This window comes from Coccinella septempunctata, chromosome 6 (assembly GCF_907165205.1).
Source record: "Coccinella septempunctata chromosome 6, icCocSept1.1, whole genome shotgun sequence".
Lineage (NCBI taxonomy): Eukaryota > Metazoa > Arthropoda > Insecta > Coleoptera > Coccinellidae > Coccinella > Coccinella septempunctata.
In genome coordinates, this window is record NC_058194.1 from 11,522,285 (window position 1) to 11,594,373 (window position 72,089).

A 72,089-nucleotide genomic window follows, 5' to 3' on the forward strand; every position below is an offset into this window, starting at 1 on the left:
TTTCCAGCATGAACACTTTGCAAATAACATTCATTATGTTTGGTATTGTTGGATGTGCTCTAAGCATTCCAACGCAACCACCTACTACAGTTAAGCCAAAGGAGCAATCAGTGGACCCATTTGTACCCCATGCTACATATCTTAGTGCCAATAGTTACGTAGACAATGTTCCATACGGCGTTGCTTACAACCCTCAACCTCCTCAAACCTATAGCAATGGATATTTCACCGGACTAATGCCATCAGCAAGGGTGAGTATTTTATCTGAATTACCGGTTCATATGAATTCATACCCTCAAAAATAAAACTTCGACCCCGAAGAGGATTGTTAAGTCGAAAATAAATTGAATAATTGTATTGAAGTGTAACATTCGAAATCGCCATATGCTTGTTGAATAAATAGTTATTTATTTTCATCGGCATCGGGTGCAGTCAGCTATTTTCCTCCCCTTATTCATCATATATTTCTTGAATATTTTTCAGAAATATATCTTTCTTTTCGTTCATCGTGTTTTTTCAGTTCAGTTATTAATAAGTTAGTGTAGTGTATCTGAACAAATCAATTGTTCAATTGGCGTTGCCAATACTTTTGAAGTAAATTATTGACCAAACTGGAAACTTAATAATTTTTTTTACCACTGAGTCATGAACCTTTACACAATATGCAGCAGTAAGTAGATGTTACGCACACAATTTTTTTAGATCTCATAACCTTATTATAACGCCGGGTTGAAAATAACAACCCCTTTTGATTTTCCTTCAAAAATTGTTTTCTGTTGAAAAAATAAAATTTCCTTATGGTTCCCCATTCAATTTTGGAGAAAAAAAGTCTCCTGCAAAATTTCGATACAGTCGACAGTCGATGAGGCAGAGCAGAGTTGATGCATGTATTTTAGCGGGTGGTAGTCATTCTATGGAACACTTATACGATGAAATTGAATGAACAGTGATCAGAACTGCTTCTGAGTTTTTATTTATTCTGAGAAAAGTATCGACTGTATCGAGATTTTGCAAGAGACTTTTTTCTCCAGAATTGAATGGGAAACCATAAGAGAATTTTATTTTTAGAAAATCTATCCCACGAAAACAATTTTTGAAGGAAAATCATGAGGAGTTATTATTGTCAACCCCAAATAATGAGATCTAAAAAAAATTGTGTGAGTAATATCTACTTAGAGCTTCATATTATGTATAGTGTTATGACTTAGTGCTTAGTGTTTCTCAGAACCCGTAAATAAATTAAAAACTGTCAACTCGTCATCGCCTTTCAAAGGCTGTATCTTGGAAGGGAGGTCGATTTCGAAAAAAATTTGTAAAAATTACCCCTGCTTATTTTCATCGGGGAATGAGGAATCATCTCCCTAAGTCCTTCCCATTTTTTTTACAGACACCTTGTATATCCTAGTGAAAATTATGTTATTCAATATCAAGATGTCTATGATTCTTCCTCTCCCTTTTCATATTGATTAGATCTTTTGCATGGACGGATAGGTAGGGGCCAATGTGGGCACGGCCCCCTCCAGAATTCTCGGTTCCCCGATAAAAAAATCCTGCCTACGCCAATGTAGGCAGGATTGTTGTGATAAGATGAGGCAAATTTATAGAAATCGAAGAATGAAATATTTCTATACCAGCATTTTGTTCATTTGTTCTACATTACTAGTAATTTATCATTTTCATCACTTTTCAGTCTTCACTGGAAGTCATAGTATGGTTATTCACAAGAGTTGGTGCCGTTGTGTTAGGTTCGACAGCACTTTTTGTGTTAGGAGGTCTCTTCAACGCCTTAGTGTGCAGTATGACTTCATTCTGTAGCTACGATTTCCAAGCTATAAGTTCTCTAGACCAAGAGTCCGTCAGAGCCCTAATAACCCCTGAGAAAATCTCCACAGCGGCAGCTCTTGTTCAAGATGCCATTGGAAAATACAACAGGCTGCAAAGAGAAATTCGAAATTAAGCAGCAGCATAAAGTTTTCATGAAGAATTCAAGATAGCAGCTCAAAACTGATCAAGCAACATTTAATAGAGAATAAATCGAAGCATCATAATAAAAATGTTATTATATTAGTTAATACTTGTGATAAATTTTGCCAATGAAGATTTATTGTTTTAAGAAATAATAGTTTTAAGAATTTTTAATTTGTGGAATTAGGAAGAATAATAAATAGAAATATTAAAATATTATATCTTGAAATCTTTCAACAAAATTAATAAGTCTTAGTCACAAAATGAATAATCCTAGTCCCCGAGTGAATAATAATAAACGGACACCTAGGTGATATGGATCTATGGAGGGTAAAGACTATTATTGCCCAGTTGTCCACAGGTTGGTCGTATGATCGTAGCCTTTGTTACCATCGCAGTGTCACGAAGCACGATTTTACAGGAAACTTTAATCGTTTTCGATGAAATCTGAACTTCTTTCAATTCACATTAAAGTTAAGAAGTGTAAGGAGGAAATGGAGAAATACAATATAGCATTTTGGGCCGCCGCCAGACATTTTGCCGCCCCGGCAAAATAAAATTTCGCTGACCCAGCAAAATGAGATGTTGCCACCTTGGTGTGACTATCAAAGATTGAATAGATGGATCATAAGCTATTTTCCAGACTGTTCATTTTTCAAATAATTCCCACTGCAGGCAACCACCAATGAAATGAATTTTCGTTTGTATTCCCCTCCTGATCGCTTCTAAATTTCTAAGACGGCGTGTGTATTTGTAATTGTGAAAATATTATTTCAATCATTCACGTCGTAATATTTTGGAAAATAAGCAGCGATGTGCCGTAAAAACGTGTGTATGAAATAAAAGTGCAATTTATACACGAAAGAGGAAAGCGATTTATTCATTCTGGTAAGTTTTTGATATTTTATTCTTGTTTGAGTTCACGACTTTATGAAATCAGGGGAGGGAGTTAAGGGACGCCAGGGTCGAATTTTGTTTGAATCCCATCTAATGATTTGCACCTACATTGAAATGTTGAGTTTATACAATAAAATAATTGATTTCAATTTCAGATTTCCCAGAAATGAAACCAGACGACAGCAGTGGAGAGTTGCACTGGGTCTTGAAAACAATTTACACTTCTCTTGTAATTTACACTCCAGACTTCAGTATAATGAGAGTAATTGGTAATCGACTTTTACCGTAAATTTGAAAAAAAGATGCCATCCCGAGTGAGGTAAGATAGGTAGTTTACCACTTATTTAACTCGCTTTATTGTCTGAATATCACTTTGTTTGGAATTTTGATTTCTGACTACTTCTAGTTTTGTGGTGAACTTTTTATATGCATGCAAATATGCATAAAAAATGCTTGAAATATGCATGAAAATAGTCAGAATATGCAAAATTGAAAAATTAATTTTAGGAACCCAGAAAAAGAAATTTTTCAGTTTTTTTATTTCAAAATCACCATATCATTAACTGTTATTGAAATAGTATCAAATTTTTTTATGTTTTTATAAACGTTAACAATCAAGGATTGTTCCAAATGTTCAATGGTGCGATTGTGTCTGCGATCATTCAGTATATGTTTATAAGTGGAGAAGATTCGCTCCACATCCACGGGCGTAACTGGGCAAAATTTGAATTTGATTGCTATGTTTTCACTTATGGTTCCTGGCAAAACTTCTGCCGTTCCATTGATGAAACTATCGATTTGACACGAATCTTGAAAACCTAGATTAATTCAATATGCTCTCAAACTTTTCTTTAAGTTTATGTGCGCGAAGATCTTCCGTCTTTTTCATTTTATTGCGTAATAACCAAAACAGAAGAACTATTACAGGGAAGAAAATGAGTACCGATAATATGCATCATGACTGGATCTTAGTTGAAATATGCATATACCTCCGAAGATGTCTTAGATATGCAAATGCATATGCAAATATGCAAATTCATATAATCCGGTCGCTAGTAATTAACTTCTATAATCCGTTATGAGTATCACATAAAACATTGAAATTGCTGAAAAAAATATTTTGAAATTTTTCGAATTTCTCCAACTTAAACCAAGATATAGCGTATTATTTGAAACAGTCAGTCGAATCAGATTTTCTTTCTGATACCTAATTATTCCAAATAAAGAGATCAGGAGGTCCATGACGATTTTTTCTCAAAGACTTATAGTTCTGGAGCTGCTCTCAGTAGTCTCAGTGAGCATCGAATTTGGGACACACTGTATAGATTATCCAAGTTGATTGGTGAATATACAATGCCCAGAAAAGCTCATCCATCCGACTTCTATATAAAGTTCATAGAATTTCACTTCATTTGGGGATTTGGGACCTGAGGTGGACGTCCATTGGGATTGGAGATGAAGAGGTGGTCTCCTTAACAATGTGGCGTATAGTTAGATTTAGATCGTAACATTTGTTGATATTTATATCAATGGATGTGGCACATCTGGAGTAATTTCGATATTGCTTTCATCCTAGATGTTATATTATTATCTTTTTATTATTTGAATATACGTTATGAATAGTTGGACATGTACCATTTTATAAATGACTTACTTTGAGGCGTAAATATCGACAAAATAAATTATTTCGAAACTCTTTTCCAGCATGAACACTTTGCAAATAACATTCATTATGTTTGGTATTGTTGGATGTGCTCTAAGCATTCCAACGCAACCACCTACTACAGTTAAGCCAAAGGAGCAATCAGTGGACCCATTTGTACCCCATGCTACATATCTTAGTGCCAATAGTTACGTAGACAATGTTCCATACGGCGTTGCTTACAACCCTCAACCTCCTCAAACCTATAGCAATGGATATTTCACCGGACTAATGCCATCAGCAAGGGTGAGTATTTTATCTGAATTACCGGTTCATATGAATTCATACCCTCAAAAATAAAACTTCGACCCCGAAGAGGATTGTTAAGTCGAAAATAAATTGAATAATTGTATTGAAGTGTAACATTCGAAATCGCCATATGCTTGTTGAATAAATAGTTATTTATTTTCATCGGCATCGGGTGCAGTCAGCTATTTTCCTCCCCTTATTCATCATATATTTCTTGAATATTTTTCAGAAATATATCTTTCTTTTCGTTCATCGTGTTTTTTCAGTTCAGTTATTAATAAGTTAGTGTAGTGTATCTGAACAAATCAATTGTTCAATTGGCGTTGCCAATACTTTTGAAGTAAATTATTGACCAAACTGGAAACTTAATAATTTTTTTTACCACTGAGTCATGAACCTTTACACAATATGCAGCAGTAAGTAGATGTTACGCACACAATTTTTTTAGATCTCATAACCTTATTATAACGCCGGGTTGAAAATAACAACCCCTTTTGATTTTCCTTCAAAAATTGTTTTCTGTTGAAAAAATAAAATTTCCTTATGGTTCCCCATTCAATTTTGGAGAAAAAAAGTCTCCTGCAAAATTTCGATACAGTCGACAGTCGATGAGGCAGAGCAGAGTTGATGCATGTATTTTAGCGGGTGGTAGTCATTCTATGGAACACTTATACGATGAAATTGAATGAACAGTGATCAGAACTGCTTCTGAGTTTTTATTTATTCTGAGAAAAGTATCGACTGTATCGAGATTTTGCAAGAGACTTTTTTCTCCAGAATTGAATGGGAAACCATAAGAGAATTTTATTTTTAGAAAATCTATCCCACGAAAACAATTTTTGAAGGAAAATCATGAGGAGTTATTATTGTCAACCCCAAATAATGAGATCTAAAAAAAATTGTGTGAGTAATATCTACTTAGAGCTTCATATTATGTATAGTGTTATGACTTAGTGCTTAGTGTTTCTCAGAACCCGTAAATAAATTAAAAACTGTCAACTCGTCATCGCCTTTCAAAGGCTGTATCTTGGAAGGGAGGTCGATTTCGAAAAAAATTTGTAAAAATTACCCCTGCTTATTTTCATCGGGGAATGAGGAATCATCTCCCTAAGTCCTTCCCATTTTTTTTACAGACACCTTGTATATCCTAGTGAAAATTATGTTATTCAATATCAAGATGTCTATGATTCTTCCTCTCCCTTTTCATATTGATTAGATCTTTTGCATGGACGGATAGGTAGGGGCCAATGTGGGCACGGCCCCCTCCAGAATTCTCGGTTCCCCGATAAAAAAATCCTGCCTACGCCAATGTAGGCAGGATTGTTGTGATAAGATGAGGCAAATTTATAGAAATCGAAGAATGAAATATTTCTATACCAGCATTTTGTTCATTTGTTCTACATTACTAGTAATTTATCATTTTCATCACTTTTCAGTCTTCACTGGAAGTCATAGTATGGTTATTCACAAGAGTTGGTGCCGTTGTGTTAGGTTCGACAGCACTTTTTGTGTTAGGAGGTCTCTTCAACGCCTTAGTGTGCAGTATGACTTCATTCTGTAGCTACGATTTCCAAGCTATAAGTTCTCTAGACCAAGAGTCCGTCAGAGCCCTAATAACCCCTGAGAAAATCTCCACAGCGGCAGCTCTTGTTCAAGATGCCATTGGAAAATACAACAGGCTGCAAAGAGAAATTCGAAATTAAGCAGCAGCATAAAGTTTTCATGAAGAATTCAAGATAGCAGCTCAAAACTGATCAAGCAACATTTAATAGAGAATAAATCGAAGCATCATAATAAAAATGTTATTATATTAGTTAATACTTGTGATAAATTTTGCCAATGAAGATTTATTGTTTTAAGAAATAATAGTTTTAAGAATTTTTAATTTGTGGAATTAGGAAGAATAATAAATAGAAATATTAAAATATTATATCTTGAAATCTTTCAACAAAATTAATAAGTCTTAGTCACAAAATGAATAATCCTAGTCCCCGAGTGAATAATAATAAACGGACACCTAGGTGATATGGATCTATGGAGGGTAAAGACTATTATTGCCCAGTTGTCCACAGGTTGGTCGTATGATCGTAGCCTTTGTTACCATCGCAGTGTCACGAAGCACGATTTTACAGGAAACTTTAATCGTTTTCGATGAAATCTGAACTTCTTTCAATTCACATTAAAGTTAAGAAGTGTAAGGAGGAAATGGAGAAATACAATATAGCATTTTGGGCCGCCGCCAGACATTTTGCCGCCCCGGCAAAATAAAATTTCGCTGACCCAGCAAAATGAGATGTTGCCACCTTGGTGTGACTATCAAAGATTGAATAGATGGATCATAAGCTATTTTCCAGACTGTTCATTTTTCAAATAATTCCCACTGCAGGCAACCACCAATGAAATGAATTTTCGTTTGTATTCCCCTCCTGATCGCTTCTAAATTTCTAAGACGGCGTGTGTATTTGTAATTGTGAAAATATTATTTCAATCATTCACGTCGTAATATTTTGGAAAATAAGCAGCGATGTGCCGTAAAAACGTGTGTATGAAATAAAAGTGCAATTTATACACGAAAGAGGAAAGCGATTTATTCATTCTGGTAAGTTTTTGATATTTTATTCTTGTTTGAGTTCACGACTTTATGAAATCAGGGGAGGGAGTTAAGGGACGCCAGGGTCGAATTTTGTTTGAATCCCATCTAATGATTTGCACCTACATTGAAATGTTGAGTTTATACAATAAAATAATTGATTTCAATTTCAGATTTCCCAGAAATGAAACCAGACGACAGCAGTGGAGAGTTGCACTGGGTCTTGAAAACAATTTACACTTCTCTTGTAATTTACACTCCAGACTTCAGTATAATGAGAGTAATTGGTAATCGACTTTTACCGTAAATTTGAAAAAAAGATGCCATCCCGAGTGAGGTAAGATAGGTAGTTTACCACTTATTTAACTCGCTTTATTGTCTGAATATCACTTTGTTTGGAATTTTGATTTCTGACTACTTCTAGTTTTGTGGTGAACTTGAAATTTATAGTAGATTCTCTTTTTATTATTACATCATGCCAGTGGCGTAGCTTGCCTTAGAGGGGCCCTGTATAAAAAAGTGTTGAGGGGCCCTATGGAAGGGTGAAGTAAAAATAAAAGTAGCAAAAAATGTTCGATTAGTATCGAAATGATTATATGTACTTATAATTAAAAGTTCTAACTCATACTTGGCGCTGAGAGCGAAATAATTCACAAACAAATAACATACAAACGATATAAAATAATATATACAAACAACATAAAATGATGAACAAACAAATAATAAACAAAAAATACCAAAAATTAAAGGTACGCTTTTCTACCATTTATTTCAACAAATCTATTTATCAAATCATCCATAGCTGATGACGATTTCAGTTTTTTAAGTTGTTTCCCCTCTATTGACAATAACGACATGTCTGATAGCCGTTCCTGTCCCATAAAAGTCCTCAGATAATTTTTTATGAGTTTTAATTTTGAAAAACTACTTTCAGCGATTGCAGTTGTAACCGGAAGGGTCTAAAATAAAAGGCATGCAGTAATATCGTCCGGAAAACTGGATGCAAGGCTATTGAATTTTATCAGGACTAATTCTAAAAGTTCTTTGATGGCACGAATTTTCTGAATTTCTGTATCATGCGTTTTCGTATAAACATATTTCCTGGTTTCGAGATGAACAGTAGAAAGAGATTTTAATTGCTTTGATTATGTTGTAATCATAGCCAATACTCTGCCAAACCTGTCATCAGTACTGGAGTTTTTGAAGAAAATGGAAGGAAAATGAGAACAATATCAAGAAACACGAATGCCAGTTCAGGATTTGCAGAAATGAAAGCGTCTTGTAGTTCAAGGATAAAACAAGTGAGATACATACCTACCCAGGGTGGTAGTACAAAAAATTCCTTATAAACTGCTGTGGAAAATAGAACTCGTCTTAGGAATGAAAATCCCTAAAAATGAGCAGAGGTCATGTTTTTAACGTTTTTTGAAAATCAAAAAAGTTTCCTTTTTTTCTAAAAAGTATGTCAATGGCAATGTAAAAATTATGCTACTACTATTACAATAATGACCATTCAAATAATGCTCGGATATTCCCATTATTTTTATGAGTTATTAAATGAAAATGTCTGTCATCAGGATACCTCATATTTCGAAGTAAAATTTCAGTTGAAAAATTGTTGCAGGAGACAAGCGTAGAACAGAAATAAAAAAACAGCTAATTGACGTCAGAAAACCGATTTAAGATTACGATTGAGTCGTCAGTACTTCAAGAAAAAAGTTACTGCCCTACAAGCAGTTCCCAATTCATTGGAAAGAAAAATTCAAGATGAAATCTTGGAAAGCCGAGGCAAAAACCTAATGAAAAATTTCTTCGAAGACAGCTGCATGCATAAAATACATAAATGTGGCAATGGCCTTGAACAATTTGCTTAAAAGTTACATTATTATTCAGTTGAAGCTTATAGTTTCGTAAAAGAACTCTTGATTATTATGCACTTCAACATCAAAAAGCACTTTCGAGGTGGTATAAAAATTTGAAGGGGGAAGCAGGTTGTTGAAGTATTCGAGTTGCCGAAAAACACTGCTCATTAGTTTATATGCAATACAACTTAATTCAATTTAAAACTGCCCGTAAAAAAAAAGATTGATGCTTCATCTAGAATTGAGGGATTCTTTTATGAGTTACTGTATACTGCATACAATAATAATAATAATTTATTAATCCTTTCAGATACCATAGCGATATATAGGACAGGTCAAAGAAAAAAAAAAGAAAATTCACAAATATTAATACAACTATCAACTTAATTGATCTGAAAAAAATTCTCTTGGCTCATAGTAACCCTTAGAACATAATAGCACCTTGATTTCTTTCTTGAACTGTCTATCATTCAACTTTTTAAACCTGCTTGGTAGATGATTATAGAGAGAAATTCCGGCAAATTTAGGTGATGCCCTGAATTTGGAAGTTGTGTGCAATAAGAAATCATTTACTATTTCACAATCATTGGTTCATGTTTACAGTATTACATTACTGTTTCATTTGGCAAAATCTGTACGAAAGACTTGAGGATCTCTCCAATGAACAAACTCTTTTAGATTCTCATTATACAAATTCCACAAAATTCAGCTGCTTCCACTTCTATTGATCTGAGAATTAACCATTTTAAAGGGAATTTTTTTCATGAAAGTAATTTTTAGTTTTCAGTATACACTTAGTGAATAAAATTTCAAATAATCTGTATGTAGGTTAGGGTCATATTGACCATGGTAACATTGTATTCAAAATAAATTCTTTTTTACATCAGGTGTTTTTGAATTATTATTTCTACATCCCTTTGATTAGTTGTCATAAGAAAAATACTCGAAATCTCTGCATTGAAACAAATTTCTATTCGATATAAAATTACTGCCGACTATTTGAAATATTCACAGTGTGACTAGTTCTGGATCCGCCCCTGTCCAGTTCCCCCACCCAAGAAATCCAAATTCATGGCAGTATTTTGGGAACGCGTTTTTGTCGAGATGCTCTATCTCCTGTTTTATTAATATATGGTGACTATATTGATTTTAAGTACATCATTCTTTATGGAATAACATAGATCATGTTCAAAATGTAGATATTTAGATATAACTCTTTTTTATAATTTGATATGCCTTAGTAAATGTTGAATAAAAAAAAACTATAAGAAAAAAAGGAATACAAAAGAGTGGGTTATTTATCTACTAACTACGCCGGCGCCGGTATCATACAGTAAAATACATATACGGAAACGTTTGAAAAATACAGATTTAGAACTCATCTTCAATATTATTCAATTAATATGCATATCAAGATGGCCGACGATGTAAACAAGTCAGAAAACAGCGAAACTGTTATCGAACTATATTGTGGTTCCTGTAAGAAGAGAATATCCAAGGAGCCTATTATATGCTTATTTTGTAAAAAAACTTTCCATGGAGGTTGTATCACACGTCTGAAAAGTGCGAAGATGCATGATAGCAATCGACAAAGTGATCTGTTGTTCATCTAATGTTACGGTTATGCCTTAATACGTCTCATATACCTTGTGAAGGAAAATGAAGCAAAGAAAACCGAAAACCTCTTATTAAAAACTGACTATGGAAATTAACCATTTACTTCTAATTGTGTGAGTGCGATAATGGACAAAGCGCGGTAAGTGATATTTTAGATGAAGTAGAGTCTGAGACGGATTGCGATCCGTGGGACATTATCGATCATGAAAGATTCATAAGTGAAAAGTACTCCTCGGGGGGCAGTAACAGTCTGCAAATCCTTCATCTCAACATACGCAGTGTCAGAAAAAACTTCGATAAGCTTCTGGTATTTCTCGAGTCCTACAATCTTAACCCTTCAGTCGACTATATTTCGAAATGGTCATCAGTTCTGACCGCTTAAGCTTGTGGGTATCGTCGAGTGCATTATGTATCTGAGCAATTGTGTATATTCGTTGCTCATATGCATGATGCAATCGTTGCAATTTCAGAAAGTCATGGTTATTTGTTCAATATATATGAGGAAATTCTTCGGTTCGTGACAGAAAATGTTTCATTTTCATTTTTCACATGTTTTGAACATTATGAAAATGTGCAAAATATGATGAACAAAATAATTTTGGATCTAATTTGTAATAAGTATTTCAATGATGTCAAAAAAAATTTGCGAAAAAAATATGTAACGGTATATGTAAGTCAGTTCCAAAAAAATTTCTTCATATATAGATTTATATTATTTTTTCGTCTGTGATAGAAGTTTTATTTGTTTTCAGAAGTTGCTGTCGTTTTATCAGAGTTTTTTTCTATTTATTGTTGAATATATATTTATTTACAAACCTTTAACCTTATCTGTGATAGAAATGTGATTTTCAGTTACTAAAGAATATTTTTGTTGAATGCATTTATTTTAATTTATTTATAAGTCATTAGAACATCTTTATTTTATTTAGAATATATCTTAATTTTTTTACAATTTTAATTTTTTTTCAGTTCTGCATACATGTTTATGCTCACAGCAAATTTAGGTGTGAAACTTACAGAACTATATATTTTCACTTGAAATTGTTCTAGTTTTATAACCTTACATACATATTTCTTTCAATAAAAATCTATTCAGTATCGATTCCGATTTTTCACTCTGTTCCAGATTACGTGAATCAGATGACTCATGCTGAAGTTCTGCCAATGAATCGAAGAATACAATTAATTATGTGTAGTCTTCACACTGGATGTTCTTTTCTTCAAAAATTTGGTTATACAAGACAATATTTGATCTGACATTACTAAATTATTTCATTACTTTTTGTTTGAAAAAAATCAATGTATTTAATTAATATAATGTTTAATAAAAAGTATTTTAATATTTGTCGAGAATCATTTCTGAAAACAAGTATTACAAGAAGAAAACCTCACTGAAGATTGATAATAAACTGTAACTTCCAGTTTATTATCAAGAAGATTGATAATAAACTGTAACTTCCAGTTTATTATCAATTTCCAGCCCAATGGACGAGCCCATGGTTTCCCAACGCGACAGCTTGGGAAACAAAGAAGAAGAAGAAGAAGATCAATTTCCAGTGAAGTATTAATTCAAATTGTTTGATTGTATGATTTGTGGCGCCAAAATGCGAATTCAAAACGATCAATGCGCCACCTGGTGCTAATTTTCGTAACATGTTAGTTCTCGTCTACTGCCGATAAGGGCGCTACAATCACGCGTAATTTATTTTACCACTGAGTCGGCACTCTTTTCCTTCTTTCTCTATGGATCTGACACTCACGTTCTACGGTGAAAAATACAGTTTATCCCGCCCTCGGCGCCCCCATGCGGTTGCCACCCAACTAACCGGGAGTAATGTCGGTATAACAGGAAACTGCAATCGCAAGGCGCGAAATTTAAATTAGCCCAATCACTGGTGTTTTAGACGTCGATAGAATTATATGAATTATTAGGGCGAATTTTAAGGAGAAATAAAACTTCTCATGAAAAATATACATATATTGATATTTCCAGCACAGGAAAAAAAAATATGGAAATACATAAGCTATAATTATGGCAATGAATATATGAGCAGAGATAAAATGTCAATACATAGGATCACATATCTTCGTAAGACAAGAATTATAATAAACAGTAATAATATTGTTCATAGGAAATGATGTTGAAATTAAAAATCTATCAATACAAAAAAAATTAAATATGCAATTTAATTATTATATACCACTCTGCAATATCAAAAGCTATAAATATTGAAATTATTATAATGAATTTATTTATATTATATAAATTATCTTCCTCACAGTTAGATCCCCAGGAATGCACTATCATGAAATTATTAATCACTAAAGTTTTGAAGCATGGTTCAAATAACAGTTCCTGAAAATTTCATCTTTTTGGCGTGAAGGGAAAAGAAATAAGTAGCTGAAAATTCAAGACAAAAAACAGTTTTTTGTGAATAACTCAGAAAATATATCCATTTTAGGGCAAGGGTGTGATGCATACACTCACATTATTTTTAAACGTAGATTAAAACGCCTTAAAAAAATGGGGTTCTAATTTGAAAAAATTGATTTTTCACGATTTTGTCATCCCTAACTTTGAAAGCGATTTTTTCACCCCCTGTATCATGAATCGCGATTTCGATTTTTAAAGTGGATACATCAATCTTACATCTTGAAAAATCCCAAAAATGAAAATTTTCCATCCAAAAACCTCGAAGTTATTCTTGTTTCAGCGGAGCTTTATTTTCGATTTTTTTTTATATGATATGACGTCATTTCCGGAAAAACCGGAGGTGCTCATGCCTTGAAAATATTTTAGATTTCGTCAGCATCGTGAAATACTTATAAGTGCTGAATTTCATGAAAATACGTTCAGTAGTTTCCCGTGTAAATATGGGTGAGTTTCCTCGTGAAAGACCCTGTATTTTCTGATAAAACTGTCGACTTTAATAAATGGGTATTTTCAATTTAGACTCCTATAAAATTTGAAATATGTTGTTTGTAAACAAGAATTTGCATTAAAACATATTGACACTGTTGGCGTTGACAAATCCAATATGTCAGAATACAGTAATCTGTGGAGAATATGACATATATTTTCGTATGCAGTGTCACATAGCGTTTGATTGCAGAACTAAAAACCGTATTTGGGGTGGGGGTAAGGAAGTGTCAAGCCCCTGCGTGTGAAAGGTAAGTTCATATCCTCATAAATATTAGTTATTGTGCTTCAGTAGGAGGAAAATTATATAATTTGACATAGTATGGGTTTAGTTTATATAAATACATAGTTAATTGGTAAATCAATAGGATGATTAATTTCAAACTAACCCCATTTTGCCGACACCTCAAAAGTACCGTCAGGAATTATGGATCCAAGAGACAAAATTCGTTCGGATAAGAGACCTCTTACTGATGAGGAATTGCAGCTAATAGCGGACACCTTTACTTTTGAAGATTTACCTCTAGACAACAGTTTATTGACCAGCGATGAAGAAGATGTGGAAAATGAATATGGAGAAACTAATTTTCCGTCTACATTTATTGACGTTCAAGTTCCAGAGTCGTTTATTCATCCTATTCCATCTACCTCATCAAGTGGCAGTTTCGGCATTTCAGCGGTTAGGGCGGTTGACGAAAATGAAAAGTTACAACCGGAGTTGAATAATGACGAAAATATTATATTATTTTGGTAAAACCTAAAAACACGCGGTCGAAAAAATTTCAGAAGAAATACACAAAAAATATATGTTTTAGTTCTAGAAAAATATTATGTTACTTGTTGAATTTTGTTCATTTCTTCGTTAACAATATTGTTTTTCATTTTATAATAAAATTTCACCAAAATATCGATTCATCCATTATTTCAATCATATTCAAAAGTATATTTCAAATCCTGACGGTACTTATGAGTACCGATCGTTCCCAACGATGTTACAAGTACAAAAAAAGTCTCAGATTTTTTTAAATATTTTTTTTGTGTTCTCTCATGATAACTGAAGCCAAAAAATATCATTTTGATAATAATACCGCGAAAAAAAAGTCTTGGGCACTAAAGGGTTAAAAATGTCGATATTCTGAATTCGGCGAATGCTGGAAAATTGATTCAGTGACTAATTTAACGATTCCTGAATTTACAGCTATCTACAATGAAAGCAGAATAAATCAAAACGATGGTTTAGTCATTTACATAAATGACGATCATTGATTACTCAATTAGTAATAAAAAACTGTCACGCTCATTGGCGATAATAAGTGACATACGATTCACATATGAAAGACACTCCTTCTCGATAATGTCTTGTTATAGGTTCCATAAGATTCCAGTGAATTCATTTATTGAGGATCTTGAAGAGTTTTTTCACAGTAGAAACAAGAATGTCAATATAAGCATTATCATTGGTGACATGAACATAGACATACTTAAAAAAAATTGTGAAGTTGCAAACAGTTATTTACTAGCTCTCTCATCTCACGGATTCAAATCATATATCAATTCATATACTCGGGTAACCGAGGAGACCGCCTCTTGTTTAGACCACATATTTATCCGAAATAATCTGAATCATAATGAAACTGAAATGTGTAATAAATTCCGAAATCACAGATCACTTTCCCGTTTACGACAAGGTGGGTTTCTCAAACGGAGGAACTAGAATAATACCAATAAATACTATACATAAACTATATAACGCAAAAGTTAAATCAATTTTAAGTCAGCAGACATGTAGTAACGTCATTGGTTCGGGGGACGCAGAGACGGCTTGTAACTTATTTATTCAGACGATCAAAGATGCTTTGAATGCTAGTACACAGATTATTTCCATGAAAACTAAATATAAAAAAATAAAACCCTGAATAACTCACGGAATTATTAACTCTATAAAGCACAGAGATAAAATTAAAAAAAAAGCGATGCAACAGAATAATTATATTTATAGATTTATATATAGATTTATAGTTATTTATAGATTACAAAATTTATAGAAACCGGTTGAATAAAATTATTGATGCAGCTAAAAATGATTATAACAGACGAAAAATCAATGACAATAAAAATAACTTGAGGCGCTTATATGAGATTATAGAACATATAAAATCTTTAAAATATAATTCAGCTCCAGGTGGGGATAAAATTAAGGCCCAGTTCTTGGAAGACCACCATGAACTTTTAATAAAGCCAATTACACATATCATCAATCTGATTTTCAGTACCGAAACAGTGCCCTCGCATTTGAAGGTATCGGTGATTACTACAATTTTCAAAAGTGGATCTAGGTCGGACATCTCAAACTAGAGACCTATAAGCCTAATTAATACATTGGCCAAAATATTTGAGAAATGCCTTAAACTAAGACTTACCAGTTTTCTTTCTGAAAATAAAATTTTGAGCAGTAGACAATTTGGCTTTCAAGAGGGCGTCAGCACATGTGATGCAATGTTTGAGTTGATCAATAACATCAAAACACAACTGGAGTTGGGTCGGAAGACTGTTGCCGTGTTTCTAGACTTGGCTAGGGCTTTTGACACGGTGCCGCGCACACACAGCTCCTTGATGTTCTGGAACATTATGGTGTTAGGAGTGTGGCATTGGAGGTATTCGGAAGCAGTCTCAACTGAAGAACCCAGTTCCTGAGAGTTCGAGATGAACTGAGCGAACCTCAGAAAGTGAAGATGGGAATCCCACAAGGCACTGTATTGGGCCCGCTTCTCTTTATAATCTATATGAACTCCTTGGTGAAGGTTGACAAAGATGTCTCTGTGATTTCTTATGCTGATGACACCGTGCTGATTTTATAGGGTGTAAGTTGGGAAGAGGCGAGGAGCAGAGCGATCAGTGAAATAGATATGATTGTCAGTTGGCTTAGGTACAGCAAATTATCGTTGAACTTAAAGAAAACTACCTATATAGCCTTCTCAATTAACATCTCAACCAGGCCTAATTTTCAGGAGATACCAGCAAACTCCTTAAACGATCCAATTCGTCGTAAGTCGTAAAGTGTGAAGTACCTTGGTGTGATCGTGGACAAGCATCTGAGATGGGATGAACATGTGTTGGAGCTAACAAAGAAAATCAGGAAACTAGTTTATAGATTCTATAGTTCATTCAAGAATGATTGACATCTCGAGTGGCTATGGAAAATCGAATTTAAGTTGGTAATAGCCCATAAGTTCATATTTTGTGTTGCGGAATTCAGGTTGGTATTGTGAATAAACGGCGATCCACAGACCAATCTATGCACTGACCGAAGATAATTTGAGTTTTGTTGAGCTGTTTACATTCTTAATTTAATCCAACAAATTGGAAACATAATTATATCAATTCTGATTGCTGATTAATACGCTCTGAATTTTAATATTTCTTCTTTTCAAATACTCTTCTAGGTTATATTTGAATATTCCACTTCTGTGATTGAATCTACAGAAATTATTGAAGATCTTTTATGACCAGATTTAAGCTGCGTCTGGACTTTCAAGTCCTACTGGGATGTCAATCATTCTTGAATGGACTGTACATTTTGCGTAGCTTTATCAACAGAAAGATACTTATAAATGTATACAAATTACTAGTTGAGTCTATCATTTGCTATGGAATCATAATCTGGGGAGGTGCATATAACAATGCAATAGATCACTTGAAGGTTGCTCAGAATTACATATTGAAAGTCATCAACTTCAAAACAAAATTGAGTCCTACTACTTCGCTCTACGACCATGAAATATTCAATATAAGATCCCTTTATTTACTTGCGAATTGCAACTTCATATACAAAAAAAGAAACTTTATTAAAACAGTGGAACACTTATATCAGACTAGAATCAAGACGAGACGAGCCATCGTTCCATTTGTCAATAAGGAAGCCAGCAGAAGATTTCCGACTATAATAGCCTCTAAAATATATAATTATCTACCGGAGGACTTGAGGACAGCTAGGCGTTGTAAAATTTTTATTAAAGAATGTAGGCGTCTCATCTATGACAACTACAGCACACCGTTAGCGTGTATTTAGGCACACATTCGATATGGCCTGGACATTTATAACCAACTGGTATAATACACTTCCTGTGACTGTTTTTAATATATATAATTCTCTCAGTACACATACAGGTACTTGTACCTAGGTGTATTCATTACAATATTTTGATTCTTGATATAAATGTACGGCTCTTCAATGTTATTGTAATATTTAAAATTGAGATAAATAAATAAATAAAATAAAATGAAATAAATTTGATAATTCTAAACTCCATAGATAAAGAGATATATGAAAATCTTCAATAGTCTCAATTCGTATAAACACGATATACTATTTTAAAGGGTTAGTAGGTGCTCTTGCTTCTCAAGTATTTTAAATCCCTCCCAGAAATCAACATTTCGAATTCGGATTGGCAAACAGAATATAAAAATTATTTCTGAATTATCCTGGAAGCCGTGCCAAAAACTACACGTTGTAGGTCTGTAGGTGATGTTTATCGAAGAGACCATAGACTAAACCCAATATAACGTAACATAACTTTGGGGTTATGTCTATGGAAGAGAACGACTGGCTAGAGAGCAATCATAAAGTAAGTCAAGATTATCGGTGTGTTCTGTGAGAGCAATAACTCAGAAAAAGGGACAGTGAGTGGCCGCTGCGGTGGAGATATTTGCAGGCTGACTAATATTATAGTTATTTATGAGTAGAATGCGGCATCTTTGATCGTTTTCCATCTGGCGGTATTTCCCTTGTTTCTGGTTGAAATGCATTTTTATTCGCTACTTTGAGAACATAAATAAGTGAATTCTTTGATGATCAAGCGCAAAAAGCCATTTTTTCGATTTCACTCTAATAATTAATCATGTTCGTCTTTTCGATTTTGAAGAAAGAAAATTTTCGTGTGAAAAAATTGGTATCGTTTTTTTACTCTCGACCCCTATAGAAAGTGACGAAATTCGTTCATATCACCATTTATGTAAAACTGCCTATTTTAAGCACTGTGCAATAATGGGCCTGTTCCGATATTGCTGGTTTTACTGGCTCTAAATCGAATAACAATAGAACTCGAACGACTGGGCCAATAGGCATCGTCTCTGAAATACTAACAGTACCAGAGACAACCTCTCTGAACAGTACTGTTCAGGAATATCGGAACAGACGGAATGTCAAACTGTGCAATTTTCACTTTACCGTAAACAGAAAGCACGCTCAACAGCCAATACGGTGAAATCTGTAAAGTGAATCACACGGTGAATAACTATTGAGATGGAGCCTTTAGTAGTTACCAAAGATTATAGAGTAGAAAGATGGGAAACGAGGCGACTAAAACGATTTGAGCGACATCTGTGTGTCACGCGTGTTATTAAAACGCTAGGACTGGTTAAAATATTAATTTGAGTGCCATTTGCAGAAATATATGACATTTTTTAAGATTTCAGACGTCAATTTTGATCAAAGAGGTTTTGAATGTTTTGACTCTCAAACGCTTTTTGTTTATCTGGCTCGTTCTAGTTGCCGATTTTTGGAGTTTTTTGCCTTATTTCTTGGTGAAAACTTCAAAATATTGTTCGAAAATTATTGAATGGTGAAGAACGGTGGATAAAATAATAAAATGTATTTTACGTGATTAAGTTTTTCACTCAACTAAGGAAAATGGAAGCGTAAGTATTAAAAGTCGTAACATGTGAATCGGTCATTCATTGATTATTCTTATTTTCAGTGCTCCGAAGTGGATAAAATTCTCAGGGCTTGAAGACAATTACTTCAGCAAACACTACTACACCATGTGCAATGAACATTTTACTGCAGGTCAATTGAGAACTGTTCATCGACGTAAATTGTTGTATGCAGAAAGCATCCCTTGCATTAACGGCCAATAGGCCGTTTATGCATTATTATTCACTTAATAAAGTGAATATGATGATCTTTATAGGTCCATTCAATGATTCTCAATTGCTACACTTTCAATATATTCAGAAATGCAGAGGTTTTATTGATTTCCATTTGGGAACCAAGTGACTGTCAAATTGTTGTTTAGAAAGTCAAAGTTTTATGAAACCTGCTGTGAGTGTTCTGTTCATTCATTAATCAATTTGTATATTGTGTCATGAAGAGACCATATCATAGGAAATCATAAAAAAAGCACCAAGAAACTATACTGACATACAGGTCTTGCATATGTCTGCAATATTTGTATATTTTACAAATTCAACTAAGTTCATTAATTCAGAACAACCTATTGTACAGAAACAACACCTTCGACGTATAGCAGATCACCATATACTTTAGTGTCCTAGGAAAAGCTTCATTTATTGCCCACTATTTCAATTTCTGTAAATTTTTTATGAATTGCAAATAAACATATAGCACAACCAACAGCGTTTTTCGTTGATATCAATTGATTCCAAACAATGTTTAGATGAAAACTAACATCCTGATCACAAAGCAAAACCATACTTTTGTTTTGTCGCTCAGGATGTTTGTTTTCTGATAGAAACAAAGTCAATATTGGAATGCAATACGAGAAATAGAATTCGAATTTCGCGCCCCTTAATCAAAAAACAGAAAACTGTTATCAAAAAGTATTCCTGTATTGACAGTGCGTTTTTAGCGCCATCTCATTGTCACGCGTGTTTTCACTGGCCAAAATGTAGTCGGTTTTTAGTACTAGCGATATGAGGGCGTTTCCTATCTTTCTACTCTATAATCTTTGGTAGTTACCATAGACTTATTACCTTTAATATGTCTACGGTAGTTACCGCGGGAACGAATAGCAGCCATAACTTTTTGACGTTTCGTAATTGTATCGTGAATTGTTACCAAAATTTTTGGATTTGCCAAGATCATTTGAAGTTAAAACCCTCATGACGAAATTTTCTGGGGGGGGAGGGTAGTAATTGAAAGAACAATTGAAATTTCAAATTTAGACTTCAAATAACACGCTGTAGGTATCTTTAGTTAGCATTTGCAGTACCATATTTTTTTCTTTAAATTGTACAGTGCATCCTATTTTGGGTGAGACAGCCAGGGTTTCTCGCTTGTAAGATAGAGCCTTGCGGTTTTCACGTTTCTGTCCTACTTTTTTGTGAAATTCTGCGTAAAATCCAGTGGCGTACTCAATTTTTGTTTTTGAGGTATGGTTTTGAAGATACGACACAAACCTATATTTTTTTCAATGGAACACCCTGTATTTCATTACTTCGTTGAATTCGTTAATTTTTTCCCTTCAAAATTATGTATAACATTATATAGGTAGGATGTTCAGAAATTCTAAAAAACACTAAAACATCACATAATGATGATTTTTTGTTAGTGAGCCATGAATTTTCCAAGTTTCAATAAGAGGATTATTACTTTTGATTATTAAGAGTAGTATTTCATGTATGATACAAACACCCTCGTTTTTATTATGGCTACTATACATTTGGAAGCGTGGTTTAATCAAGTAGGCATTGAAGAGAAAAAAACAAATCTGATCTAGCTGTCATCGCTATGAATTGTTATTGTGTTTAGACTCAACAGTCCCGAAGAACTTCGTGCATCAACAGAGAAATTACAAAACAGCCCTTTTATAATATTGAATGCACTCAGGCATTGTATAAAGACCTATAAAGTACGTCTTTATACCACGTATTGAAAAGGTTGGTCAATTATGTATTAGGCAAAACAAGCAGCAATTTGAACAGTTTGTTTAGTGAAATATTATGCAATGTTGAAAATTTGTATCAATACCAATAAATATTTTTTTGGTATTTCTTCTCTATCTAATTTGTATTATGAATTTTTGTATTATTTATGTGCTGCTATTGGGTAGGTACTGTTACGAACCGCTGAATTCAAATTTTATTTATATATTATTTTGTTAAAATCCATCAACACAATCGTAACTTATAAAAAGCAAATTATATCAATTAGTCTATTGAAGGAGTGACTTTTCTGAAAACTATTCTTGACTGACAACTCCCTATTATTTTTTTTATGTTTCCATGCCATCCAAAATTTCCTAGCATAGCATCTATGATGAATAAATTTCTTATGAATTAACTAAAATTTCTTCTTATTCCTAGTACTCATTGGAAAAACTGAACTAAACAATAATATATTGGAGAAACGCAAACCATAACAGTACCTTCGTGTTGTTTTTCGTGTTAGTGATGAGTGCATAATCTTTGTTTGCCATCTAATTGATTCTTCTTCTCTAAAATCATCATTATGGGATGTTTTAGTGTTTTTCAGCATTTCTGAATTCAACGAAATAATAAAGTACAGGGTACCCTGTACTTTATTACACGTGTTCCATTGAAAAAAATATAAGTTTGTGTCGTATCTTCAAAACCATATCCCAAAGAAAATTGAGGACGACACTGTATTCTACGCAAAATTTTGTATTAGACGTAGTTTTCAGCTCAGCATTATTCCTCAAAACTTCGGAGATAAAGGAGGAATACGAAAAGTATCAATTTCCAACATCGCCCTGTATCTCATAAACGGAAACAGTTATGCAAAATCTGATTAGGATAACTTGAGTTTCACAAAAAAGTTCTATCTTAAATAACAAGCGAGAGACCCTTTTCTTAGTTTTTTTTTATGAAAATTTCAAAAAATCGTATTCGTTTCCGATTCCGATACGACTCACTCTACGTAGCTGCTGTTGATAATTTTGTTTTCAAAATTCTTTAAATACTCCCATCAAGACATTACAAGAGTCCTTATTTCTTCAAAATGAATTAATTGATCAAGTTATAAAAAATTAATTTTTCAATGGAATAAAATGAAAAGGTAAGTTTTTTGCTAAACAAATATTAGGGATGGCTTTTTCTACCCCTTGCAGTGTAGGCATTAATTTTTTTTGTCCTTTTTCTCTGCTGAATTTAATTACTGTCAGTCTTCCTTTCTTATTTATTCAATAAGGGAGATTAATGAATATTTATTCATGAAAAAAATTTCCCGAATATATATAAAGAATTGAATCACTGATCACTGATGTCATCCCGCCGCTATTTTTATCGAAATATGTTGAAAAACCGTTGAAAAATTATTGTGAAAACAAATTTTATAGACACTTAAGTTCAACTTCTTTTATAAAAAAACCAACTAAATAAAAAAAGCGACGGGGTGACATCAAGACGTCTATTAACTTCAAACTAAAAAAAATCAAGGCTCTACGTACGAAATTGAAAGCGTAAATTAAGAACTAGTGAACATCGTTTTTGAATGGAGTTTCTTGAGGTAGGAATACCAAAATTACGCTGAAATTCAGGAATAACTGAAAATTATCCAATATTCCTTATATTAACTCTCGCGCGTTAATTTCTATTCTTCAACTGTATTAGTTCATAATTCAGACAATTGCCCCTAGTGGCACATTTCCGTATTTGGGTTAGCAGCCAATGTCGGTCGTCTTGATCCCGAATGGTATGTACTACACACGCGTCCGAAGGGCGAGTATGATCAATTTAACAATAATAATAATAATAATGTCTGGCCTGCCTGGCAGCTATCAAGTAGATGGCCTGCCGGGTAGCCATCGTAACGACGTAGACGGTGCAGCCAGCAACGCCTGCTGTCCGCAGTCCCATTCCTTCATCCTTTCTCTTTCACATCCTTTATGGGGGTGCTCTATCTGCTCCCGTTTCTCTACCCCTCACCCAAACCGAGAAAGGGGAGCACAAACCCATGGAAATGGTGATTACGAGAAGCCTGGGAAACAAGTCGCTGCCTGGGGATCGTCAGGGCATGTCTGGAGCCGGCGCTGGACATGACAGCATGCGGGACGTCGGTGGCAGGATGTTGAGGAAGCGGGCTCCTGCTGCAAAAGAAGCTACAGCTCCAAAGCAACAACAGCAACCAACGAGTCCAATTCAATTGCCGACTCGAACCGCTGAAGGTGCTGCGCAGGATATTCAGCCAGTGGTCACCCAAGCGGGGTTAGTTAGAAAGCGCATGAAGTGGACAACGTTCATGAATGAAACTATAGTGCGCATATATAACTCCATCACGGGACTAGGGCAGAACACGAACAACTATAGGAAAAGGCTCCATGAGGAATTCTGCAACGCCTACCCAAATCTCAATGTCACTGAACAACGAGTGGTAGACCAGTACCGCGTAATTCTGAGAAATGAACTAATACCAACGGCCCGAATCGACGCAATTAAACAAGAACTTCAGCGTCCGCCTACAATAGAGAATAACACCAACATCTCTGATGAAATTCACATGCCTGGGCAACAACAGGCAGAAGAAACTGATACTGAAAGTCCATCTTGCAACGCAAGTGAGCCTGAACACCAGGACGATAGGGAAGAGCTCCACCGACAAGTTGACTCTGACATGAGGAGATACTTTGCCGAACTGGAAGGAACAGATCCTCTTCATCGAGTAGCACCTCCACGACTCAATACATCCGAGTAACTGTCACTAATAATCGACATCTTGAATAAGGACGTTTTACCTGAATACCTACAGAACGGAAATTCATGGGAATATCTGCATCTAGTTTTTTTACTGTGCAGCGCTAACGACAGCGAAAACCATAGGGGCAAAAATTCGCCGAACGAACAACGATGGTCCAAAATTACACAAATTACACGCGCCAGCATGGCAGAAACGTCTTCAACACAAAACAGAAAGGCTAAGAAGAGACATTGGACGATTGACGGAGTACTTGAACGGGAATCGAAGAAAGGTAGTGAAAGCTGCCAAAGAGATCATGGATAGAAACAGGACACACACAGAACGAGAGACGGAGAATGCTACAGCTCACCGTTGCCTCGACACTCTGAAGCAAAAATTAAGTCTGTATGCAGAACGCCTGAGGAGATATAAAAGCAATTATAGCTGGAAAAGAGACAATAATTCATTCGAAAAGTCGGAAGAATCTTTCTACCGGTCACTCACATCGTCGGATGGAGAAAATGGAAAGTTACCACCAAAGGAAGCCATTGAACAATTCTGGACCGAACAATTATCAACGAAACCTCAGTTTAATGGAGATACCGGATGGATTGAAGAAAAATCTGAAGCTATAAAATATGAGCCGATGCAGCATGACATGATCACAATTGAAGAAGTAAAATCAGCTATCAGAGGACTGCACAACTGGAAAGCACCTGGGCCTGATGGATTACAGAACTTCTGGATCAAGAAACTTTGGATCATGCATGACAAATTGACCTCCGCAATAAATGATGTCATTGAAAATCCTGAAAGAATGCCAGTATTCCTTACACATGGCCAACATACCTGTTACCTAAAGACCAAAGGAATACAGAAGACCCATCCAAGTACTGACCAATCACATGTCTTCCAACGATGTACAAATTAATCACATCGTGCATTTCAAACCGAATTCACAACCATTGCGAAAGGAATAACATAATCGCCATGCAACAGAAAGGATGTACCAAAGACAGCCGAGGGTGCAAAGAACAACTAATAATAGATTCAGTTATCTGCAATCAAGCGTTCTCCAAGCGAAGGAATCTTTACGCTGCGTACATAGACTACAAAAAAGCATTCGATTCTATCCCTCACGAATGGCTCTTGACGATCTTGAAGATTTACATGGTGGATCCCAATATTGTTAAGTTCCTGAAAAACGCCATGTCAACCTGGCGTACTAGTCTTCAAATGAAAGCAGCAGATTGCTCCATTACAACCGGACCTATTCCATTAAGACGCGCAATTTTCCAAGGAGACTCGCTGAGCCCTCTGTGGTTCTGCATGGCCCTGAATCCCTTGTCTCATAGATTGAATTCTACGGACTACGGATTTTCCATCAAGAGCGGCAGTAGAACTATGATGAAACTGAATCATCTCCTTTACATGGACGATTTGAAACTCTTCGCATCTACCAAAAAACAAATGCAACTGATGCTGAAAATGGTGGAAGGATTCTCGGAAGACATCAAAATGAAGTTTGGACTAGAAAAATGACGACTGCTTAACATAACGAAAGGGAAAATAGAAGATGGTACGTTCAAACTCAAGAAAGGTACAGAAATTGAAGCATTAAAGGAAGGAGACACATACAAGTATCTAGGCATAAAACAGATAAGAAAAATCAATCAGACCCAGATGAAGAAAGAATTAACGGAGGAGTTCACAAGAAGATTGAGGAGGATAATGAGAACTGGTCTTAACAGCAAGAATCTGGTAAAAGCGATTAACACCTATGCTTGCTCGGCGCTGAGCTATTCATTTGGTATTATCTCTTGGACGACCACCGATTTAGCAGCTTTACAGAGAAAAATAAGGACGATGCTGACTAAACACAATAAACATCACCCCAAAAGCTCAATAGAACGGACAGAGCTGCCACGACAACTTGGGGGTAGAGGAATTGTTGATTTGTCCAACCGTATGTCCCAGGAAATTGAAGGACTTCGAAAATATTTCTTGAGCAAGGCAGCTTCGTCAGAACTCCATCGAGTAGTTTGTGTTGCTGATACTTCCACACCGTTAAAGCTACACCAGGATCACTTGGAAACCGTCGAACACTCTGCAGAAAGTAAAATGCAGAAACTGATTGGCAAACCTTTGCATGGGAGGCACCAGAATGAAGTCAACCATGATTACGTCGACATATCTGCGTCGAACTACTGGTTGACTTCCGGAAGGTTGTTTCCTGAGACAGGGGGGTTCATGCTCGCCATCCAGGATCAGGTGATTCCAACAAGAAATACATCGCCAAGGATGCCTCACTGGCGGACGATAGCTGTCGTTATGGCTGTGCGACACATGAAACTATCCAGCACATCACCGGGGGATGTCAGAAGTTCACGGGCACGGAGTACAAAAATAGAAATGATGCTGTTGCCAAGATTCTTCACCAAGAATTGGCACTAAAACACCAACTTCTAACTTCGAAAAAGGTTCCTCATTACAATTACCATCCAGATGCTGTGCTGGAAAACGAGCATCACAAGCTCTACTGGGACCGCACTGTTCTCACAGACCGGAAAATAACCCACAATAGACCAGACCTCATATTGCTCAATAAGGATGAGGACACAGCACTATTCATCGACGTGGCAATTCCAAATAATAACAATCTTCTAGATAGACACACTGAAAAAATTTCAAAATACAGAGATCTCGAGGAACAAACCAGAAGACAGTGGAAGCTGAAAGATATAAAGACCGTCCCCATTGTCATTTCATCTACAGGCCTGATACCGAAGAAACTACTAGAGAACTTGAGAAAACTTCAGTTGGACGAAAATATTTATAAAGTCATGCAGAAGGCGGTACTGCTCGGAACGGCGAGAACTGTACGCAAGTACATGGGGAATGCAGAGGAACACCTTCTGCTCCGACAGGAAGTGCGGGTGGAGCAGGAATCCAACCTACAGCAGGGAGACGAGGAGCGACCCGGACCCGACCACCACCACGAGCCCGAAAACCTGGAAAGGGCTCCAACAGATCTTAATCCTTTTGATATCTGAGATATCTGGGATAAGTGAATTTTCGTCTGGAGAGGAGTGTGAAAGCCGCAAGGCTAAAGTCATGTTTATTTCATTTTCAATTACAATTTTTACAATAATTTGGAGTATTCATCTCAATAGAAGAAATAAACATTTATGTCTCCGCAAAAGTAACACTTGCACGTGGACATAAGCAATAGCAATTTCATAAATTTTTTCCCCTTTTTTAAACCCTGTGTGCCAAAAAAAAACAACAAAAGAAATCCTGAGTTTAACCATCTACAGTTGCAATTCTGCAATTATCTTCAAACAAAATTGTTTCTATTTATAAATGTATACCAGAATGATCTTGATCTGCCGGAAATCCATTTCTTAATGTTTTTATTATACGATGTTTTCACCTTTGTATCTTTAATGTCCATTGGAAGTAGGTTATACAATAAGGGTGCCAATTAAGTATGTGATCTCAAACCGACTGTTTTCTTAGGTTTCGGCAGCTTGATGTTTTTGAATCTAAGTTCCCTTCCATTTTTTATGGGTGCACGAGCATAGAGTTGTCGTACCGTGAATATATTTGATAGTTCGTATAGTTCTTCTGTAGGAAAGATCATTGATTTTCGATACATGATTTTAATTACCCATTTTTGAGCAACTTCTAGTTCTTTATAGTATGAGTTCGCTAGTCCCCCCAGTCTGGTATTCCATAATACAGGTGTGGTTCGACTAAAGCATAATATATTTTCCGCAGTTCATCTTCTTCACATATCTCTCTCAAGTACTTAAATCTGCTTAAGAGTGTTCTAATTTTTTTCGCTATTAGCTGGGCTTGTTCATTCCATCTTAAATGAGAGTCTATTATTATTCCTAAATATTTGATATTTTCTGTAATTCTTATCTGGAATAATTTGTCGCCATTCCATTTTTGAGGTCAAATATACAGAGTGTTACATTTAAAAAAGTGTAACTTTGGTCTACATTTGGACCCTGTATATATAACAATAATTTTAAATTGTGCTTTTGAAAACCCTACACACACCACAAAAAAAGATTTTCAAAATATCTTTATTTACTTCCTTAAAATGAGCGCCGCGTCTGGAGTGGGCCACCCGGTATATATATGTGTGTGTGTGTGTATATATATATATATATATATATATATATATATATATATATATATATATATATATATATATATGTATTTTTTTTTCCGTTCAGTTCGAGGTAAATGATTTTATAGCCATCCACACATTCAAACTGAATATCCTTGGTGACTCTTTTATTCTTTTTTTTCGGGTTACCTTGCGCTTTGGGAGACCAATAATGGGCGTTATGATAATTTGTGATACCATCTTTATTACAAGTTCGACTCATCTGTCCACATGATTTTATTAAAAAAGTTCGAATCATTAATATCAGCCTTGAGCATAAATCTGCAGAAGTCTAGTCGCCGCAATGAATCTCCTTCTTCATTTATTTGCACTGGCTTGTAATGGTAAGGTAAGAGTATTGAACAGAAGACTGCATTACGAACCACACTTTCCACTGGGAAATACCAAGACGTTGAGGGAACACATTTGTTGACGTGGTTGGGTCCGCTTAAAAAAGATGGCGTGTTTCAGAGACATAGAGTACAGTGACTCTAACGAATTGCAACAATTGCGGTCTCGTTTTTTTTTCATCGTTTTAGCAAGAATATGGCGGATTTGGTCATGTGGCGTGACGAGAGCCAATCCGCATTCCGATTTAGAGATCATAGCATTGAAATCTGTGCTTCTAAGCCGCCATATTCTTGCTAAATTTCCAATTGTCGCCACTGTGTTTGATAGAGTCACTGTAACAGTGAGTTGTCTCTGGCGTGTTTCCAGAGACAAGAGAAAAGAGAGACTGCCGAATAGATAGGCAACACGGGGGACACGTTTTTAGAATTAGGTTAAGAATTTTTGGAATCCCGTCGGAAATGGCGCTAGTGTTTGGTGGCCAGTTCAAGAACTAGTGGATGTGGATGAAAGAAATCTGTAATCTATGACAGAACTCAAGTCAGCTGATTTCCGTCATTCCGTCTCATTGAACTCTATGGGAACCCATAGAGTTCAATGTTCCGTCTGAAGCCTAGTTCTCAGAGCTTCGTAGTGTCGCCAGCGACAATCCCCACTCCTTCCTACATTCTCACATGACGTGTTGTGTTCTCCGCTGTCATAAACAGCTGATTGTCAAATACGATTGAAAAATTCTATTCTATTTTGAATTTACATTACATATATCTTTTCAAAAATGAATTTTCGAGTTGCTCACACCATAATGTCCGTAGTAAACATGGTGTTCGAACTAAAATTGTGGTTAAATTGTGTAAAATTTACATTAGTACAGAGGCCATGAAAGTATTCAATAACTTGGGCAAGTCAAGCAGTATTTTGGGAGGAAATGAAGAATTATGCCATACTCTTGCATATTTTGGCCGAAGAAATAGAGAAAGTATAAGAAAAGAAGTTTTACTCAAATGACTCGAGACAAGAGACGAATAAAATTATTGGATGCTATTGAAAGAGCTATTCAAATATATGGGTTATATTCTATCCTCATTATATTTATGCTGTATATTTTTCTACTGGATATAATTTTATACTGTTCCTATTTTTGAACCAATTATATTTTCATATTGTTTCTGTTTTATATTTATAGTAAATACACCTTTTGTATAGAACAGTGCATCTATTCGAGATTATTTAATACAACCACATTACATCATATTATGTATATACATTTTAAAAAACTATTCGATCCATGTGTAAATTGCTTGTACAAGCGCTGCTGAACGAATGGTCAGGAACAATGGTCAGCCCAACACTTTCCGCATGGATCGGATCCAATATATTTCACAATCCTCATAGCAGCATTTTATCATAAAATGGTCATTATTCCCTTCTTTACATGTACACCTATTCATCTGTACTGACCCTTTTGTGAAAAACTTCTCACAGAATATTTTGTTTCAAACAGCAAAACCCAGATATAATGCGAGCATTTGTCGGCTGATAAGCGCTTAAATGCTTTCATTTGCTGATGTGTTTAAAAACTGGTTGTGAAAACTAGAAAAACCACAACATCATCATATTCCATCAGGACTGTAACCTCGTATATCTCTTGCTCAAATGGCATATGGATCAAAACCTCCAATCTTGTTTATTTTGTGGGAGTAACGTTCAGCTACTTTTTGATTTGTTTTGGGAATTTCAATGAAATAGGCACTTTTTGTATTCACTGAAAGAAAATTGGAATTTAATTCAGGAAATCTTGACATATTTCTCATTTCAAAACGTGAAATTAGCTTACTTTTCATATATCTATTACGGATTGGCCAAATGAATATTCATGGAGTATATAGCAGTGAACTCCCATGGTTCATTAGGAAGTTAAATACCTATCTGCCGCAGTGGTCTAGTGAATCCACCTTCTTCTCCTTATTTTATTTCGCCTTTCGCCACGAATATAAAGCTGTATACTTGTAGAAAAACTCCATTCTGAAATAAACAATAAATATGAAATGAAAGAATATTTTCTTTTTCCGTGATAATTATCATTGGTGTTTCATATATTTACCTGAACTTAGATGGAAAATATACCATGATTAAAAAATACTGAAAAGAATATCTAAAATCAAAAACAACTGTTTTTGCGGCTGACAGATAGGTTATATTTACTTGTGATTGTCGCAGAAATTCGAGGTGTAGTTGGAATATTTCAACTACAAAAGGGGCGTGTCGCGACACTTCTCGACAACCAGAAATGAAAAGGAAGGGGTCAGGGGAAGTTTTGTTTACATGCTCTGATTGGCTGGAGAACTGTCGCTGGCGACACTACGAAGCTCTGAGAACTAGGCTTGAGTTTGTTTTGTTTAATGCAAAAAGTTAGAGTATTTCGAGATTTTTGTTTATTCCCCGAAAAAGAAATTGTTTGCTTTCGAACACATGGTGAGTTTTTGTATATATTTCTATTTCTATAATCAATTAAAATTATGTATTGCTTGATTTTACAAAATTGCGAAATGTTATTCATTTTTTGGATACCAAAATATAGAATATTTTTTCAGATCCCATGCCCAGAAGAAACAAGAAAGACTCAAATGGCTTTCAAGTCTGGATGGCTTTAAACAATAAATGCCACACAAAAGTTGTAGGGACCAGGGATTCAAGTTTTTGAGAACTAGAAGTCTCAATCTAGGGGATCCTCCAGGAAATATGTTTGCTGCTTTTCGAACTGTTATTATTACATCATATAAAACTGCAATAATTTGATATTTGACCATTTCTAAATCTAACAAGAGTTATGAAAATGATGAGAATGGCATATTGTACCGCCATTTGGACATATTGCATCGATAACCCCTAAGTTGAAATTATTTTTAAAGTCGCATGTAACATTTTTCTGGTTTACATATGAAGAACATGTGGACTCGGTTGTTCATGATTAATTGGATTATGGTATGTATTTCTCTAATAATTGTAAAAAAGTATTACGATAATATACAATATGATATGACCACATAGAAATAAAGCCTGAATCCATCAAATTCAGTTATTCATGTATATCAAAGTTCAGTTTTTGTGTTTAGTTTGGCCCATATTATTTATCCATTCAACCCTTTAAAAGATCAGTTCCTTTATATAATGTATTCTGTACAATATTGTAATTATAGTTGTTATTGTCAAATATTTCTATTATATATTCATTTCGGTTAAATTTCTGTATATTCTTTCTATACAAATGTAATTTTCTAATATTTTCCTGAATATATATTTATTTCAGTTGATTTTCTATTTTATTACACTATTTCATGATTCGTCTAAAAATCTATAATTACCAAGTTCGAAAAATACACTCCATCGACTCTCTCTACTCCTATCGTTCTTTTAATCGAATCTTTCCCACTAAACTCGATAAAAAGAACAATAGGAGTAGAGAGAGGCGACGGAGTGTATTTTTCGAACTTGGTAAATATTATTTCAAAAACGAGGCCGTTATTTGAATTTCCCGCGCAAATTTTTTCGGATTAGTTTCTCCAGTAGCCAAGGGGGGCGCCACAAAACGTGTCGCCCATGAATAACACTGAATTGACTACTCTCCTCTTTCCCTTTCTCTATGCGTGTTTCATTTGCTTCTTCGTCGTCCTCATCTAGAATACGTCAGTTTCACGTAGTCTTCGATAAAGTCTGTGAAATACGCCAAAATCAGGTACCTACTCGACGAGTACGATACCGTCGCAAGTATTCGACATTGCCGCCGCTACTGCATTCAATGTTTCGCTTATTTAATATTAATGTAATAACATTTAATAGCAAGTTATTCCTTTATGAATAGCTGAAGAGACGTAGAAGTTTTTGAAATTATATATGTCGAATAAGTTCCATGAAGTATTTTTCAAAAAAAGCGCGTCAAAGTTAAAAACACTTAGTGAAAGTTCTTTAATTCGTTGTCGAGCAGTCATATTGAGCTGTTAGTGCGGTGGGTTCAGTTTGTGTTGATCACTTTTATTGATTGAAATGCCCTCTAACTGGATGCATAAAAAACGGCCCCTAGAAGCTCCAATCCGAAAAAATCGATAAAAAGTCCATGAAATTAAATGAAGGATTTAAAAAAAAAATCTTTAAAACTCAATATCTCCATAACGGTTGAGTTTCGGACACATACTATAGACCCAAATCCATCAGAAATTACCTGAATAATAACGTCCTTTAATATTCAGTACGACTTTCCCTGTAAGCCTGTATATGATTTCTATGGGAGTTATGGGACTGACATCGATGCCGTCGCTCATAGAGAAAGGGCTGCTCTGCCGCCGCTGGCTTTCAACAAAGAGGCCTCTGCTTCGTTCAGCCGGCATCACTCTGCATCTACTCTGTAATCTGTAGCCGGCATCGTTGGGCTGGGTTATGTGATAATGACGAGCTCAAAAAAGAGCGAAACCGGACCAAAGAGGAATCTTTGCTATCACTACCTACCTTCGATATCGACCATAGACCTATTAAACATGTGTTTAATATGTCTATGATATCGACACGTTCTCCATGGTATACTGCATACTTGTCTCTGGTATACTGAAAGTGTAGATTTCTGCCAGTCCAAGTTATGTAGTTTTCTTTCATAGCCTTTTGGCGTTAATCACTTTTTATTATCGAATATGTTCGGTGTTCAAAAATATTTCGAAACTCAAGATTTTAATAACAAGTTGGATGTAATAATTTCACAGTTGGAACCTCGTTTCTCGAGTAAAAGAATAACTCGAAGTATTTTCTTATATATCACTACAAAGTATGATTACTCTAACAGAAGATGAACTTTAGACAAGTGCACTTTTTAACACTACTCATCAGGTCAGTGTTGATATAAAAAAAGGATTGATAAAACACAATTACAAATGGAATTCACAAGCCTATAAGTCGAAATGGGAAGAGATGTTGTACTTCCCCCTCTCTGCTAACCATAGACTTATAATACATGGACTCACTGTTACGTGACTTTTCAGTAGATCGAAAGGTTGGGTGCATTAAAGAGAAAAGCTTATGCGTTCTAATCGAATAAGAAAAAGATGAACTGATTCTGTGTGGGCAATGTAAAAATCATATGATGGATATAAACAAATATGTGACGCAGACGATGCCCACAAGGTGTTCATACGTTGAGTATTATTCACATTATATTCATTCTTGAATGAAACTCACATAATTTTTATATTTTCCATTAAGAAGGAATGTTAAGGAATTCCTGTTTGCCTTCTCGGAAGCTAGTTGAACATTTATTATGGAAAATTTTTACAATTTTCGCAGACTTTGCCCACAAGGTTTTGATACGTTGATTATTATTCTCATTACATCTATTCTTGAATAAAACTCACATAATTTTTGACATAATTCATTTCAGAGAAATGCTATGGAATTCCTGTGTGTCTTCTTGGAAGCTTGTTGAAAATTTATTAAAGAAAATTTTCGCATAAACTTGTGTTCTATAACCTTTTGACAGCTTGCCCACAAACTCTCCATCTTATTCAACCTACCGACCTCTCTCTCACAGGCGGAGTCCATGTTATTATAAGTCTATGCTGCTAACTCATGCCTTTTCCCACACAAAGTGCAATATAATTAAGTGGTAACCAGGAACAACTCAATTTGATGAATAACCAGCAGATGTAGTACATGGTCTAAGGTTATCTTAGTAGATCTTTCACAAACTTTCTCAGGAAGACTCCTATGTTCATCCCATCACTTTTACTTGACAAGTTTTTTTGACAGTCAAAAAATGTATCCAATAAGTAGATAAAAACAAACACAATAAATATTTCTCCATCCTCAAGTTTATTTTAGTCTACATTTAAATAGAAATGATTGAATTATCATTCTATTACCAACATTCTGTTTGATACCTATTTTCTCTTTCCATTTCACTTATATAATTCATAGCTTCATTTTCCTTCATGTTTCCGCAATCTATACATACATCCATAAAGGCTCTTTTTACATCTTGGGGCATGAACTTTGCATTCCCAGCAATGAAGATGCAACATTTCCTCTGCAAATGTTGCCATACAATTTTTTTATTTTCCCTTATTTTATCCTGCACATAGACTTTTCGTTCTTGGTCTCTTGAGAAAGCACAAATCAAATTCAATTTTTTCTCAACATGCAATTTCACGAGCTCTTCCTCACAAAGAAAATCTTTCCTTTTATTTCTACAACCAAAAAAAAGTATTATATTGTTTGAAGAGGCTATTCCCTTATGGACACATTCAAATATGTAGTTTCTAAATGGAGCTAACCCCGTACCTGGGCCTACCAATATGATAGGAACATCGCTTGTGGGAAATTTAAAACTACCTTTCCTTATCCATGCAGTTAATGTTTCTCCTGGCTGTAAGCCTGCTAGAAAGTTTGAGCATAAACCAATTCTTTCCTTCATTAACTTAGTTTTATATTTTACAACTGCTAATAACAAATGAATTTCATTTTTATGCCATCTAAAGCTACTAGCTATCGAAAACTCCCTAGGCTTGATTGGTGAAAATATTTCAAACAATAAATCTAGAGTCAAATTTTTTGTAGCATGAGGGAAGTCTTGTAGAACCTCAACAATGTTCCTCTTTGGTCTATTACAGTAATTAAAGAACTCTTCTTGACCTTCAGCAGTTGTGAACTCTATACATTTTTCTCTCTCCAATTCACTATCTGTTATACTACCCAAAATTTCGAATGTTCGGCGTCTGGGAATTGCCATCAGATCGAAATATTCCTCAAATAATTGTTTCAAACTTAACTCATACTTGAGGACATCAGGGATAGGAATTCCATGTTCTCTTTCTTTGAGGGAAACAATGTTTTCTAGAGAAAAATTTACATTATTGTTTGCAAGTACTTCTTCTAGTTCTCTTACTTTCCATTGTATATTCTTAGGTCTCACAACAACAATATCACCAGGACTGTAAATTTGTCCATTTGTTTCCAGTTTGATCAATCTTACATCTTGAAAATGTGATTGTTCTGTTAACTGTACATTGTCAATAATAGTAACATCAAAATGATCTTTACTTCTTGTCGAGTAATAAATGGACTGATTGATAAGCACATTATTAACGTTACCAAGAAGCTTTAAAGATGCACTCCATCTAGGAACAATAGAGCCAAGTTCTAGAGGTTTCACATCATCAGGTAATGGATATATTGTTAGTAATTGTTTCCAAAGATTTTCTATCCATGGATCAGCAATAGCATCATATCCTAAATCATGTTGATCATCTCCCAATCCAACAGGAATAATGGGACTTCCTCCTAACTGATGCAACCTTTTGAATAGTTTTTTAGCCGTAAAATTAAATTTAACATAGCTTGAATCACCTAAGCCTAAAACGGCGAATTTCAGATGAGCAAGAATTCCTAAAGGCAAATTCTTCCTGAGAATAAACTTCCAAAACTTCTTCATATTATCTGGAACTTCTCCTTGGCCTGTAGTTGAACATACAAATATTACACATTCATCAACCAATAGCTCTGAAACATGGTATTCGTCTAGCGAGGTCACTATACTCTCGAAATAGTACTTTTTGGATATCCTCCAAATTCTTTCTGCAATGTCCTGGGCATTACCAGTTTGTGATCCGAACAAAATACTTAGTTTAGTATGAACGTATGACATCGAATACCGAAAGCAAAACAATTATGAACACAGATTACAGAGTAGTGATTATGAATATGAATATGAATTTTGGAATTTGGGTTGGACTATAGACCATAGACTCTTGGCCATCAAAAACACAGTGTTCTGTGCCTCATAGTAGAAATTTATTTTCGTCAATTCAAAACCATAAACAAAGAGTTTCCTCTTTGCCATAAACTACTATTTCATCATCGAATGTTGCTTGGCCAATAAACGCATGGAACAAGGCATACGACTTACTAGATTTCTAATAGTCCACCTGGTGGCGAAATTTATAAACGCGATAAGTAGGTAAGGTAGTTTTTTTTTGACACGATCGGGTCGTGAGCATAAAGGAGAGTACTTGCCTCTACTATAATACTTTCTTTGTCTGTTGCCTATAAAATGTATTATTCCATTTCAATAAACAGAAGTGAAAGCATTCACTACTTCTTTATGAATATGGCCCATTATCTTCACCTGTTCGTATGTAATGGAATATTTCAGCGTAATCTTCACCAATTTTAAGAAGTCTGATTAACTTTAAAATTCACACACGTTTCAAGGGTCGATGACAATACACTTTTGTTGGAAGTTTGATCGAATATATCTCATCCAAGATATTCTGCTAAGAAGGAAAAAGGGCACCCGCCTCCATCAATTTGCCTGTTAACGAAACCACTGATAGTAACCCTGAAACAACCAGCCTCGGGAAGAAGGGCCCTAGTCCTAGTTCCATGGCTGAAGATATACTGCTGAGGAGCAGCGATGAGTAGGTCGTTAAGGGCCTCGAGTTGGAAGTCAAGGGACCTAGACTCTCTGGGGCCGCCAAGAAGAGGATGAAGTTCCTCATAAAGGAGAGGAAGGCACCAGAAGAAGCCAGGAAAGAAGCCTCCAAACCAATTGGTCCCAGGCCGACCACTACTCAGACTACCAAGAGAACTCGATCGGAGGACAGCACGCCTAAAGGCAAAGTGCCTAAGCGTCGGAAGAATGAGACTTCGAAAGCCTCTAAAGCTCCTGTAAAACATGGGTCCACCTGTAGCCAGGTTGCTGCTGGTCTGAAGGTAGGCATCATGGATAGAAAATATCCATGTGCTCCTAGAAATGGACAAACTGAAGGCCATCGAGGAAGCAATTCTGGATAAGATCATTGCACTGGGAAAAGAGGAAACCATAAAGCCCAAATTGCAGCAGCTGCATATATATGAGGCCTTGTTGGCTTGGTTTGACCTGCTCTGATAAGCCACAGTTGAGTGGCTAAGGAGCATTCAGCATAGAGTCTAAAACCCTCGGAGGGAGCTGATCGGAGATCCTGATCGGCTATCTCCCAAATAGCCTTGAACTCTCCAGCGAGAATATACTCAAGGTGTTCGAGAATCCAAATGAAAGACTCAAAACCTCTAACTGGAGGGCTCTGGAGAGTACAGAAAAAAGGTTGAACGTGTACGCTTGTAGAAAAATACCTTTCCCTATCACATTTGGATTAGAAATGTTGTTTACTTCATTTACACTGCGATTTTTTTCCCATGCTTTCAATGTATCGTTCGGTTATGCAGACTCTACCAAAGGATACAGCATTGCTGCATATTTTCCTTTGTTACTCCTAGAGATTTCAATGCCCTTAATTTCGTTTCTTAGCTTATCATAAATATTCGAAAGTGACATACGTGTATTATTGTTCGTTGCTTGTTTGAGAACTAAATTCCAGCAATTCCCTCACATACACCTCGATAAGGAATTCGTCTTTTGCAAACCTTGCCTTCATCTGATCTGATCTGATAGCTTTCGTGTAATTGGCTCCTGATGGAGGAAACGTTTCCACTAGCTTCCTTGGTGCTGAATCAACTTCTGTTGCCTGACGTAGGTACTGAAATTTGTCTTCGAAATCGATTTCCTTGTCTTCGTGTATTTTTCGATACTGTTCCCAAAATCCTATCCAATTTTCCACATTTCCGTCGAATTTTTTAATTTCAATTCATGGAAGCCGGAATTTGTTTCGTTCTTCTCGCTGTTGCTTTTTTGTTTGATTGAATGTCTTCTTCAACACTGCTTCATATTTAGATCTTTGTCTTACGAACTCCTCTCGGAAAAATTCTACTTTGTTGAATTCCTCTTCTTCTTCAGTTCCATTCGATAATAACATACCTCTAATGTTTTCACCTGAAGAGAGTAATCGGTCACCCTTATCTTCTAATTGCCTTAAAAGGGATAACACGTCGTCTTTGCTTCGTTCTTTGTCGCTTACTTTCAGGTCTATTTCTACACATATTTTCTTGTAGCGTTTTCTTATTATTTCTCGTTATTTCTTGAAACTCTCCATTATCACGGTCACCAAATGTTATTTCTTTACTGGGGTTGCAATGCTGTCTCGCCTCCTCGTGGTGCAACCTGGGTAACGTTAAATGAGCTGCAACAACTAACGCAAGACCGTCTTAACAGATCTCCTGGCGAACACATCGCAATGAATCCGCAACAACTAGTAAACGGCTCTTCTCATATCCACCTGACAATTGGACCAACAATCCGAGTATGCCAAACATATATCTATTATAGTCCGGGAGGTGGTGTCACTTTTTAATCAGTGATTCATCTCCAACTCAAATGTGATTAATTAGTTGCACTATTACTGTACTCGAAATCGAAAGTCAGTCAGCGCGACCGTGGTGGGTGTGGACGTGGGAGGCGTTGAAACTCGCCGGAAAAGTCTAAAAAAAAGTGATTGATCTGCACGTGAAACTTTGTGATAATGTAAATTATTCATGATTATGAGGGCGTCAGTCACTTTCCCGATGGTGGAAACATCGTCAGTCAGGCGGTTGAAATGGTCGGAAAAATCTGAAAATTGACAAGTGACCGATCTTCACTTGAAATTTTGAAAAATGATTATTTTCATCAAATTGAACGTAAAAATGGACGTCAGCCACGTTTATAGTGGTGGATTCTGCGTCAGTCAGGCTTCCAAAGTCAAGGGCAGTGACCAGCTTCCTTTGGCGCGCTGCACCTTATGCAGTTTGCAGTTTGCATATTCCACCGGCATCGTGCCGGCTGACGATTATTTATCGAGTGTACATAACAATTACTTGTTTATACAGGGTGTTTCATTCATCGTAAACATATACCGGGTGTCCCAGAGCTTTTAGGCCAGCAGATATCTCAGTTACCTGCGGAAAAAAAAAATTGAAAAAAATACTTGTCGTATGAGACCATACCCAATAAACACACACACGTGTATTATACGTTTATATGTGGTGGGGGGCATTGATTCAAGGTTACTCGTTGAATTTTGTAACGTTAATTAGAAACCTAAATTCCACCATACGTTGATTTCACATATAATCAACGTTTATGATCAAGCTGGTTACTGAATCCACTAACATGAAACGTTGATATTTAAGTGCACCCTCAACGTGTATTCAACAGGAAGTGAAAAACATTAGATTAACGTTGAATACGATACCATTCAACAACTTGTTACTGTTGTCACCAATATGTAACGTTTCTTTAGCATACTTCTTCAACGTATATTCAATAGAAAATAAATAACATTACATCAACGTTGTATACGAAATCATTCAACAACTCTTTACTGTAGTCACGAATATGAAACGTGGATCTGTGGTGTTTTCTCAAAGTATATTCTATTAAAAGCAACGAACATCCTCTTCCTGTAGCCACTATTATGAAACGTTTCCTTGTCGTGCCAAGTAGTATATATATTATATCGAAAAAGAATGAGTGTCCTGTATGTGGCATTGTGAGAGCAAAAGCGATCACTTTTTTATAACGGATTGAGTATTTTCTACCAGTTACCATTAGTTATGAGATCTACTCTTATAATTTAAATCAATTCAAGAGACTGGTAATGGTAATATTGATAATAGATATTGAGCGGATGTAGATATATTGTAAATGTAGATATATTGTAAATATGATGTTATGAACTTTGTAGCTTTAAGCTAATGGAATATTCACTACTACTACAATAAAAACTATAGGGTGTAGCGGTCTCGTTGGCAGCGATGTAGGGTAGGACGCCAGAGGTAGCAGGTTCGAATCCCGGCGGTGATGGATATTTGCGGTTGTCTCGATGAACCTAGTGTGGTGAGAGATATAATGTTGGCTGATGGGAACAATCACAAGACTTATGGGTGGTGGGCAGAAAGGCAAATAAATATTTATTTTAGAATCAACATTTCAATTTCGTATTGTAGCAACGTTACTTAAATCGAATGGCAACGTTATATTCTCGTAGAATTTCCATTCCAAAAAGATTGTCCGCTACGTTACTGTACCATTAGAAGGAAACGTATTTCCTAACGACATTTTGCCGGTTTCTCAACGTAGCTTTACGTGAAGAACTCAACGTTACTTCCACGTATCTGTGTTTATTGGGTACGCTCTTTCATGCAGCATAGCAAAATCCACCCCCTGACAAACAACCCCTGAGAAACAACCCCTAACTTTTGTTTTTCAAATGGCACCCCCATGTTTGTTTGGCTTCAACTGACAGCTCTTTTTAATTCTCAATCAATGATATATCATAATATGTAGGTAGTTGTAAAGATAGTCACTCGATAAAATTGAATTCGTTAGTGGGTACTGTTAATTGGACTGATCGAATTAGTCCACATTGTAGAGACAAGAAAAAGTGGATGTTGAAAAAAAAGAGTCAATAAAATGTTAGAACTTTTTGTGCTTTGTTTTATTCCTACGGTATCGGTATCTTTAGTATAATAATAATAATAATAATAATTATGACGTTTATTCGAGTAGTAATAATGTTGCAGTAACAATACAGCTGAGCGTATAAATTCGTCTTTCATTTGTATTTTTATTTTTCATAATTCTGCATGCCATTCTAGCTACCATGATACATCATTGAATGAGAAATGAAAAAAACTGTAAGTTGAAGCACAACAAACATGGGGGTGCCATTTGAAAAACAAAAGTTAGGGGTGGTTTCTCGGGGGTTGTTTGTCAGGGGGTGGATTTTGCTATGCTGCATGAAAGAGCGTATGGTCTCCTACGACAAGTATTTTTTTCAATTTTTTTTTTTCCGCAGGTAACTGAGATATTTGCTGGCCTAAAAGCTCTGGGACACCCGGTATAGTGGGTAAATGACACCGGGAGAATCACATTTGCCTTATGACATATACCCCGTTTTCGATGCATAAGCGAGAAATAAGGTGTTCAACGTCGTATTTGAGCAATATTCTATTAAGTGTGCTCAGTTATGTATAAACCTCAAAGTAACGGTTTCTGGTCACATCGGAGAATTTTTGAGTGCTCAATTCAGAAAAGATGAAGAATTCCGAAATAAAAAATTCAAAATGGCGGAAAACCTTCGATGTTCGTGATTTTATTTTTTTTCCAAATTGAATTTCATTTTCTGAATGAACACAATTTTCGGACAATTTCGTTGTAGTTTCCTACAATCAGGAAACATTTCAACAATGTCGAGTTTTCATTTCTCAGGAACGCGTCATAAGGCTTATATTCAAACTTCGGCCACGTGATTCATGTTCTCCGATTTTCAGTTAGTTTCGTATTCTTTCCTTCCCTTGTAAATTCATCCTTAATTGTCTTGTTTATATCCACCTGAACATCGGAAAATACAGGAAATGCTCTGATTTTCATGGGTATGAAACATGACACACTGATACCATAGCCTTCCCCAGGCATCAAACAGTTAAATATGAGTCCTCACCGAGTTATACAGGGTCTTTCACGAGGAACCTCACCCATATTTATACGGGAAACTACTGAACGTATTTTCATGAAATTCAGCACTTATAAGTATTTCACCATCCTGATGTAATCTAAAATATTTTCAAGGCATGAGCACCTCCGGTTTTTCCGGAAATGACGTCAACTTCCGTTTTTCAAATTAGAACACCATTTTTTTATTGCAGAAATAGATTCCTTAGAAAATTTCGAGTTATTTTGATGTAACATTTTTCAGTTTTGGTTGGAAAATTCTCTCTGAGCGGGAAAATTCGAAAAAAAAATCGAAAATAGAGCTCCGCTGAAACAAGAATAACTTCGAGGTTTTTGGATGGAAAATTTTCATTTTTGGGATTTTTCAAGATGTAAGATTGATGTATCCACTTTAAAAATCGAAATCGCGATTCATGATACAGGGGGTGAAAAAATCGCTTTCAAAGTTAGGGATGACAAAATCGTGAAAAATCAATTTTTTCGAATTAGAACCCCATTTTTTTATGGCAGATATTGAATCTATGTTAAAAAATGATGTGAGTGTATGCATCACACCCTTGCCCTAAAGTGGATATTTTCTGAGTTATTCACAAAAAACTGTTTTTCGTCTTGAATTTTCAGCTATTTCTTTTCCCTTCACGCCAAAAAGATGAAATTTTCAGGAACTGTTACTTAAACCATGTTTTAGATTTTACTACCCTAATATGAAAGAGAAAAAAGTTACAGGTTGTTCCTAAATAGATGGCGAATTTTGATTCGAATTTGTATCGGAAACCTCTTTATTTCAACTAATCGGCCATCGGTTTTCTCTCCAGTGATAAATAAATAATTCCTTATGAACCATATGCAAAAACTTACCATGTTTTACATTCTTTTTTTTTAATGATAGATATCATTAATTACATCTGCCAAATTCCTCTTTATTCAGTAACATTTCGTGTTTACTATTAATTTGGTGATAATTCGTATTAAGTTATAAAATCGATCACTATGCCTAATTTTACCAATGAAGATTATTTAAATCTCATTCTACTTCATGGAGAATGTAATAAAGTTGTAGATAGAACGATTCGACTGTTCATTGAGAGGTTTCTTCTCTAGTTATAACTGCGAGAGTTTGCCATGTTTCTCCTAATAGTAACTTGAAGTCGGTTTCAAGAAGGGGTGAAAAATCTACAGCAGGGTTCAAATAACATTTCCTGAAAATTTCATCTTTTTGGCGTGAAGGGAAAAGAAATAGCTGAAAATTCAAGACGAAAAACAGTTTTTTGTCAATAACTCAGAAAATATCCATTTTAGGGCAAGGGTGTGATGCATACACTCACATTATTTTTTAACATAGATTCAATATCTGCCATAAAAAAAGGGGGTTCTAATTTGAAAAAATTGATTTTTCACGATTTTGTCATCCCTAACTTTGAAAGCGATTTTTTCACCCCCTGTATCATGAATCGCGATTTCGATTTTTAAAGTGGATACATCAATCTCTCATCTTGAAAAATCCCAAAAATGAAAATTTTCCATCTAAAAACCTCGAAGTTATTCTTGTTTCAGCGGAGCTCTATTTTCGATTTTTTTTTCGAATTTTCCCGCTCACAGAGAATTTTCCAACCAAAACTGAAAAATGTTACATCAAAATAACTTGAAATTTTTTAAGGAATCTATTTCTGCAATAAAAAAATGGTGTTCTAATTTGAAAAACGGAAGTTGACGTCATTTCCGGAAAAACCGGAGGTGCTCATGCCTTGAAAATATTTTAGATTTCATCAGCATCGTGAAATACTTATAAGTGCTGAATTTCATGGAAATACGTTCAGTAGTTTCCCGTATAAATATGGGTGAGGTTCCTCGTGAAAGACCCTGTATAAGTATCAAATTATATAACCATTTGCCCAGTCGCTTGAAATCAATGAGTGGAAAATCTTTCAAGAGAGAAGTTAAGTTCCTTTTAACTAACAGGTGTTACTATAGTGTGGAGGAGTTCCTTAAGGACTCCATTTGTTGAATTTGTTATTTTTTTTCTCTTGTATTTGTTATAATATATGACTGGTCCTATACATTTCTTAAGTGTCCAAAAGGATCAATGAAGTTTATTTATTTATTTATATATATATATATATATATATATATATATATATATATATATATATATATATATATATATATATATATATATATATATATATATATATATATATATATATATAAAATCGAATCATTGATTACACAATAGTTTTAGAAATCTTAGTGGCATACTTATGGAATTCACTACTTTCTATGTATATATATATATATATATATATATACATAGAAAGTAGTGAATTCCATAAGTATGCCACTAAGATTTCTAATATATATTATTCTATATATATATATATATATATATATATATATATATATATATATATATATATATATATATATATATATATATATATATATATATATATATATATATATATATATATATATATATATATATATATATAGAATAATATATATTAGAAATCTTAGTGGCATATATGATTTTGATAAAACACTGTTTATTGGTCAAATATCCAATATATTCAGTTGACGGAAAGGGAATTTTCACTACATCTACTCAGGAAGAATATTTAAAGAACAGACTCGAATAGATTTTTGGATTTCTGATTCTCAATACAGGCTCACAATTCACATTACGTATTTCCAATACAGTTTCTTTGAAATATTGCTGAAATTGCCATAAAACTTAAGTATATCCGTCCCGAATGTTCGTTCATCTGATTTGGTTCTGCCTCAAATTCCAACAATACCGAATTCTTAGCTGTAGAAAACTGAACTTTACTGAACGACATGTTGAATAAATGAATGTTCTGCACCCCTTTCTCGAAACTTATATATTTTCACACAACAATAATGGCTTATAAATACAACATATTCGTAAGTCGTAGGAAAGTATTCAAATTATTTTCAAATATCAATTGACAATGCTCTGTCAAATTCTAAACAGCGCTACCTATAGTGGGAAAAACGAAATTAAAAACAAAATCGAATCAGTGAATACACCAGAGTTTTAGACATCTTAGTTCTAAGGAACTGTATTGGTATTACGTAATGTGAATTATGAGCTGAAACAGAAATATCTATCTAAATCCATTCGAGTTTATTGTTCTTCGAATATACTTCACGAGTATACAGAAGTCCGCTTCTGCAACTAAATAATATACTGGATATTTCGCCAATGAACTGTGTTTTATTGAAATCACATTTCCCCTCCCAGGGAATACAATTTGTCAACAGAAATTATTTTGATGAATAGTTTTCCTTCGTCAGGGTTGAAATATCTACAGATTTGTTTTTACAACGAAAATTAAAGTGTAAATCACAAATATTCATTAACAGCTGAGTAAATGTTTCAGTTCATTTTTGATCTCATTGTATGATCTTTTGAGATTACATATTATTATAATCTGCCATTGATATCAATACAGAACGAAATATAATGAGAGAGTATCATTGGACCTTTGATAAAATAAGGACGGAACGAAGCAAATGACATGGTGGCCCAGCCACGACACTAATCACATATCCTCGATTTTCTGAAATGTTGATGCTTCCAAAGAGTGACAAGTACACACACCAGTGTTTTAGACATCTTATACCAAGGAGATATATCCTATACCTCCTTGTCTTATACGCCACACTATGGAGAGTAGAGAGAAGGAGGACGATCGACGTACTAAAAATGTGTCCCCGAAAACGGGAAACGTAGGATAGGTGTCGCTGCGATTGCAGCGGGTATCGATAAGGGGTGGGGATTCAAGAGTCAATTTGAAATAGGGAACTCTAACGATTTGTCAAAATCAGCTAAGCGATCGTTGCCGTGGGGCACACAAGCTTTTCCCTCCATTGATTCACATGCTGTTTTGGTCGAGTATTGTATGTTGTGCCTTTTCTTGGAAAAAATGTTCTTCCCGGCGTTTGATTAGAGTGATTAAACTATAACTTTCTCAGAAATGCCTCTTTACAGTGATAATAAAAAGCTTTGTGTGCCCTACGACAACGAACGGTCAGCTGATTTTGACAAATCGTTAGAGTTCCCTATGAACAGCCTTCGTTTTATTTTAGGTTTTAGGTTAGGTTAGGTTAGGTTAGGTTAGGTTAGGTGATAGTAAATGTGTCATCGTGGTTTTTCTGATGATTTTTCAAATACCTTTCATCAAATCTATATTAAATATGAGTTCGCTGAATTATATGCAATAAAATGCAAGTCGAAATCAATGAAATTCAAAAGAAATCACTGATCAAAAAAATTGTACCTACTTTTGTTTATCATTGTTTATTGAAAGCAGCTATGTTAGTTGGTTTACCGTAATCTTCAAAATTATATAAATCCGTAGTGAGGAGTAGTACACATCAAGACAACAAAAGGTAGCAGTCTCAGATTTATCACTTAGGTATTAGAGTAGATTCTTTTGCCAATACTCAGCTGAGAACCGATATAAACCATATATTATGTTATGCCAACAAAATTCTTCAAGAATATCTACTTCTGAACCATGTAGTTTTATTGGTTAGATATTCTTATTCAGAAGAGTCAACTTCTCACGAGGGATGACAATTTCGATTTCGTTTATAATGAATCCATGATCTTTTTGATATCTTCATCGCAAAAGTGCTCTTGACACACAAATTGATTCGGAGTCGATTCTTGAGATAAGGTTTTTTCCAATTTTCTCTCAAAAATGCTCTCGGAAATTTTATGTCTTCTCCTTTACTTTCCGATGCCAAAACACTCTTATACTAGCACACGCTTCAACATTTCACCATGGTCATATGTTGTTCTCTTATCAAAAATCGAAAATAATAATATGTATTCCTATCATCTGTCACCAGGGAAACAGTTCACTCAGCCAACGAGCCAACTACAATTTGATTTGTGTAAATCAAAATTTCGCACTCTCGTGATGGCCAGCGCGCCTGTTGGCAAAAGCATGAACTACCCTATTGGTACATATTTCAGGGGACAAAAAATCTGTGGTCTCAAAGCAGCGATCGTTCTCCTTCTCTCTACTCTCCATACGCCACCATTGAACTAAAGAAAGAAAAAACTTTAGTTCAATGTACGCCACACGTTACAGACAAGATGTGTGTATGCCGTACCACCGAATAAGAAGAACTCAGAAAGCTTTACCAAAGAGTAACCAGAGAGTTGGTTACTCTTTGGCTATACTAATTACTTACGTCCAGTTTCATAATCGTATTTACCGTCGCTTTAAGCTTAAAGCTTCCTTCACTGTCATTTTAGTAGGGTGAAAGGAAGCTTTGACATTTAAGCGACTTTAGGTTTTATTATGAAACCGGCCGTTAGCAATTAAATTGTGTAATCGACTTCCAGAAGAAATGAAACGGATTAACGGTTTCAAAACAAGTCTCAGGAATCTTTTGACTTCTAAATGTTACTACTTGGTTGAGAAATTCATGTCAGATGAGCTCGGGTAGTAAAAGTCTATAATTACATAGTTAATTCTTGTTACTGTTTTCTTTTTAGTATTTTCTTTCATAACTATTATTGTTATCATCTGTTTGTAATAATTTGTATAATAAATTGATTTGATTTGATTGATTGATCCTTCGCTAAAATCAACATAGAATATTTGACACAGAGTCCAAAAATTGCCAAAATGAGATGGCCAAAATGCTCATATTTTATAGGTCTATCGATTCAACGAGAAAACAGTATCATAATGACGAACAGTACAGCTGGAGCACCCTACCATTTCTTTTGCTGTAAACAATGTATAATCAACGAATGAGAAAATACAATTTTTTCTTAATAGCAATTTTGGACTAGTACTGTTCTTCAACTGACCAATTCAATTGCAGTAAATAACAAGTTATGTACCTACCTATAATTAATTATATTTTCCTCAGTTATCATCGAGTCTTCGAATCAGTTCGATGAAGGCTGTATTATTGACTTTTTCTTTCTCGTTTTCTGCAATGGTTTTTTCTTTCATACATAATTTCGGGATGGAGAGAGGACGAAGAAATTTGTATGTCACTGAGAGAGAAGCCCTTCAGCATTAGAAGCTTATCCCGCAAACAAAGAACAAAGTTGTCATCACTACACTACTCACAGGAAGACCCGGATATAGGATTTTTTACTGAGATTTTTCCGTTTTTCCTTAAGCTCCTGTATCATACGCCGGATTGTAGAGCCACCGTAACATTAACCTCTGTTAAAACTCATACATATGCTATATTGTTCGATAACAGAAAATGCATTTCTGACATTCAAAAGAATGAAGTAAAGTAACTACTCCATTCTTGTACGAAGAATTATCATGGCACCCGTCGATTTTCAATTTCGAACGCAATTTATCTTATGCTTTTTTGAATTTGATATTTTTCACCCCCTACGCCCCGCACTCTTCTACTTAATTTTTTCAAATAAAAATATATGGATTGTGATACATCAAATGAAAGGCAATTTGATTACCTATTCAACGATGTGGCTAAAAGTTGAATTGGCCGTGCCGTTTTTATTTTAAATTACGAAATAATTTACAATTTGCAGATTACTGCAATCAGACCATTATTCTCTTACTAATTATTATCAAGAGAAATCCACGAATCTATGGATTTGTTATTTCAAAAGCAACACTTTCTATGTTTTTTGAATTAGAAATTTCTCCCTCTTTACGCTCCACACCCTTTTACTTTTACTTTTCGAATAGGAATACGTATATTTTTGGGCACGCTGTATATCAAAATCCATAAATTCCTATTCGAAAAAAAGTAGAGGGTTGTGGAGCGTAAAGGGCGAGAGATTTCAAATTCAAAATACTAAAATAGCAGCTGGATTATTTATTACTTTATATTCGGCAACGTTTCGCAGTTTTCCATCTGCTTCTTCAGGCCTACAAAATTATTACTAACATAAAACATCAAACAACAGCCATAAGCACATGCGTATGACACTTTACAACAATTAGATTACCTCTATAAAATATGATAATTTTTAAGTCCTCTAGAATTAAAATAGCTATTAAAGTCATAAGAATGGAATGTCATCTAGGCAATTCAACAATTCAAGTATTAATGAAATTTTTCTAGAAGCTTCCCAACTGCGAAAACTTGAAATATGACAAACGATGTACAATAAAATTTTTTGTTTTGTGTAGCAGGGGGAAAATCTGCGAATCAAACGAACCACCCTCAATAAAGATAAATATCGGCTGAATAATTCACAGTTAAGTTGTGGCGATAGTAAACGATCAATTAGATTTCCGTATTTTATTCAATCTTGATAATGCTATGAAACCAGAAACATGCATATCAAAGACATTTTAATTGAAACTGTGAAACTAGTCAAGTGTTTAATTTCCTTCATAAGTATAGAATTCATATTCTGCTACTTATTCTCAAGTTTTGCATACTTAAACCATTGCTAGAGTAGCGATTTGAATGCATGCGTATAACGTAGTTGCCAGTATATCATTCTTCAATAGATCTAGGAAAAATGGAAGAAAAAAAGAAATAATTGCTTTGGCTTTGTGAAATGCATCGTAGGTAAAAGCCGAATTACTTCTCTTGGTATAAAAAAACGTTTCGGGAGAAGAAGGTGCCGATAATTTTCGAAGCAGGGTCTATTTTTTTAGCGTAATTCGACTTACAACTTGTTAAACAATAGCGACTAGACATTTCTAATGTTTTTCCTTTAAATACGAACTTCTCTCATACGCCAAATTTATACTATCTATATCAACACTTGAAATCTGATCACTTCAAATCACTAAAAAAACAATTTTATTTGTTCACCAAAAAAAAAAAAACCGTGAAGTCCAATGGTTTTGCATAAATTGCCTTCATATTATATTAGTTTCTTCAATCGCATTAGGTATTAATGATGAAACAGCTTCGCTCTTACAAATAAAATTGGATAGGAGGAAAGTAGGAGATTATGGATACAATTCTGATTATTTATTCAATGAAAGAGCACATACTGATTTTCAATAATTGTGTGAAATTCCATGATAGTATCATATTTTCATACATACTTCAAATTACATCATCACTAGTTAGTTCGAAAAATCGAAGTTTCCTGGAATTGAATTGAACCACGACGAAAAAAAATGTTGTTATGATTCCCATGGCTGATGAAATTATTGTTCGATTGATATTGAAACAACCAGCGCCAGAAAAGTTTGGTTCTAAAATCCTCAGCTTCTTTATGCACCCAATCAGCCATAGAATTTGTCCGTCATATTGGAATGAGCGAATATAACGAGAGTTTGCGATTTTGATCCTTTCATGTTGAAAATTATCTTCCTCAAATGCGAGCTGCCTTTCAATGATTCGTAGACCCAGTTGTCGAATTCTTTGATACTTGCTTGCGACCCAATCACATTTGAGAATAATCATGATTTGGAACTACAAAAAATGATAACTATAAATGTATGTAATAAAATTTTTTACATGAAAAATTTATTCGCTGGAATGTCCTGATAATTATCTTCATTACAAATAAATGGTATTTAGTAAATCAACAGAATAGCCCTTCTAGCTTTGAGTATTCCATCAAATTGATACTCAATGCTTTTAGCTTTAAGTATGTATTCAACCAAATTAATACTCAATGGTCCTAACTTTGAGGATTCAACCCATAAGTATTAACACACTATGCTTCCAGTTAGTAGAGTTACCACTTTACCACGGCTCATAACCAGTCGAGGGAGGAGTCAAAAGTGGAACTGTTTAGCGATTTCATGGTGTGAAGCAAATTATCTACAAATACAAATACAAATAAATAAACTGAAACCAACATTCCGAGTCAATCGCTTGACAGGAGAAGACGTGCTACAGTGCTCCTAGTGCTATAAAAGAGAAAGCGGACGAGAAAGTCACAGTGCCGTAAAAGTGAAAGCGGAGGTGAAAGTGCCCACTAACCAAGCTACGGAATATTTGATTCCGTCTGTGAAGTTGTGTAGGTTCTATATTTGTTATCGGAATTTTAATTCGTTAAAATTTTCAAAGTTGGTGTTCATCCTAAGTGTCCAGAGAATTTTCTCGTTGGTACTGCAGAAAACATCAGGTGAGCTTATTTTTCGTATCTTTCTTTCTGATTTTTCTCATAGCGTAGAGAATTTTTGATGAGCCGTTTTGTTTTTATGCATGAGATACATTTTTCTTTTGTCTTGAAAAATTTTATTTCCAATTTCTTCGAGTAGCGAAGTAATTATTAATTAGATTCTAAAATGTCTGACCATTCGGACTGCGAGTCCGTAATGGAAGAAGACGCGCCAGAAATCGCTAATGTCGTGTCCGAACACGATATTTTGAGAGAGGAGAACGCAAGTTTGAAAGCGAGGGTGAATGAGTTAGATAGATGCGTATCTAGCTTAGTTGCTGAGATTAAAAATCTCAGGGAGAGGCTCGAGTTGCAGGAGGGAAATAAGGAAAGTCCTTACTCCAAAGCACTCAAAAAGAACATTATTTTGAAAAATGTCCAAGAAGTGAACTTACCGGTTCAAAAACAGAAGATGGAGGTGGTCAAAACCCCTCAAACCAACATTTCCCCACCCGCCAAAAGAGTGAGAAAGGATAGCTCCTCGTCAAATGAAGAGGCAAACAAGAAAAGAGTCTTGGAAACCCCAGCCCAAGAGAAAACCACTCCAGTGGAGAGAAAAGAAAAAATCCCCCCAGTTACCCTGAGGGGTACGTCCGAATGGACGTCAATTTCCAACGCGTTAATGCGAAACGGAATAAATTACAGCAGAGCGACTACTGTGAAGGACGGAATTAGGGTCGTTCCACAAACCGCGGAAGACCACAGAAGAATGACGGACTTCCTTCATAAAATAAATAGGGAGTTTTACACTCTTCAACGGGAGGAAGAAAAGAAAATCTATGCGGTAGTGAGATATCTACCGCTGGATGCAGATATCCCGACGATCCTTGACGACCTCAAGGATCAAGGGATCGTCGATGCTGAGGTCATAAGGATGACCTCAAATATAACAAAAAAGCCGATGCCCTTATTGCTGGTTAAAACCCAGAATAAGGGTATCTTCGAGGTGAGAAGGCTCTACAACATGAACTGTGTTGTTGAACCTAAGAGAAGGACGACCGGGCCTGGACAATGTTACCGCTGTCAGCGATATGGACATGCCCAAAGTAAGTGCACTTTTCCATGGAGGTGCGTGAAATGCTCCGGTAATCACAGCTCCAAGGAGTGTACGCTCACCAGGGAGAACGAGGAGCGAAATGCCTCTTGTGTTCTCTGTGGAGAGCAAGGACATCCAGCCAGCTACAAGGGATGTAGCGAATGGAAATTGGTCACTAAAAAGACCAAGAGATCGCCAAGATCGAACCAGACCAGCTCGAGGCCAACACAAAATACACCGAGGCCATCCCCAAACTCTTCGGAAGTGAAGAAACCCCAGGAAACTGCAACCGAAGCAGTCAAAGAGACGAAGAAACCAGAGAAAAAGACGGAAAAGGCAAAAACCGTCAAAAAAGCCGAAACCAGAAAAGGAATTTCTGGAATCACTGAGGAACTGGATAAGTTCACGAAAAACCTCCTCAGCACGATGATGCAGAATCTGGAGAAAGAGATTGAGAAGAAGATGCAGCAAATTATTAAGAATATTTAATGGCTGACACGACGATAAAGAACAATCTCATAATCGTCTCTTGGAACGTCGAAGGATTGAGAGCCCGCAGATCAGAATTCGAAGAACTGATTGAAGAGAAGAGACCGGATGTCATAGCTCTTCAAGAAACGAGACTTAACCCCAACGTTCGGATAGCATTTCCCAATTACGATATTTACAGAAATGATAGACCTAACAGCACAGGTGGCGTTGCTATACTGGCTAGAAGGAATATGGATCACCATTTCGACCAAATATTCAATGGACAAGAAGTAGAAGCAATATCGATTATTGTGAATACTAATCGAGGGCAAGTGAAGATTATTTCAACTTATAAATCACCGGATAAGGACATGCTGGAAGAGGATCTAAAAATGCTACTAGAAGGAAGACACCCGAAAATCATAATTGGTGATCTTAACTGCAAATCGCAGGAATGGAACAGTAGGGTGGAAAATACAAACGGGAGAAGACTGAAGATTTATGCTGAAAAACTTAATGCAGTTGTGATAGGACCTGATATACCGACCTACATACCAAGAGTAAATGGACTACCCGATGTACTGGACATTGTCGTAATGAAAGACATCACTGAAGAAATCAGCATTGATACAATAGAAGACGGAACTTCAGACCACAATCCCATAGAATTCATAGTGGGACATGGCCCAAGAAACGAAGAAGAGACACAAACCAAGGAACGCACAGACTGGGAGAAATATAAGAATTTACTTCAGGAGAAAATCAGGGAAATTCCCCAAATAAACACCCAGGATGAATTAGATGAAGCAGTTGAAAAATTGGAAAATCATATAAAAGAAGCCTATGAAGAAAGCACCAAGAGAATAAGGAAACCAATTCCGAAACATTCACATGGAGATACGCCAAGGGATATAAAGGAACTTATAAAAAAGAACAGAAGACTCAGGAAAATCTACAGAACAGCAAAAAGAGAAGAAGACAAGAAGAAACTGAATAAGCATAGTCAGATATTGAAAAATGCTTTAACAGAACTGCGTAATAACAGATGGCACCAGAGATTAAGGGAACTGAATACAATAGATCACTCGGCTTGGAAAATGCAAAAACGCTTACGACGAGAACAGACAGTTATACCTCCACTGCATGGAGCAAACGGAATGGTATATACGAGACTTGAAAAAGCCGAAGCACTTGCCGACACAATTGAGAGAGAAGCCAGAATAAATTACAGAAATGATGATGACAATGAAGATCTAGAAGAAGAAGTGGAGGCAAACGAAGAACTGATGATGGAACCACCGGAAACCGAAATCATTCCAAAACCGGCTTCACCAACAGAAATCAAAGAGATCATAATGAAACTGAAAAACCGGAAAGCACCGGGAGAAGATAGGATAACGAATTATATGTTGAAGAAATTGCCTAGAAAAGGAATAGCAGCCTTGACGAATATAACAAACGGAGTGATGAGGACCGAATACTACCCAAAGAGATGGAAAACTGCAGAAATGATAGTTTTCAACAAGCCTGGAAAGGAACGGAAATTTCCTCAAAATTATAGACCAATCAGCCTACTATCAGCACTAGGAAAAGTCGTCGAGAGGGTTATCGCCAAAAGGCTGAATGAGGAAACAGAAATGTTGAAGATAATCCCACCCGAACAATTTGGATTTCGACGAGAACACTCGACTGAACTCCAATTACTACGGCTCATAGAATACGTCACCGAAGGAATGCAGACCAAACAGGCCACAGGATTAGTTCTGATGGATATCGAGAGAGCTTTTGATAGAGTATGGCACGAAGGCCTAATCTACAAGATGAAAAGAGCAGGATATTCGACCAAGCTATGCAAGATTATAAGGAATTATCTGAGGAATAGAAACTTTTATGTGAAGATAGATGGAGCAACCTCTCAAACCAGACAATTGGAAGCGGGAGTGCCTCAAGGATCGGTACTTGGACCTCTGCTTTACGTAATATACGTTTATGATATCCCGAAGAATGCTAGGAATATGCTCACCTTGTACGCAGATGACACAGGAATAGCGTTCAGACATCGACGCCCAGAGATCATACACCGGAGACTGCAGGAAGCCATAGATGAATTACTCAAATGGTGCATCAAATGGAAAATCCAAATCAATGGAAGAAAGACTCAAGCAATATTACTGCAAAAGAGAAGATTGAGGATGGAAGAAAACCTTGAAGTTGATGGACAAGAGGTTGAATGGAAAAATGAAGCAACATACCTAGGAGTGACGCTTGACAGAGGACTTACATGGAAAAACCACATCAAATGTGCTGTTGATAAAACAAAAGCCGCAATGAGTAAACTTTATCCACTCATAGGCAGAAGAAGTCATATGAATAAGAACATCAAGTTGACGATGATTAAAACTATTGCGCGACCACAACTCACATATGGATCGGCGGCATGGGGCTTCGCAGCCAAGACCCACATCAAGAGAATACAGGCCACTGAGAATAAACTCCTTAGAATGGCGATGGACGTACCCTGGTTTGTTAGGAACAAACAAATCTACAAGGACTTGGAATGGGAACCAGTTACAGAATTTATGAAGAGAAAGGCGGAAAGGATATTCGACAAAGCCAAACAACATCCAAATGAGGAACTACGAAGATTAGTCGACTACGATCCAACAGAAGAAGCTAGAAGGTCAAGAACCTACCACCGAAGACCGAGAGATCAGTTAAGGATTTAAATGTAACCAAAGAAGAGCTTAACCTATAAAAGCTATAGGCAGCATACAACTATCAACACGACTATGATCGTGTGAGAGTCCAGAAACCATAAGAGTCAACTGGTTAATAGGCAAAATGCCCGGAACCTATGAAGAAGCAGTTAAGGGTTTTTAGTGGGTCTCGAGCTCAGAGTGAGAATCCCCACACTGTTCCCCCTCAGCAGAGGGTGTGTTCGTCTGTTTGCAGATTTTCCCCCTGCTACACCAAAAAAAAAAAAAAAAAAAAAAAATCAGTTGGTCAAAACAATTGTTGTGTTAGAACTCGACAAGAGCGGACGTGTTGTAAAAGAGAAAGTGGAAAGTCGAAGTGAAAGTGTACACTAGCGAAGCTACGGAAATTTTGATTCCGTCTATGGAACTTCAAACGTTCAAATTCAGTGTATTCAGAGTCTGAGTTCAGATCATTGATCGATGGTTCCACGGATATCACTGATGAGTCGATTTATTTTTCTGATAGTATAGAAAATATATAACTTAGCCACATAGCTTAATAGTAACATAGTAGTGAGGATTTCCAATATTTCATTATTATTCAGAAATACCTCATATAGTTCAATACGGACAAAAAGCCATGTCGGAGGTCTCAGACAATGAGAGCTCCTACATGGAAGCTACGGACACCGAAGAATTCAGCGATGGAGAAACAGAGGAGCTTGTAAGGCTCAAAGAAGAGAATGGGCAGTTGAATGCTCAAATAAATAAACTAACTGAAACCGTAGCTCAGTTGGTCGGGGAGATACGCCTCTTGAGAGAAGAAGTTAATAAAAACAAAGCCCCTCAATCCCCTAGTTTTGCTGAAATTGCAAAACAGATTGCGGCACAGAAATCCCCCACATTTGCAGAAATTGCAAAGCCGGTAGCGGTCCCCAAAAATACCTCCAAACAGGTAGTAGCTCCAGAATCGGAAATGAAGAAAAATTTTGCAACTCAAGTTGCAAAAACCCAGAACGCGCGCGTAAAGAAAGTTCATTTTCAGACGAAGAGACAGCAAAAAAAACTACGGAGTTGACTAAAAAAGATAAAATTCTTCCCATCACGACGATGGGTAGGTACAGCCGATTGGGTAGAGATCTCAAAAGCTCTCTACATGAAGAAATTCAGCTACAACAGAGCAACCGTCGTAAAGGACGGAATCAGGATCGTAGCCTCGACTGTGGACGACTACAGGAACATTACGAAATATTTTGACCAGATTGGTAAGGAGTACTTCACCTACCAGATGGAGGAAGAGAAAAAGATCTACGCAGTCATAAGGCATGTCCGAATAGATGCTGACCTAGATATAATCAAAAATGATCTAAAGGTCCAAGGAATCCATGACGCCGAGGTGTCCAGAATGACATCCAATAAAACCAAAAAGTGTATACCCTTATACCTGGTCAAAACTCAGAGAAAGGAGATTTTCGAAATAAGACGCCTCTACAATCTCTGCATTGTAGTGGAATCAAGAAGAAGGGCAGAAAATCCAAGCCAATGCTTCAGATGCCAGAGGTACGGACATGCCCAAAACAAGTGCTCTTTTCCATATAGATGCGTCAAATGTTTGGGCAATCATTGCACAAAAAATTGCGAACTTACCAGAAAAGGTGAGCAGAGAAATGCCACATGCGTTCTGTGCGGTGAAGAAGGCCATCCAGCATCCAGCCAATCCAGCTACAAAGGATGTAGCGAATTCGAATTAGTGACAAGGAAGAGGAAAACAGGCCAGAAATCGGCTCAGCAGAGCACGATTCCTCAAAAAGTCCAGGAGAAAAAGAATCCCACCCTCTCCAAAGTAGACGACAAGAAAAAAGAAGTACCCAAACCAGAACAGAAGAAGGAGCAACCGAAAATGGCCCAAGCTAAACCTACAATCAACAAAACAAAAGAAAACAGAAAAGTCTCTGAATCCGCCGACGATTTAGACACTTTTACTGAAAACATTTTCAATAAAATCATGTTGAAAATTGAAAGAGAGATAAAGAAAAAACTCCAAGTAATGTTCAATAAACTGAAATAATGGAACATACGACTAGGAAAAATTCCCTTAAAATAGTCTCCTGGACATAAACGGGGTCAGAACTCGAAAATCCGAGATAGAAGAAATAATATCAGAGAGAAAACATGATATTATAGCCTTACAGGAAACAAGAAAACAACCAAATACGCGATTGAACATCATGAATTATGAGATATATAGATGTGACAGAATCGCAAACACTGGGGGAGGTGTTGCCTTACACCTGAAACACTATTTTAAAGGAAGATCTGACGAGTCACGAAACAGTGACGATTGTTGCTGAAATAAATCGACAAAGAGTCGAGGTCACATTGGCATATAAAAGACCCCCAAATAACTTATTGGAAGAAGAAATCAACAACTTACTAGATGGAACAAACCCGAAAATCTGCATCGGAGATCTCCAGAATGGAACAGCAGGATGGAAAACAGAAATGGCAGAAAACTGAAAGATCTCGCTGAAAAACATTCACACTTTCGTTATTGGACCTGAAGAACCAACGTACCTAGCATTCGGAAATCGATTACCAGATATAATTGATATCGCAATTATGAGAAATATCACTAGAGAATTCACGATAGAGACCTTGTGAGACGGAACCTTGAACCACAACCCCATCGAATTAACAATAGGAGAAGGGCCAAGAAGAGAACTAATGCAAAGAAAAGAATACACCGATTGGACTAAATATAGCCATCTGATACAATCGGAGGTAACAGAAATACCAACAATCAACACACTGGAAGACCTAGAAAGCGCCGTTGATAAACTAGAAAAGTATATACTAGATGCCTACAAAAAGAGCACAAAGAAAATAACGAGACCAGCACCGATACATCCACACGGTGATACACCCAGAGAAATCAAAGATCTCATTAGGGAAAATCGGAGACTAAGAAAAACATACAGGCTCAACAGAACAGATATAAATAAGACAAATCTAAATCGACACAGCCAAGTTCTAAAAAATGCCCTGAAGGACATGAGAACAAATAGATGGAACAAAAGAGTTCAAGAACAAAATACTATCGATCATTCTAAATGGAAAATGTCTGAGAAGAGAAAAGACTAAAATACCACCTCTCCACGGAGAAAGCGGAATGGCATATACGAATATCGATAAAGCAGAAGCACTGGCGGAATCGATAGAAAGAGAATCGAGAATTAATTACAGACCTGATGACGATAATGACGATCTGGAAGAACAAGTAGAGAACGACGAAGAAGAAATGGACGAACCACCAGTAGACGACAAAACAGAAAATCCAACTTCTCCATTTGAAATAAAAGAGATAATTAGAAGCTTGAAAAATAGAAAAGCTCCCGGAAGTGATAAAATAACGAATGCTATGTTGAAGAAATTACCTAGAAAAGGTATAGCTGCTCTCACAAATATTGCAAACGGTAAAATGAGGACTGAACACTATCCGGAAAAGTGGAAAACTGCAGAAGTCATAGTGTTCAACAAACCAGGCAAAGATAAAAAATTCCCCCAAAACTACAGGCCGATAAGTTTATTGTCCGCCCTGGGAAAAGTAGTAGAAAGAGTAATAGCCAGGAGGCTTACCGAAGAAATCTGAATCTCATTCCAGCAGAGCAATTCGAATTCAGAAGAGATCACTCAACAGCAATTACTAAGACTCACAGAATACATAACAGAAGGATTCCAAAATAAACAAGCAACAGGTCTTGCACTACTCGATGTCGCCAGAGTATTCGACAGAGTATGGCATGGAGGATTGATTTACAAAATGAGATATGCTGGATATTCAATCAAACTGTGCAAGTTGATTAGGAATTATTTGAGGAACAGAAGATTCTACGTGAAAGTGGAAGGAGAAAACTCCACAACCAGATATTTGGAAGCAGGGGTGCCTCAAGGGTCAGTACTTGGGCCGTTACTGTATGACATATATATTCACGATATACCAAAATCTCCAAGGACTATGCTGACACTATATGCCGACGACACCGGAATCGCAATGCGACATCGCAAGCCAGAAATCATCGAAGGAAAATTACAAGAAGCTATAGATGAAATAAATGATTGGTGTATTAAACGGAAAATAAAGCTCAACGGACAAAAGAGCAAAGCGATATTACTGCAGAAGAGGAAACTGAGGACTACAACAAATCTAGAGGTTGATGGAGAAGAACGAGTGGAAAAACGAAGCGAAATATTTAGGTATTACCCTAGACAAAGGTCTGACTTGGAGAAGCCATATCAAACAAGCCGTTGACAAAACCAAGGCAGCGATGAATATGCTCTACCCGCTGATAGGTAGAAAGACCCACATGTCAAATGAGACAAAATTGAAACTAATCAAAGCCGTTGCTAGACCACAACTGACCTATGGATCAGGTGCTTGGGGATTCGCGGCAAAGAGCCATATACAAAGAATTCAGGCAACAGAAAACAAGCTACTACGATGTGCCATAGATGCGCCTTGGTTTGTCAGGAACAAACAGATATATCGAGATTTGAAGTGGGAAACCATCACCGAATTTATGGAGAGGAAAGCTGAGAGATATCCGAAATGGACGAACATGAACACCCTAGCACGACAATGTGCAAGAAGAAATTAACCGATCAAGGGATAAATGGTTTATAGGCAAATGCCCGGAACCAATGAAAAGCAGGTTAGGTTTAGTGGGTCGCGAACTCAGGAGAGTGAGTAACTTCACAGTTTTCCCTAGAAATGGTTTCCTCTGGGCGAGAGATAGAGCCCCGTGTTTTTTCACGGTCGCAGATTCCCCCTGCTATAAAAAAAAAATCTACAAATTCGGTAACACAGAACACAATTATTATACAGTGTCTTTATAAATCATTGTAATATTTTAGTTGGCTTTCAATTAGGTATTCTGTACTAATTCCTATTAAAGGGTAAACTATATAGCATAAAATTTTAAAACTGACGCACACTGCGATATATGTACGATTTATAAACTTATCAAGAATATTAGTCCTAGTTTCTGAATTTATGATGGCGTGGTTTCTTTTTTATTTAGGTTGATTTGAATTCAATAATATTACCTTAAGAACCGATTTGTCATAATAGGTCGAATATAGAGTCTGAAATATAGACAATAGATGGAGAAATAAGGCGATAGAGAAAGAAAAATAAATATATTGAACTTCATTTCGAAGGACAATATCAAAAATGAATAGAGATGGCATGTAAGTGTGGAATGGAATAAATTTTTATTGAACTAAAACCTCAAAATAAAAAACCGAAAACCGTCAATTGATTTTTCGTTACCCTCACTTTCTGGCAATGTGTTTGGATTAACTTGTCCAACGTCTCATCTTCTTCTGATGAGGGCACATTCTTGCGCACCAAAGTTGAGCTCACGTTTCCCGAAAGGATGGAGTCAAAGATTATAGAGATAATCTTTGGATGGAGTATTATTTTATTGGGTTAGATAAAGCCATTAAAATAATAAAACCTGTTGAAATAAAATCCTGATTGAAAACCAATTTGTCTAAACAGTTCACTAGGTAATATGGTGGTTCAAAATATTACGACATTGGTCCAATTCGACGCAAAATGCAATCCTCTGCAACTTTTAATTGGGTATCTATTGAAAACCAATTTGTCTAAACAGTTCACTAGGTAATATGGTGGTTCAAAATATTACGAGATTGGTCCAATTCGACGCAAAATGCAATCCTCTGCAACTTTTTAATTGGGTATCTATTGAAATTCAATCTGGGAGGACTCTACATTTTCTGAAATTCTTACCGGTGTGAATACAGCGGCCAAAGATAGCAGACCAAATCTCCGGAAACACCCGAACGCTGACGCCAGTGGCGTACAGACTGATTCAGTTCGCATCATGAGAATTGGATGTATAATGGGAGACATGGTTCAATTATCAGTATATTGAGGACTTCAAATTTTCAATCGTTGTTTTTTCAGATTAAATCGGATATTGAGCGTTCGAATCGGATAGGTTCATTGAAATTTCTACCCTCCAATTACAAAATCCTATTTCATATGAAAACGTGAATCCTGCGTCATAAAATTCACAGGGTATATTCTTTAGGGCGAAAGCATCAAATATTGATAGAAAAAATTGACTTCGGATGGGGCTCCGGGGTTGAAATTTCAACCCTTAACATTGAAAATTCGTATTTCATGAGAAAGCGTGAATCCTGCATCATAAAATTCACAGGATATATTCTTTAGGGCGCTAACATCAAATATTCAACCCCAGAGCCCCATCCGAAGTCAAATTTTTTAATCAATATTTGATGTTAGCGCCCTAAAGAATATATCCTGTGAATTTTATGATGCAGGATTCACTTTTTCTCTTGAAATACGAATTTTCAATGTTAAGGGTTGAAATTTCAACCCCGGAGCCCCATCCGAAGTCAATTTTTTCTATCAATATTTGATGTTAGCGCCCTAAAGAATATATCCTGTGAATTTTATGATGCAGGATTCACGCTTTCTCGTGAAATACGAATTTTCAATGTTAAGGGTTGAAATTTCAACCCCAGAGCCCCATCCGAAGTCAATTTTTTCTATCAATATTTGATGTTAGCGCCCTAAAGAATATATCCTGTGAATTTTATGATGCAGGATTCACGCTTTCTCGTGAAATACGAATTTTCAATGTTAAGGGTTGAAATTTCAACCCCAGAGCCCCATCCGAAGTCAATTTTTTCTATCAATATTTGATGTTAGCGCCCTAAAGAATATATCCTGTGAATTTTATGATGCAGGATTCACGCTTTCTCATGAAATACGAATTTTCAATGTTAAGGGTTGAAATTTCAACCCCGGAGCCCCATCCGAAGTCAAATTTTTTAATCAATATTTGATGTTAGCGCCCTAAAGAATATATCCTGTGAATTTTATGATGCAGGATTCACGCTTTCTCATGAAATACGAATTTTCAATGTTAAGGGTTGAAATTTCAACCCCAGAGCCCCATCCGAAGTCAATTTTTTCTATCATTATTTGATGTTAGCCCTAAAGAACATATTCTGTGAATTTTATGATGCAGGATTCACGCTTTCTCATGAAATACGAATTTTCAATGTTAAGGGTTGAAATTTCAACCCCAGAGCCCCATCCGAAGTCAAATTTTTTAATCAATATTTGATGTTAGCGCCCTAAAGAATATATCCTGTGAATTTTATGATGCAGGATTCACGCTTTCTCATGAAATACGAATTTTCAATGTTAAGGGTTGAAATTTCAACCCCAGAGCCCCATCCGAAGTCAATTTTTTCTATCAATATTTGATGTTAGCGCCCTAAAGAATATATCCTGTGAATTTTATGATGCAGGATTCACGCTTTCTCATGAAATACGAATTTTCAATGTTAAGGGTTGAAATTTCAACCCCAGAGCCCCATCCGAAGTCAATTTTTTCTATCAATATTTGATGTTAGCGCCCTAAAGAATATATCCTGTGAATTTTATGATGCAGGATTCACGCTTTCTCATGAAATACGAATTTTCAATGTTAAGGGTTGAAATTTCAACCCCGGAGCCCCATCCGAAGTCAAATTTTTTAATCAATATTTGATGCTAGCGCCCTAAAGAATATATCCTGTGAATTTTATGATGCAGGATTCACGCTTTCTCATGAAATACGAATTTTCAATGTTAAGGGTTGAAATTTCAACCCCAGAGCCCCATCCGAAGTCAATTTTTTCTATCAATATTTGATGTTAGCGCCCTAAAGAATATAACCTGTGAATTTTATGATGCAGGATTCACTTTTTCTCTTGAAATACGAATTTTCAATGTTAAGGGTTTAAATTTCAACCCCGGAGCCCCATCCGAAGTCAATTTTTTCTAACAATATTTGATGCTTTCGCCCTAAAGAATATACCCTGTGAATTTTATGACGCAGGATTCACGTTTTCATATGAAATAGGATTTTGTAATTGGAGGGTAGAAATTTCAATGAACCTATCCGATTCGAACGCTCAATATCCGATTTAATCTGAAAAAACAACGATTGAAGATTTGAAGTCCTCAATATACTGATAATTGAACCATGTCTCCCATTATACATCCAATTCTCATGATGCGAACTGAATCAGTCTGTACGCCACTGGCGTCAGCGTTCGGGTGTTTCCGGAGATTTGGTCTGCTATCTTTGGCCGCTGTATTCACACCGGTGAAATTCTTTAGTGTTGTCACTCCCAGTTTCTGAAACAAAATGAATAAAAAAATTGAAATATCGATTTGCTGCTGCGTAAATTCTTGCACTAATTTGTCAGGAGGGAATCGATTATTTCAATTTTTTAATTGATTTTGTTTCAGAGACTGGGAGTGAAAACCCTCAATAATTTCAGAAGATGCAGAGTTCTCCCAGATTGAATTTCAGAACTTTTATTTGGGTAAGTTACGTCGTATAACGGCCATAGCGCTATTTTCAAGAATTTTTTTCTGAAACCAATGTTGGAACCAGCAATCTACAATATCTCTTTGAAAATCCGCTCAACTTCAGGGTTTCCGAGTATGAAAACGCTTGGTTCAAAAATTACCTTATGATTCTACAAATAATTTAGAGAATTACTTCTATTTGGAATGCTTCCATCATAATACTAGCTTCTTTAGAAGATGTTTTATTGTAAATAATCTAACCATTTTTGAAACGTATAATTTTAAACCGTATTTCGAAATATTGATCAAACTTTTTTTTTTAACTAATTGAACTATGAACCATACTTTTGTAGTTCACAAGTTGTTGTAGTTTACAAGTTAACCACTCAGAAAATCCAATTTTACTCATTTGGGGGTAATTACCCCTAGGTTCTAAAAGATGTGAGTGCCACTACTTGAGATTTTATTTCATACTTAACCCCGGGTTTCATAAAACTTGATCGGGGAATCAACGCTTGATTGACGAATAGACGTCAATTTTTTTTCAATCGATAATTCAGTCATGATCATTCAGAATATTATTATCGCATCAAATTATGATGTTCATGCGTCCATTCAATTATTCTCGATTGCTACTTCTCCAATATATTCAGAAATGAAAAGGTTTCAGTATTTTGGTTTTAGAAATCGAGTTTCTATCAAATCGTTGATCGGACAGTCAAAGTTTTATGAAACCCGCTGTAAAACGGGCTATTTGGCATGTCCAATGTTTCTACGTATAAATGCGTTGCTAGTGTAAAAAAGGGCTTTAAGATGGTACATATTTATCTTTCAGGAGTTACATTTGCCTGATCTCGAGTTTCCAATAAAAAATATCCGTGTGCAAAGGATTTTCCTATCGAGAGATTCACCGTAATGCAAAACTACATAAAGGTCACCACTAAACTCCACTACAGTTAAAACTCGCTCTTTTCCGAAATATGATTACATTTGAAGATGAAGACATCCCGCCGTTATCATATTCAGAAAGTGCAAGTAAAAATTTCAGACCGATGTTGAAACTATTAAACGATTCAGAACATTTTATCGTCCGTTACTTTACAAATTGACTAGTCGTTTCACGAACTGACTAGTAATTTTGCAAGCTGCCAGATTCAAGTATCTGACTGCGAAAGGTATACAAACTAGCTTGATTACTTACCACAAAAAGAATGAAATTTATGGAGAGGAAAGCTGAGAGATATCCGAAATGGACGAACATGAACACCCTAGCACTACAATGTGCAAGAAGAAATTAACCGATCAAGGGATAAATGGTTTATAGGCAAATGCCCGGAACCAATGAAAAGCAGGTTAGGTTTAATGGGTCGCGAACTCAGGAGAGTGAGTAACCCCACAGTTTTCCCTAGAAATGGGTTCCTCTGGGCGAGAGATAGAGCCCCGTGTTTTTTCACGGTCGCAGATTCCCCCTGCTATAAAAAAAAATCTACAAATTCGGTAACACAGAACACAATTCCAATAAAAAATATCCGTGTGCAAAGGATTTTCCTATCGAGAGATTCACCGTAATGCAAAACTACATAAAGGTCACCACTAAACTCCACTACAGTTAAAACTCGCTCTTTTCCGAAATATGATTACATTTGAAGATGAAGACATCCCGCCGTAATCATATTCAGAAAGTGCAAGTTAAAATTTCAGACCGATGTTGAAACTATTAAACGATCAAGAACATTTTATCGTCCGTTACTTTACAAATTGACTAGTCTTTTCACGAACTGACTAGTAATTTTGCAAGCTGCCAGATTCAAGTATCTGACTGCGAAAGGTATACAAACTAGCTTGATTACTTACCACAAAAAGAATGAAACTTGATGCTACGTCAATCAGGGATTTCAAAAACGATTTATCCCCCAATGTTAGTTCGTTAAGCACCCTAAGCATATAGGTTATAGCAGAGAATACCATCAAGAATAGAAATAATTTGAAAATAGAATTGAAATAATTCGTTACAGAATAGATAATCCTCAAATTCGTTAGAAAGGCCCCAAGTAACACTTTTCTCTCAACATCGTCGCGTTTCTTTTTCATGTAGAATGCTAAGGAAGAATATCTGTTTCCGATACAATGTAACAATTGGAGGGCAATAAAAGTGAGATGACAATTGGCAATTTTTGACACAAGTTGTAGAAGTGCTGTTATAGTATTGAAAATTTCGTATTTTGTAATTGGAACTATTATCTTATGAATTGAAATACCCAGCATGACCACACACATCAAGGTGTAAAGAATAAGTTCGTGGAAGGGATAATACAGTATATGTATATTTTCGTCAAATCTTTCCAAGCCCTTGAGGAGCTCCTCAATTTCCTCAGTTTTCTTCATTCTGATGTAAAATAGTAAAAGATCCCAGTAAAAATATGGTGAATCAGTGAGAATATCTATAACTAAGGATGGTAAAGATAGTTTTTCGTATATCCAAACAAATTTTTTGATTAAATGCAAAATGGCAAGAATTAATGTATGAAAGAGAGATATGCTAGAAAATAGTTTCAAAAGAGCATCTTTATGACAAGAAGGTTTCAAACCGAAATTTATACTGAATTCAATTGTACGCTTGAACAATATGATATCACTAGGCATAACGAACACAATAGTGTCTTGAATAGGGTTTATTACCAAATGGGATGTGTCATTTTCAATATAGGTATGCCACAAATATTGACATCACGATAATTATTAGGTATTCATGAAAATGAGGATAATCGATTCACTATTTATTAAATATTCAGTTTCCCAACGTTTTACTTGATCGAAATACTTACTTTGATGTTTCTGTTTTTGATTGTTATTACCCAGGGTGGCCAACTGAGAAACCCCAAGTATTAGCAATCATCACCCCGGAATATTTTAAAGGCAGTGAAAATTCGATGTGAGATATCTCCAACTACTTGCCTGAAGTAAAACAAAAATGATAATGCTTATGGAAAGTAACTTTGCCTGGGAATAGGATCGATTTAAAGATGACGACCCTTGAAGGAAATGGATTCGGAACTGGAAAAACCTAGATATTTTTATTGGTACTTGAAACATTACATAAGATCATTCAGCGGGAGGGAAACAGATCTTATCGTGGATTTGCAAGACAACAGCATCGATATATGTACACGGAAAGAAACCAAGAAAGAAGGAAAGGGTTATAGACTCTTCGGCCATAACATTTCAGTGTACAGGGTGGGCAAAATTTGTGATACTTGAACTACAACTTTTTGAACCAACGAGATAGAGGGAATTGAATGTACCATTCATGTCGTATTCTTTAGAGAAACTAATAATGCCATCAACTGCATTCCTCTTTCTTCTTTTGTTTTTGAGTTAAAAACGAAAATTTAAATTTTGGCGATTTCAACTTTCGTTATTATCTCCGTTTCTGTTTGTGCTAGGATGTTGAAATGAAGACGTTATATAGATACTTTTTTGATAGCAATCCAGAGGCGTACTATGATTTTTCCCAACAGGTTTATTTGCTGAGCTATAACATGAAGTTGTGTTTTTTCTTATGAAAACAGTAGTTTGAAATGACTCAGAATCGCCATTTTTTTACCGTTTCAGAAATGTATTATACATTACTCTCAGTCTTTCTAAGTAATTTTAAACTACTGTTTTCATAAGAAAGAATACATCTTTATGTTTTAGCTCAGCAAATATATATTATTATTATTATTATTATTATTGAACTCTTTATTGCATTAAGACAAGTTTCATACATTTTTATAGAATTGTGCAAAAGGTGGACATATCGCAAAGCAATTTCTTCCTGCCAACCCGAAGTAATCTATTAAAGAAACTTATATTATATTATATTACTATATGTTGGAAAAAGTCATAGTACGCCACTGGATTGCTATCAAAAAAGTGTCTGTATATTGTTTTCAGTTCAACATCCTAGCTTGAACAGAAATGTAGATAATGACCAAAGTTGAAATTTTAATTTTGTCCTATAACTCGAAAACAATAGAAGATAGAGTAATGCAGTTGATGGCATTATTAGTCTCTCGAAAAAAGAAGACCGTAAGGTGCAATGCATTTTCCTCCATCTAGTTGCGTTGAAAAAGTTGTAATTCAGGTATCACCAATTTTGCCCACCTTGTACAGTGGGGCGAATAGCAAACAACGTGCAAAGGAGGATGTGGCAATCGCATTATACTAAAAAAGGACCGCCTGAAGATATGCCAATACGCGAATACTAGTTGATAATACACACATAATGCATACAAATTCTACATAATATGCACCCAAAGACAACAGAACCAGAAAATTGAGAAAACAATTTTATAAGCAACTTCAAACTATACGATCGAGTCAATTCCTCAGTACGAGTCAATGATATTGCTTGAGGATATTTCAATGCTCGCATCGCCATCGAAACTGGTGATGAAGATGTTGCGAACAATGGAGAACTTCTACTCGTCATGTGTGCGATTAATGAAGCCAGAATTAATAACACCTTTTACGACCACAAACCTCAAATATACTTAAATATACATTCAGTAAAACTCCAGGACAAAAATTTATAATCGACTTAGTAATAACCAACCAATATGTATATCCTTCCAAAATTTTGGACATATGAAGAATAGAGAATAATGCCTTGGATGAGGAGGAAGATGTGGGCTACAGCTGGGAGAAACTGGAGCAAAACATTAACGAAGCAGCCACTGAAGCACTCGGAATAAGATAAATAAAGCAGAGAAATAAACTACCCAGTAAAACCCCATGGTTCTGTAATGAAGCTGAGGAAATCTGCGACAGAAAAAAGAACCTATTTGAAGTGGAGGACTATCCAAGCTATGGAAGACCATCAGCAGTACAAGAGAATCAGTAATACGAACAACAACTAAGTCAGACAAGAAAAAGCGGACGCTGGGAAACATTAACGAAAAGAACTAAAAACCTATTATATGATTTTCAAAAAAAAAGTTCTTATACGACGACACGTATTTCGCTAACACAATAGCATATATATACAGGGTGTACCAAGTTCGAGGTCCTATTAGACGTTTCTGGAGAACTGGAATTTTTTTTACATTTTCTTTCCTGTTATGATAGAATATTCTATTCTGAATATATTTCTGTTCAAAACGTTGCATTTGTTCGAATGGTTTTCAAAATATTGAGGAAAAACTTGCCACAGGGTGTTCCAAATGTTGTGTCAACCCTAATTTTTTATGATTGCGTTGGGTTCTGCGAAGAAAAATAATAATAGTGTTCTAACATGTTGATACTCCTAAAATGAATAATTCCCGAGTTATTTAGGAGTTTCTGAATTTAAGTCATACGTAGAGTGAAATTAATGAAATCTGTTTCATATCAATAATCCATGGTCATAGAAGATAAATTTTACCAACAATTCATGTGTTCATGTGATCATGTGTTCTCTGATAATCAGTTCTTACAATTACTTTTCGATTCCATAAAATGAATCGTGGATATTTTATAAATGAAATTCTTGAATTATTTCATATACATGGTGAATGTAACCGAGTTATAAGTAGAACCTGTCGAACTTTTAACTAGAAGTATCCCCATTTACCTCCCATAACTGAGAAGATATTTCGAAGATATGATTCAAACTTTTTAAGTTTTGGAAGTGTTAGAGCACCTAGAGTATACAGAAGAAGGGTTGTTGATTGTATAGATAATGAAATTAATGTATTAACTTTCGAAGCAAATGAGAATTCTTCTATTCGATGTGCAGCACATGAAATCAATTTGAGCCAAAGTTCAGTAAATCGAATTCTGAAAAAACACAGAATGCATGACTATAAATATGAGAAAATATATGCTTTAGAACCAGGTGACCCCATAAAAAGATTAAATTTCTGCAGAAGAATAATAGAGAAAATTGAAAATGATGATTTTTTTCGACAAGGATCATTTGGACAGACGAAGCCAAATTCAATCAAGAAGGTGCCTTCAATAGAAAAAATTTTTTTATTTGGAAATGTGAGATTCCCCATGAAAAGAGACAGAGAAATTTTAGAAATTTTGTATAGAATATAAAATTAGGTATTGCGTAATAAAGGGTGACTACGGGAAGTATTTACATTTTTGATGCGACTGTACTCGGCCTTGGCAAATTAGGGGGGGTTGGGCAGGCGGTCATTCACCTCCTTAGCAGTGGCCATTTAGGTATTCCAGTCGCAATGGAGCCGTGGACAGTTTAACATCGCGTGTTCACGTACGATTCTTATGTAAGAAACAATGATTCAGTGGTAGCGGCTCAGCGTGATTTTCGCATTCATTTTAACGTAGGACGGCATGGAGCTGTACCTACCTGACCAACGATTATGAAATGGGTTACAAGTTTTCGGACCACAGGCAACATTATGGCGAAAAAACCACCAGGCGCTACACGAACAGTGAGGACTCCGGAGAACATTGAAAGAGTGAGAACAGCAATGATTACAAGTCCTGGTCGTTCAGCTCGACGGCACGCACCTTCATTAAACATGGGACGTGAGTCGGTCCGAACAATTTTGAAACTAGATCTCAAGTTTTATCCTTACAAGATTGTGTGTGTCCAGGAGTTAAAAGAAACTGACTACCCCCAACGGTTGGATTTCGCTACTCAAATGCAAGTTCTCCTTCAGTATGAGCCTGACGTCCTGATTTTCATGAGCGATGAAGCTCACTTTTACCTAAATTGAACAGTCAACCAACAGAACTGCAGATACTGGGCACAGAAAGACCCAAGACAGCTTCATGAGAAACCTCTCCATTCGCCTCGTGTGACTGTATGGTGTGCGGTTTCGAGACAACATGTTATTGGCCCCTTCTTTTTTGAAGAGGATGGAGTTGCGGTGACCGTGAATGCGAATCGGTACGTGTGTATGATCAACGATTTTTTTTCTTACAACTGCAGATGCTCAACTTGCAACAGGACGTATGGTTCCAGCAAGATGGAGCTACTGCACACACAGCAAGAGTTTCGATGACGTTGCTGCGAAACTTGTTTCCAGGTCATGTCATTTCAAGATTTGGAGATGTGCCCTGGCCTCCTCGTTCTCCCGACCTCAACATCTGCGATTTTTTTTTGTGGGGACATTTGAAGGAGAAAGTTTTTCAACGCAAACCTCGTATTATATAATTTGGAAGATTTGAGACGGCCGTCACCTTCCTGACATTATTTTTGCAAGTTAAATTAAATGGCATATCCTAACAAACATGTCAGAAAAGTAAATAAATTTTTTATTTAAAAAATTAACACCGTTTTGCTGTTTTCAAAATGTAAATACTTCCCGTGGTCACCCTGTATGAACAGGCTTTTCATATTTGGATATGTAGTGTTCAAGGATAGTGCTTTTGTCGTTTTGGAAGTTGGCTAACTCTAAACTCAATTTCTAAAGTCTGTGGTTCATCACTGTCCCATTTCACAAAAACCAAGAAGATATAGCAGAGGAGGCGCCATAGGGGGCTCTCCAGTATATCTCCACAAGCAATGTCGTACTGTTGCGCATTGGCGTAGCGCTCATATGTTCACTGAATATGTGTTCACATATCTTCTGTATATGCTACGCCATTTCTAGCGAACCTAGTTCCGCCATCCCAGATAGCACAAGACATCTTTGAGACGTCCAAAATGAGCCTTTTATTGGTCTGGACGTCTTAAGCCTCAAAAAGGCCATCCTTAAGATGTCTGTTCTTAGAGGTCTTTGAGACGTCGTACTTTTAAATCTTCAAGACATCTGTTCTTGGATGTGTTCAAGACGTCGGACTTTTAAATCTTCAAGATGTATTATATAGGTACAAATTGAGAGTGAACGATCATCGATGATCATCAACAACCTGAAGTAATCATCATCAACAACCATGAAATAAAGGGGGCGCGGGTTCAAATCCTGCCCGGAGGTGTATTTTTTCAGAATTCAATAATTGTCTGCATGCCGTCAACTTATTTATTGATATTTAATTCACAGACATTAATTCCACCACTCATAAGAAGAATTTTTTAAAAAGATGATAAGTCTCACCAAAGTTCATTCCAAAGACACTGGACGATTTATCATGTTCAACAAGATGTATGCGGCAAAAGAGAATGATGAAAAATTCATTAAAAAAATCAAAGGGTTTGTTTCAACCCACATTCTATAGTTTTGGAAGTCATTAAAACAAAAGGTGCTACGGA

The 72,089-nt window shown here is 35.8% G+C and overlaps 3 protein-coding genes and 2 long non-coding RNA genes across 8 annotated transcripts in view; 3 read left to right on the plus strand and 2 right to left on the minus strand.

Moving 5' to 3' along the window:
* Positions 1 to 2,184, plus strand: part of LOC123315496 — a 7,215-nt gene extending 5,031 nt beyond the window's left edge. Inside the window, exons 2-3 of the mRNA XM_044901208.1 lie at positions 8 to 251; positions 1,691 to 2,184. Coding sequence (XP_044757143.1) covers positions 9 to 251; positions 1,691 to 1,957 — 510 coding nt within the window. The 5' untranslated portion in view covers position 8 and the 3' untranslated portion in view covers positions 1,958 to 2,184. The remainder of the gene's footprint in view (positions 1 to 7; positions 252 to 1,690) is intronic.
* Positions 2,185 to 4,449: 2,265 nt separating this feature from the next.
* Positions 4,450 to 6,743, plus strand: LOC123315524. The gene is made up of 2 exons (XM_044901251.1): positions 4,450 to 4,810; positions 6,250 to 6,743. The coding sequence occupies exons 1-2, from the start codon at positions 4,568 to 4,570 to the stop codon at positions 6,514 to 6,516; spliced, it is 510 nt and encodes a 169-aa protein (XP_044757186.1). The 5' UTR covers positions 4,450 to 4,567; the 3' UTR covers positions 6,517 to 6,743.
* Positions 6,744 to 29,955: 23,212 nt separating this feature from the next.
* On the minus strand, positions 29,956 to 31,126 carry LOC123315727. The gene is made up of 3 exons (XR_006537987.1): positions 30,864 to 31,126; positions 30,597 to 30,784; positions 29,956 to 30,524 (listed from the first exon to the last, which is right to left on the minus strand). It is a non-coding gene; the product is annotated as an uncharacterized LOC123315727 (long non-coding RNA).
* A 6-nt stretch (positions 31,127 to 31,132) lies between these two features.
* Positions 31,133 to 32,073, plus strand: LOC123315728. Its single transcript, XR_006537988.1, has 2 exons — positions 31,133 to 31,234; positions 31,354 to 32,073. It is a non-coding gene; the product is annotated as an uncharacterized LOC123315728 (long non-coding RNA).
* Positions 32,074 to 34,593: 2,520 nt separating this feature from the next.
* On the minus strand, positions 34,594 to 36,643 carry LOC123315523 (NADPH-dependent diflavin oxidoreductase 1). Of its 4 annotated transcripts, none has more exons than XM_044901249.1 (3): positions 36,505 to 36,642; positions 35,081 to 36,471; positions 34,889 to 34,986 (listed from the first exon to the last, which is right to left on the minus strand). In XM_044901249.1, exons 2-3 carry the CDS (start codon positions 36,441 to 36,443, stop codon positions 34,946 to 34,948), a joined length of 1,404 nt encoding a protein of 467 aa, XP_044757184.1. In that variant the 5' UTR covers positions 36,444 to 36,471; positions 36,505 to 36,642; the 3' UTR covers positions 34,889 to 34,945. The 4 variants fall into 4 exon arrangements, with proteins under 4 accessions (XP_044757182.1, XP_044757183.1, XP_044757184.1 ...); XM_044901250.1 differs by lacking the exon at positions 34,889 to 34,986 and having other exon boundaries at positions 35,383 to 35,632; positions 35,685 to 36,471; positions 36,505 to 36,643; XM_044901247.1 differs by having other exon boundaries at positions 34,594 to 36,471.
* Between the last annotated feature and the right edge of the window lie 35,446 nt (positions 36,644 to 72,089).

Bases quoted from the DNA above. Each gene is read 5' to 3' on its own strand.
- LOC123315524 (XM_044901251.1), top strand. From the start codon at position 4,568: ATGAACACTTTGCAAATAACATTCATTATGTTTGGTATTGTTGGATGT. The intron at 4,811-6,249 runs GTGAGTATTTTA...ATCACTTTTCAG, and splicing joins GACTAATGCCATCAGCAAGG to TCTTCACTGGAAGTCATAGT.
- LOC123315523 (XM_044901247.1), bottom strand. From the start codon at position 36,443: ATGTCATACGTTCATACTAAACTAAGTATTTTGTTCGGATCACAAACT.